At 41.2% G+C, this 72,089-nt stretch overlaps 2 pseudogenes; both read right to left on the reverse strand.

The window, feature by feature from the left end:
- Positions 1 to 19,311: 19,311 nt before the first annotated feature.
- On the reverse strand, positions 19,312 to 25,593 carry LOC138854193 (uncharacterized; annotated as a pseudogene).
- Positions 25,594 to 26,106: 513 nt separating this feature from the next.
- Positions 26,107 to 52,735, reverse strand: LOC138854194 (integumentary mucin C.1-like; annotated as a pseudogene).
- Positions 52,736 to 72,089: the final 19,354 nt, after the last annotated feature.

Consider the following 72,089-nt stretch of genomic DNA (forward strand, 5'->3'; position numbering starts at 1 on the left):
CGTCTGTGAAGGGAATGTGCGAGTGCTAGGTGGGTGTCTCCTGCCACTAATTAGATGAAGTTTTTGTGCAAAGATACAAAATCTAATAGTAGTAGTAGTGTTAGTTGTAAAACTAGTAGTAGTAATAGTAGTAGTAGTAGTAATGGAAGTGGTGTTACGACTTTAATCTTCACCGTAACAATAGGGGCACAAATAACTCCATTTTTTTTTGTTAGTTTTATTTTATTACCAATCATTTAGCTTCATTGGTATTTGGTTAGTGAATTAAAATAACCACAAGCAATTATAAATGAAATACTATACAGCAAGAAACCCAATCTTACATTCAAATTCTCATTAACGGAGTATGATACAATAATTTCAATTAATAATCTACTAATCTCACCATTTAACTCTTTTAGAAAGGTCTAGGGTAACGAAATAGTTATCTTTCATAAGTGACATGAATTACCAGACTTCAGGAAACTAATGGCAAAGGCAAGACAGTAGACTTGGTATAAAGATTTAGTTTAAGCTAGGAGCTTTGGGTTGAAGACCCGTACCGAGTCAGAGCTAGGAGCTGACTCACTCACTCAACTACTCCATAGTATGACTTCAGCTCTGCCAGAAGGCGACGCGTGGCGTCAATTCTAGAACCACCAATTGGTCACTACAGTAGTGGTTATACATTCGTAATACCTAACCTAATAATAATATAATATAATATTATAATTATAATAATCATGGGGAAAGATATAATATAATACAATATAATACAATGAGAGTACTTTTGATGATTCATACTGTACCCGATAATAATATATAGTCGAACCTGCTTTATCTAGCTAGTAATAAAGTGGTTCGCGATATATTATTACAGAACTTATTTTAACCAGGCCTTTTATTTTTGTATATAATGGAGTGAAGTAGGGGCGCGTAACACCTCCCCCCTCGCGACTGACGGTCGCCATTGACTTGTACTCTCTGTGGTGGGTAGCATCTGTCATAGTAGCAGAGGTTGTAACATAGACAGCAGTCCTACATCATCTCCAGCTTTCTCCACAACATAGATGGTCATAAAAGTACCGACTCATAATGTTAAAATAAAGGTATATTAATAAAAATTTCAAGGCCTAGAGAGGGCATCAGCAATGAGATTATGTTTTCCTTTTATATGGGAAATGGTAATAGAGAAGGGTTGAATTCTCAAAGCCCAACGAAGTATTCTGGCGTTCTTCGATTTCATCGAATTTATGAAGGTCAAAGGATTGTGATCGGAGTACACCGATATCTGATGGGTAGAAGATCCTAAATATACATCAAAATTCTCTAGGCATACAACGAGAGCTAAGGCTTCTTTTTCTATAGTTGAATAATTAATTTGGTGTTTCTTTAACTTAGAAGAAAAATAAGGAACAGGTTGTAATAGGTCAGAATTTGGAGCCTTCTGTAACAATGCGGCTCCCAAAGCATACGCACTGGCATCTATTTGTAAGTGGAATGGTTTATTAAAATCAGGACTTAGCAATACTGGGGAAGAGGATAGTAATCTTTTTAAACGATTAAAAGCAATTTCACAGTCCTGGGTCCATGAAAACTTTGTTTTTGGACTAGTTAATTCAGTTAGGGGAAAAGCTACCTGTGCAAAATTCGGACAGAACCGACGGTAGTAACCGGCAACTCATAAAAATCTTGATACGCTTTTCCTATCCTTAGGGGTAGGAAATTCTAAGAGGGCCTTTACTTTGGCGTTCAAAGGAGCGACTTCACCTTGTCCAATCCGAAATCCTAAGTATTTAATTTACGTCTGGCCAAACTTACACTTGGACAAATTCACTGTAAAATTATGTTTACTTAAGGCGTCAAACAAGGCTTTAAGCTGTCTAAGGTGTTGGGACCAACTGTCGCTGTATACGACTAAGTCGTCTAAGTAAGCTTCTACTCCGTCCAATCCGCCCGTAAGTATGTTCATAATACGCTGGAACGTAGAAGCCGCGTTACAGAAGCCGAAGGACATAACGCAATACTTGTATAGGCCACCAGGTATCGTAAAAGCCGATATCTCTTGAGCTCTTGGTGACAGCGGGACTTGGTAATACCCTCTTAACAAGTCCAATTTACTGATATACTTAGCTCTGGAGACCTTGTCTATTAAGTCGTCAATTCTGGGTATTGGAAACCCATTAGGTACTGTTACAGCATTGACTTTTCTAAAATCCGTACACATACGGGAGGTCCCGTCTGGTTTGGGGACTAGAATGCACGGGGATGCCCAAGGACTGTTACTTGGTTTTATCAACCCGTGTGAGAGTAAGAAGTTCACCTCTGCCTCTAGCTCACCTTGTTTTTTGGGACTCACTCTGTAGGGAGATTGCTTGATTGGAGTAGGTTCTCTGAGAGTAACATCGTGCACACCCAACGTACACGGTTTTGGGACGTCGTTGAATAGGTGGAGATTTGCCTTAATCAGGGATTTTATTTCATGTCCTTTGTCCACTTCCAGATTTATCAGTAGAGAATTTAAATTCTTTAAGGCTGTCGAATTGTTCAGAAGAACTGGTATTCCTATCATTTCATCCGAACTTACTGGAACCCGTTCTTGGTTCAGAGGAGTTATAGTAGAAACTGGTGAAACGATTCCTGAATAGGGTTTAAGTTGGTTAACGTGATACGTCCGTTGTGAGTTCCTCTTCTTCGGCGTCCTTACCAAGTAGTTCACGTCACTTAGGCGCTTCACGATTTCTAAAGGACCTTCAAATTTGGGCTGTAGAGCATGTCCCTGATGAAATCGTTGAACCAGAACTTGATCTTTTGGTTCAAATGAACGAAGTTTAGTTCAACGATCGTATTCCTCCTTCATCTTACTCTGTGCTTGTCCTAAGTTTTCGGCGGCCAATTCTCTAGCTAGGCTCAGGCGTTCTTTCATTAAGGTAGGAGAGCTCCTAAAAGTCGGCGTTTCTTCCCCGGTCCAAGCTTCTTTGAGAACCTGTACTGGTCCTCTAATTTGATGCCCATATATTAACTCAAATGGCGAAAACTTCAAGTTGTCTTGTTCGCTTTCTCTCAGGGCAAACAAGAGTAGTGGAATACCTTCATCCCAATCTTTGGAATACTGTAAACAATAGGACCTCATCATAATCTTCAAAGTTTGATGGAACCTTTCCACCACGCCTTGTGATTGGGGTCGATAGGCCGTCGCGTAAACCGTCTTGACCCCTAACTGAGCCAAGGCTTCACGGAAAAATTTTGAAGTAAAATTCGACCCTTGATCCGATTGAACTTCTCTTGGAAATCCAAAGTGAGAGAAGAACTTAATCAGTGCTCTCACTATTAGGCGAGCATTAATCCTCCTGAGAGGAACTGCTTCAGGGTACCTGGTGACGGTGTCCATGATAGTGAACAGGAACTGGTTGCCCTGCCGAGTCTTGGGTAGCGGGCCGATACAGTCGATCACCAGACGAGAAAAGGGTTCGCCTCTTACTTGTATAGGGTTCAACGGCGCAGGTGGTGGATTATGAGCAGGTTTGCCTACTAGTTGACACACGGAACAGCTTCTTACATACCGTTCCACTTCTTCCTTCATTTTTGGCCATGTGAAGTGCTTAGCAATTTTTCTAAAAGTCTTCTTTTGTCCCAGATGTCCGCCTTGAGGACTGTCATGAACAAACTTACATGCTAAATTTCTAAACGGGGTAGGCAAGACCACTAGATGATCACTTTTAAGAGATCCTAGTTTCTTTTTCAGTAAGTCCTTCTCCCAATAGAAAGAGCTGTCGCTTTTAAGGGCTTCTTCTCCCGACACAGCAAGCTTCCTGATGTCACTTAAGGAGAGGTCTATTTAGAGTTCTTCGAGAATAAATCTATTTCGGAAACCACCGACTTAGGAACTGGTATCGGTTCTGGGTGGATTGTTGGCTCGACACTCGAGCTTTCGTTGAATATGTCTCCTACTCCTACGTCGACGTCGTCCATGACTTCCTCCGATACCAACGGAGAACGCGACTGTTTGGTCATCGCCCGGGTTACTACGCTCAGAGGAAAGAGGGTAGGTTCCATTCGTCGGGCTTCGATGACGTAATTTTCCTCGGTTGGATTTTCCATAACTATGGGCTCTTTCTATATTCCTTCTTCCGCTAAGTCGTTCCCAATCAATAGGTCTACGTCTTTTATGGGGAAGTTAGTTGGAGACACTCCGATTGACGTCCAGCCTGTAAAAATAGGAGTTTCAACATATAACTTGTACAGGGGTACTCGCGTAGTGGAGCCACCATAAGCTTCCAACAGAGCGTCGAAACCCGTATATGATCCGGCGGGGAATGATAACAGTCCTTCTCTTAACAATGTTAAGTAGGACCCCGTATCCCTAAAGGAATTTACTTGCAACAACTGGCTATCGGTAATTCCTACTTTGCTTTTGGAAAAGTAAGGACTTATAGCTCTTGACAAGTTTGACGATGATACCCATATTCTGCTTAGTCAACTAGGAGGATCTGTTCCTTTTCCTTGGGACAGAGCGTCTACTCTTGGCTCGGACTTCCTTGGATGAGTCGTAGAGGATATGATTTGTGTGGGCAATCTATGGACTCCTTCCCTGGTCCCTATCACGCTTAAAGCATTGTGATTTGAAATGTCCCAGCTTCGAACAGTACGAACATTTAATTTTTTCCCATGACCTATCTGGTCTATAGGATGGGCTCGATTGAATTTGGTGTTTTACTTCGGGTTTACTTGTTACACGGGAGTGAACGGGTTGGGTAGGTCGCTTACCGAAAGGCTTCGCAGGTTCGGGTCTCGTTGCTGGTTTGATAACCTGGCTGCTTTCAGATTGTACCAACCTCTGGGAAATCTCAAAGTTGTCTGCCAGCGCGGCAGTCTCTAACAACGTCGTTTGCGGATGGCCAACAAGATACTGGCGAACTCCCTCTGGAAAATTTGCATACAAATCTTCTAGTAACATTAATTGTGATAGATCTTTTAAAGTCGTGACCCGAGAAGCTCGACACCAACGTTCAAACGCCACTGCTTTCCCTCGGGCAAAATCTAAATAAGTTTGTCCTGTTTGCCGTTTCATGGAACGAAAAGCTATTTGGTAACTAATAGGGAGCATGTCATATGCTTCTAAAATAGTTCTCTTTACTACGTCGTACTGGACATAAAACTCATATGGTAAGGAGGCGACACAAGACTGCGCCTTTCCATATAGAGACGTGTGCAGCAATGTGGCCCATTTGTCTTTGGGCCAGCCCATTGAACGTGCCTGATTCTCAAAAATTTCAAAGAATTCATCTAAGTCTGTTTCGTTAAACTTAGGTACCATCAGAGCTGCTTTATGCAAGTCAAACCCGGTTACCGTGCTCTTCACGTCTCTTTCTTCCGGAACTCCCTTCTGCTTTGTTTCAAAACGAAACCTTTCACGCCTAAATTCTTCCTCGTTTAAACGTCTTCTAGCTTCGATTTGAGAGTTTTGTAATAGTAATATGCGTTCTATTCTCTTTAGTTGTTCGGACGTGAAATTCCCAAGAGGTAATGACACCGAGGGAAATTCGGGCGTCTTCTCCGGAAGTATTTTGGGACGAGCACCAGTCCTAAAATTATCCCGGTCATTTGACTGAGGGTTCGTTCCAACCACCGATACATACTCCGGGGAAATGAACGGGGGAGAGCTTTGAGACTGGACTGAGTAGTAAGGCCTTGTAAACCCTGGTTCAACTTCATTATTTAAGGCAGTTCCCGTCCGTGGGATTTCTACTTCCTCGAACTGGGAAATAAAACTATCTTCCGAATCTAATTCTGGCATTGCTTGCGATTTCGGAAATAATCTATCCTTAATTAGGGACCTAAGAGTCTCAGCGCTATGGTATCTATTATAAGGTATATCTAACTGTCTAGCTATTTGCCAACACGTCTGTAATTTTAAAGTGTCAAGAGTAGCCTCTGTTAATTCATCTAATAATGACTTAATTTCTAGATCCATTTTCTTAATTCTCGCAAGGGAGCTTAATTTTAATGCAAAACAAATATGTACTTCAGGGTAAGTAGCTCCCGGACAGACAACCCATTTGTTACGACTTAATCTTCACCGTAACAATAGGGGCACAAATAACTCCAATTTTTTTTTTGTTAGTTTTATTTTATTACCAATCATGGTCGTCGTAGTACTACAATAGTGCATCACAGTAAATACGCAGTTTGTACGTTTGATGTGTTGACCTTTATAGGAGAGGAAGAGAACTGGAAACGACACATTCTTCTTCAGCACTCTGGCCAAAGGCGTCTGGTTAAATTTTCTTCGAAAAGAGTGACTGGAGGAAAGAAAGTATCTGGGGAAGGTGTCTGGAGGTGACTGGAGGGAAGAAAGTATCTGAGGAAGGTGTCTGAAGGTGACTGGAGGGAAGAAAGTATCTGGGGAAGGTGTCTGAAGGTGATTGGAGGGAAGAAAGTATCTGGGGAAGGTGTCTGGAGGTGACTGGAGGGAAGAAAGTATCTGGGGAAGGTGTCTGAAGGTGACTGGAGGGAAGAAAGTATCTGAGGAAACTGTCTGGAGGGAGGAAAGTATCTGGGGAAACTGCCTGGAGGGAGGAAAGTATCTGGGGAAGGTGTCTGGAGGTGACTGGAGCCAGGCGTCTGTGAAGGGAATGTGCGAGTGCTAGGTGGGTGTCTCCTGCCACTAATTAGATGAAGTTTTTGTGCAAAGATACAAAATCTAATAGTAGTAGTAGTGTTAGTTGTAAAACTAGTAGTAGTAATAGTAGTAGTAGTAGTAATGGAAGTGGTGTTACGACTTTAATCTTCACCGTAACAATAGGGGCACAAATAACTCCATTTTTTTTGTTAGTTTTATTTTATTACCAATCATTTAGCTTCATTGGTATTTGGTTAGTGAATTAAAATAACCACAAGCAATTATAAATGAAATACTATACAGCAAGAAACCCAATCTTACATTCAAATTCTCATTAACGGAGTATGATACAATAATTTCAATTAATAATCTATAATCTCACCATTTAACTCTTTTAGAAAGGTCTAGGGTAACGAAATAGTTATCTTTCATAAGTGACATGAATTACCAGACTTCAGGAAACTAATGGCAAAGGCAAGACAATAGACTTGGTATAAAGATTTAGTTTAAGCTAGGAGCTTTGGGTTGAAGACCCGTACCGAGTCAGAGCTAGGAGCTGACTCACTCACTCAACTACTCCATAGTATGACTTCAGCTCTGCCAGAAGGCGACGCGTGGCGTCAATTCTAGAACCACCAATTGGTCACTACAGTAGTGGTTATACATTCGTAATACCTAACCTAATAATAATATAATATAATATTATAATTATAATAATCATGGGGAAAGATATAATATAATACAATATAATACAATGAGAGTACTTTTGATGATTCATACTGTACCCGATAATAATATATAGTCGAACCTGCTTTATCTAGCTAGTAATAAAGTGGTTCGCGATATATTATTACAGAACTTATTTTAACCAGGCCTTTTATTTTTGTATATAATGGAGTGAAGTAGGGGCACGTAACAGTGGTAATAATAGTAGTAGTAATAATAGTAACAGTAGTAGCAGCAATAGAGGCAGAGGTAACTCTAGGTACTACTGCTGCTGCTGCTGCTACTACTACTACTACTACTACTACTACTACTACTACTACTACTGTTACTACTACTACTACTGTTACTACTACTACTACTGCTACTAGTGCTACAACTTATACTACTACTTCTACTACTACTATTGCTACTACTACTACCACCATCACAACCACTGCCAAAACATGGACCAGCAGAGTTACTGCTAATGCTCTTTCACATTATTTTTTTACTAATACTTAAATTGTTTACGTAGATTTGATAAAACAATAATATGTCTGGTTAGTTGCACATGCGTCTTTGTACCCAACATAATCTAGGTTTTCTCTCAACATCATTACAGGTCCTCCATTATGCTCTTAGAAATTAAAAAATCCCAACATGGATAAACTAGATTCAGAAATTGTGCCATAAATGGTAGTGAGAAGCTGCTCTCCAAATTATAAATATGCTGTTTACTCTCACTGTGTAAACTTAGGTGCTAAGCTAAATAAATTCAACCAAGCTGACAGCAGAGTCAGCCAGGCTGAATGCAGAATCAGCCAGGCTGACAGTAGAGTCAACCAGACAGATAGCAGTCAACCAGACTGAGAGATGAGTCAGCGAGATTGACAGCAGAGTTAGACAGATTGACAGAAGAGTCAGCTAGGCTGACAACTGGGTAAGCCAGGCTGTCAGTAGAGTCAATCAGGCTGACAGCTCTACCACAGAACTATGCTATTTATTGTGTTTTATTATATAGTCCATATAACTTTTCTTCCACTATTTACTTTTCACTTTCATCTACAAGCACACACACACACACAAACTCACACACACACACACACACACACACACACACACACACACACACACACACACACACACACACACACACACACATACACGCACACACATACACACACATACACACACTTCACACACACACACACACACACACACACACACACACACACACACACACACACACACACACACACACACACACACATACACACACACACACACACACACACACACACACACACACACACTCACACACACACACACATACACACATACACATACACACACACACACATACACACACACACACATACACACACATACACACACACACACACACACACACACACACACACACACACACACACACACACACACACACACACACACACACATGGAAGGACAAGCACATACCCCAGAAACACCTGCAGAAGGACTCCAGCCACGACATCCCCAAGGCAACTGAACAATCCAAACCAACCATCACACACCGATCCCTCTGTTCCCACCCCCCGCACCACAGTTACAGTATTAGAACAGAAGTTGAAGGTTTGGTACACAAATGCAGATGGATTAACGAATAAACCTGAGGAATGGCAAGAAAGAATCAATGAGAAGTCCCCAGACATCATAACAGTTACAGAAACAAAACTCACGGAGACAATAACAGATGCAATCTTCCCACCAGGATACCAGATCATGAGGAAAGATAGAAGGGGCAGAGGGGGAGGTGGGGTTGCTCTCCTCGTAAAAAACAGATGGAAATTCGAGAAAATGGAAGGCATAGATGAGACGGGAGAAAGAGACTACATAGTAGGTACACTTCAGTCTGGGGAACACAAAGTGGTCATTGCAGTGATGTATAATCCACAACAGAACTGCAGGAGGCCAAGAGAGGAATATGAAGAGAGCAACAGAGCAATGGTGGACACACTTGCTGAGGTGGCAAGAAGAGCTCACTCCAGCAGAGCAAAGTTGCTGGTTATGGGAGATTTCAACCACAGGGAGATTGACTGGGAAAACCTGGAGCCACATGGGGGTCCCGAAACATGGAGAGCCAGGATGTTGGACGTGGTGCTGGAACACCTCATGCACCAACATGTTAAGGACACTACCAGAGTGAGAGAGGAGGATGAACCAGCAAGACTGGACCCTTTGCTCACCCTGGGCAGCTCAGACATTCAGGACATCAAGTATGAGAGCCCCCTAGGAGCTAGCGACCACGTGGTTCTGTGCTTTGAATACATAGTAGAGCTGCAAGTGGAGAGAATAACAGGAGTTGAATGGGAAAAGCCTGGCTATAAAAGAGGGGACTACATAGGGTTGAAGAACTTCCTGCGGGAGGTCCAGTGGGACAGAGAACTGGCAGGAAAACCAGTAAATGAAATGATGGAATATGTAACAACAAAATGCAAGGAGGCAGTGGAAAGGTTTATTCCCAAGGGCAACAGTAACAACGGGAAGACCAGAACGAGCCCCTGGTTTACCCGACGGTGTAAGGAGGCAAAAACAAAGTGCATTAGAGAATGGAAAAAGTACAGAAGGCAGAGAACAAACGAAAATAGGGAGATCAGTCGCAGAGCCAGGAATGAGTATGCATAGGTAAGGAGGGAGGCCCAGCGACAGTATGAAAATGACATAGCATCGAGAATAAGATTAACCCGAAACTGTTGTATAGCCACATCAGGAGGAAGACAACAGTCAAAGACCAGGTGATAAGATTAAGGACAGAAGGTGGAGAACTCACAAGAAATGATCAGGAGATATGTGAGGAGCTGAACAGGAGATTTAAGGAAGTTTTTACAGTAGAGACAGGAAGGGCTGTGGGAAGACAGCACAGAAGGGAACATCAAGAGGGAATATGCCAACAAGTGTTGGATGACATACGAACAACCGAGGAGGAGGTGAAGAAGCTCTTATGTGACCTTGACACCTCAAAGGCGATGGGACCGGACAACATCTTCACATGGGTCCTTAAGGGAGCGGTCAGGTGTATCATATCGACGTCTTTATTTTTCAACCGATTACGTTCATTTTTGGTGTACTATTAGAAGCTTATATTAATACGCGAGCCTGATTTTCAAATGCCTCGAAAAACTGCTCAGGTTCATTATCAACAAAACGAGGTACTAGCGGCTGTGCTTTTTGCACATTAAACTTGTCACCAACAATGCTGGAAACGCCTCCTCTCCTCTCTATCAAACCCCTCTTTGGTAAATGAACGTTGCTTTCTGGTTGTTTCAAGATTGAGTTTGGCCAGCTTGAGCGCAAACGAAGCTGACTCTCCCTGTTCACCATCTGCTTCACAAAATTGCTGGTCTGATTGCTCCGGTGTTAGTCCTCCCACATTACGAAGGAATTAAAGAGGAGATCTGCCCCAGTAGCAGCAGACATCTCAGTTTAGTGCACCATACTTGCTTCAACCTTTACTTTGGTATCAATAGCGTCAAGAAGCTGCGCATCAGTAAAGATTCATTGATATTCTATGCCAACGGAACGAGCAATTTACCAGCAGCGCTGTAGAGATAGTTTGGGCAAATTTAGGAGAGGATACTCAGACACCAGTGGCCTCACATGTGTTGGTGACTGTTGCAAACCCTGAATGGTTTGCAATGATTATTATGTATATATATATATATATAATTATTATCTTTTCATATAATTTTATACTGTTTATATTTGCGATAATAACTAAATCGCGAATATATTGCTTTATAATATTATTTGACGTAGTTATGTTGTTAGGTAGGATGTTACATATTATGTGCTCAGTTCAAGTCTTGATTGTCTAACTACTGTAATTATCGCTTGTGGCTCGGTAGACTGCCGGCTTCTTGCTGGACAGCGACCCACGGAGCTATCACGTGATCGAGAGGGGGTGTCCTCACCTCGCCTGAAGTATTCAGTCTGGTCTAGACTCTCTTGGTGGTTGGACAGATTGTCTGTCTCATTATTCTTGTTAGTTCTGTAGAACTCTGTTCACAGAACATTGTATAGACTTAGTGATTTTCGACGTTGTACTGAGGTTGTGTGTCGCATAGACACTCTGAACAACTCAGGTCCTGAGCTGTAGCTTCTGACCTAACTTGTACTGGTATCTGTGTATTATCACAGTCGGGGATTTTCTTATGCTGAACTTAGATTCAGTATTATGGGAGCTTTGTGACTTTTGTGGAGGATCTGCTGATGGTTCCTACTAGCTGTCGTTATATTATCTCCTTGTTCCTGATTGTGTCGCAGTTGCTTGTTATATTGCTATTGGGCTTAGCATTCTTTTTATTGTTCAAGTAGACTGTTCTGACTGCCAGTTGGTCAAGAAGTTAGTTTATTTGAGGACTTTGTCAGTCACTTGTTTAAGTCTAGTCGAGTCGTGAGACATAGCGAACTACTTAGAGCACTTACTCACATACACACTTACTTGTACATATTTGTAATATCTTATTAAATGTTAATGTACCAGACGGTACTTAAGAATTATAAATGTGATATGTGCTTTCAGCACAATAATATTGTACTCGAGAGAAGTGATATTATTTTGATTACTGTGATTAATTTAATTTAATTTGATAATATACCTCTAGACTTAATACATTTATTAAATTTTAATTTCTCTAGTTAGTAGCCTACCAGTTGTAATCCTGAAGCACTATTGAATCATACTGAATTCTAATGGATAATTGGACAAGGATACTGACTACTTGTTATGAAAACCCAGTAACAGGCTAGATGCTAGAAGGGCAGTCCTTTCTAGTATTCACTGGAGATCTTTAAGCTTTTAGAATCGCATTTTTTGTAACAGTGACATAGCCCAGTATAGCAAAATGCTGTGATGCATGCAACACACAGCAATAACACAGAACAACTTGCAGGATACACACAGTACCAAGGCTGACTCGCAATGCGGAAAGCGATAGCAGAGACAATCTGAACGATACTAAAACCAGAGACAGCTCCAGCTGCCAGGTAGGCCCCCATATTACGAACACAGGAATATTATGGCCTGTGAACTTGGTCTTAATGAGATTAAAGTGGAGCAAACAAAACTCAACAATAGTATATGACTTGTATTTTCCTTCACCAGGTATAAAAAGCAAGTATTTACAAGTACGTACACTATGTACAGTGGTGGAATAGTAAGTGTACAACACAGTGACAAAAGATGGCAAAAGCAGAAGCCAGAGAATGCACCATGCTCAACCAGCAGCTCAGGCAAGACTGTCGATTCACTTGGCACAAGTGAACCACGTTGCTTCAGCTATGACGGGCTTGTCTGGAACTGGCCAATGAACCGAGGTACTGATTTAACGGTACCCTATTGATTATTAAATCCTTAGCATCTGGTTTGCTGGTCTGGAGGCAGCCTATATGGGAGTGTGACATTCGCTGAATAAATTGTAACATACTCGTAGCATGCCACAATTCCTCTGTTGTGATGTGTGCTGCCTTGATGTGTTGCAATAAGGTAGCATTTTGTGTTGTAGTGATGTCTGTTGCAGTAAGGTAGTGATTTGTGTTGTAGTGATGTGTGTTGCAATGGTGTGTGCTGTTGTGATGTGTGCAATAGTGAGGTAGTGATATGTGCTCTTATGATGGGTGCTAGAGTGAGGTAGTGATGTGTGCTGTAGTGACATATGTTGCAGTGAGGCAGTGATGTGTACTGTAGTGAAGTGTGTTGCGATATTGTTGTGATATGTGCTGTTGTGAGGTAATCATGTGTGCTGTAGTGATGTGTGTTACAGTGAGGTATTGATGTATGTTACAGTGAGGTAGTGATGTGTTACAGTGAGGTAGCGATGTGTGCTGTAATAATCCCAATATTCTTCAATTGGTGTCATGGAACATTTCCTAACTCAAGCTGTTATGATGTGTGTTGAGGTGATTCGCTAGAGTGTGAGTGTATTTGAAGAGCTGTTTCTTATAATGAGTGCTGTAGTAATGTTTCTTGCTATGGCATATTTGTAGTGATGTATGGTATTACAACCCAGGCACAATAAGGCCTGTTATCCAGGGTGTAAAGGGGAGCAAGGAGCAGAACAAACACAGCTGAATGACTTTGAAATATATTTTCCTTCAACAAGAGCGATAGCAAATATTTACACGTATGTACACTATATACACTTGGAAATGTATGTGTAGAACACGGTTAGTCAAAGGCAAAAACACAGCCTGGAGACAGAATGGACAACCGTACTCAACCAGCTCTAGAATGGAAATGACAAGAGTGGACAGGTGAGTGGTGACCACGACACCTCCACAATTGCCAGACCCACCTTCTCATTGACTGAATCTAGGTACTGATCGAACGATGGGGCCCCATCGTTCGACCCTTAGTACTGGTTCGCTGGTTGGGGAGATAGCCTTTTAATGAGGGTGTATACATGCACCGAATAAAGGTTACATGCTCTTTGCATGCCACATATTTTGTTGTAATGTGTGCTGGAATGTATATTGGGTATATATTCTGCAATATGTATTATATTTTGCGATGTGTGAAGTGTTGTTATTTTCAGCAGTACGTGATGTTATATCTAATGAAGTGAAGTGTGCTATACAAATGTGTTTTACACGTGCATGCTGTAAATATGTGTCCTGTAACAGAGTATGTTCATTAATGATGTGGTCATGAGGTATGCGATGATAGAGGATGTAGTGATGGGTGTAGTCATGATGTGTGCTGTTGAGATGTGCTCTTGTGAAGTATATTGTTGTGATGTGTACTGCTGAGATGTGTTTTGTTGTGATGTGTGTTTAGTATGTGTTTCAGTATGCATTTGCTGTTCTGATGTGAGATGTTGGGATGAGTTGTGATATAGAGATGAGTATTCTTGTGATGTGTGCTACAGTGAGACAGTGATGAGTGCTGCTGTAATGTCTGCTGCAGTGGGGTACCGATGAGTGCTGTTGAGATATGTGCTGCAGTGACGTAGTGATATGTGTTGCAGTGAAGCAGAGATGCGTGTTGCAGTGAGGTGGTGATGTGTGTTGCAGTGAGGTAGTGATGTGTGTTGCAGTGAAGCAGAGATGCGTGTTGCAGTGAGGTGGTGATGTGTGTTGCAGTGAGGTGGTGATGTGTGTTGCAGTGAGGTGGTGATGTGTTGCAGTGAGGTGGTGATGTGTGTTGCAGTGAGGTGGTGATGTGTGTTGCAGTGAGGTGGTGATGTGTGTTGCAGTGAGGTGGTGATGTGTGTTGCAGTGAGGTGGTGATGTGTGTTGCAGTGAGGTGGTGATGTGTGTTGCAGTGAGGTGGTGATGTGTGTTGCAGTGAGGTGGTGATGTGTGTTGCAGTGAGGTGGTGATGTGTGTTGCAGTGAGGTGGTGATGTGTGTTGCAGTGAGGTGGTGATGTGTGTTGCAGTGAGGTGGTGATGTGTGTTGCAGTGAGGTGGTGATGTGTGTTGCAGTGAGGTGGTGATGTGTGTTGCAGTGAGGTGGTGATGTGTGTTGCAGTGAGGTGGTGATGTGTGTTGCAGTGAGGTGGTGATGTGTGTTGCAGTGAGGTGGTGATGTGTGTTGCAGTGAGGTGGTGATGTGTGTTGCAGTGAGGTGGTGATGTGTGTTGCAGTGAGGTGGTGATGTGTGTTGCAGTGAGGTGGTGATGTGTGTTGCAGTGAGGTGGTGATGTGTGTTGCAGTGAGGTGGTGATGTGTGTTGCAGTGAGGTGGTGATGTGTGTTGCAGTGAGGTGGTGATGTGTGTTGCAGTGAGGTGGTGATGTGTGTTGCAGTGAGGTAGTGATGTGTGTTGCAGTGAGGTGGTGATGTGTGTTGCAGTGAGGTAGTGATGTTGACTGTAATGATAATAATGTTCTTCATATGGTACTTGGTGGTGATGGTAATGGTGAAGGAGGTGGGAGTGGTGGTAGCAGTGCCGGTGGTTATGGTGGTAGTGGTGGTGGTGGCGGTAATGCTAGAAATTGCAGTGGATTTGGTTATTGTGGTGATGGTTATAATGGTGGTGGGGGTCGTAGTGGTAGAAGTTATAATACTTACGGTGATGATGGTGATGGGGAAGGTGGTAGTGATGATAATGGTGGTGGTAGTAGCCGATAGCGAAAGAGGTTGTATGGTGGTGGTGGTGGTAGCTGTGGTGGTGGAAGTCGTGGTGGTGGTAGTGGTGGTGATAGTGCAGGAGGTGCTGCTGATGGTGCTAGTTGTACTGCTGGTAGTTGTAGCGTTCGTACTGGTGATGGTGGTGGAGGTAGTAGGGATGGTGGTGGTGGTAGTGGTGATATTGGTGGTAGTAGTGGTGATGGTGGTGGTGGTAGTGGTGATGGTGGTAGTGGTGATGGTGGTAGTGGTGATGGTGGTGGTAGTGGTGATGGTGGTGGTGGTGGTAGTAGTGATGGTGGTAGTGGTGATAGTGGTGGTGGTGGTAGTGGTGATGGTGGTGGTAGTGGTGATGGTGGTAATGGTAGTGGGGATGGTGGTAGTGGTAGTGGTGATGGTGGTGGTGGTAGTGGTGATGGTGGTGGTGGTAGTGGAGTTGGGGGTGGTGGTGGTAGTGGAGTTGGGGGTGGTGGTGGTAGTGGTGATGGTGGAGGTGGTAGTGGAGTTGAGGGTGGTGGTGGTAGTGGAGTTGGGGGTGGTGGTGGTAGTGGTGATGGTGGTGGTGGTAGTGGTGATGGTGGTGGTGGTAGTGGTGATGGTGGTGGTTGTAGTGGTGATGGTGGTGGTGGTAGTGGGGATGGTGGTGGTAGTGTGGATGTTGGTGGTGGTAGTGTGGATGGTGGTAGTGGTGATGGTGGTGGTAGTGTGGATGGTGGTGGTAGTGGTGATGGTGGTGGTGGTAGTGGTGATGGTGGTGGTAGTGGGGATGGTGGTGGTGGTAGTGGTGATGGTGGTGGTGGTGGTAGTGGTGATTTTGGTGGTGGTGGTGGTAGTGGTGATGGTGGTGGTTGTAGTGTTGATGGTGGTGGTGGTAGGGGTGATGGTGGTGGTGGTAGTGGTTATGGTGGTGGTGGTAGTGGGGATGGTGGTGGTGGTGGTACTGATGGTGGTGGTAGTGGTGATGGTGGTGGTGGTGGTAGTGGTGATGGTGGTGGTGGTAGTGATGGTGGTGGTGGTACTGGTGATGGTGGTGGTAATGGTGGTGGTGGTAGTGGTGATGGTGGTGGTGATAGTGGTGATAGTGGTGGTGGTAGTGGTGGTGGTGGTGGTAGTGGTAGTGGTGGTGGTCGTAGTGGTGATGGTGGTGATGATAGTGGGGATGGTGGTGGTGGTAGTGGTGATGGTGGTGGTGGTAGTGGTGATGGTGGTAGTGGTAGTGGTGATGGTGGTGGTGGTAATGGTGATGGTGGTGGTGGTAGGGGTGATGGTGGTGGTGGTAGTGGTGATGGTAGTGGTGGTAGTGGTAATGGTGGTGGTTGTAGTGTTGATGGTGGTGGTGGTAGGGGTGATGGTGGTGGTGGTAGTGGTTATGGTGGTGGTGGTAGGGGTGATGGTGGTGGTGGTAGTGGTTATGGTGGTAGTGTGGAAAGAGAGACTGATGGTGTTAGTGGTGGTTCCGGGCATAGTGGTGGTGGTGGTTCTGGGAGTAGTGGTGGTGATGGCTCTGGGTGTAATGGTGGTGGTTCTGGGAGTAGTGGTGGAGATAGTTCTGGGTGTAGTGGTGGGGGTTCTGGGGGGGGGTAGTGGTGGTGGTTCTGCTTGTAGTGGTGGTGGTGGTTCACGGTGTAACGTGAGTGGTGGTTCTGGGCGTAGTGGTGGTGATGGTTTTGGGTGTAGTGGTGGTGGTTCTGCGTGTAGTGGTGATGGTTCTGAGTGTAGTGTTGGTGGTTCTTGTTGTAGTGGTGGTGGTTCTGTGTGTAGTTGTGGTGTTTCTGCGTGTAGTGTTGGTGGTCCTTGTTGTAGTGGTGGTGGTGGTTCCGGGTATTGTGGTGGTGGGGTAATGCGAGTAGTGGTGGTGGGGTAATGCGAGTAGTGGTGGTGGTGGTTCTATGTGTAGTGGTGGGGGAGGTTCAGGGTGGAGTGATGGTGGTGGTTCTGGGTGTAGTGGTGTTTCTGTGTGTTTTGATGGTGGTGGTTCTGGGCGTAACGGTTTTAGCGATTCTGGGTGTAGTGCTGGTGGTGGTTCTGGGTGTGATGGTTATGGTTCTTGGTGTAGTGACGGTGGTGCTTCTGATTGTAGTAGCGGTGGAGGTTCTGGGTGTAGTGATGATGGTGGTTCTGGGTGTAGTTGTGGTGGTTCTTGGTGTAACGGTGGTGGAGGTTCTGGGTGTAGTGGAGTTTCTGGGTGTAGTGGTGGTGATGGCTCTGGGTGTTGTGGTGGTGATGGCTCTCGATGTAGTGGTGGTGGTTCTGGGTGTAGTGGCGGTGATGGCTCTGGGTGTAGTGGTGGTGATGGCTCTGGGTGTAGTGGTGGTGATGGCTCTCGATGTAGTGACGGTGATGGCTCTGGTTGTAGTGCTGGTGATGGTTCTGGGTGTGGTGGCGGTGATGGCTCTGGGTGTAGTGGTGTTGCAACCCCTGAATGGCTTGCAATGTATATTATGGATATATATTACATGTATATTACATTTTCATATAATTTTATATTGCTTATATTTGCGATAATAGCTAAATCGTGAATATGTTGCTTTATATCATTATTTGACTTAGTTAAATATTGTTAGGTAGGATGTAACATATTATGTGCTCATAGTTCAAGTCTTGATTGTCTAACTACTGTAATTATCGCTTGTGGCTCGTTACTCTGCCGGCTTCTCGTTGTTGCTGGGCAGCAACCGTCCACGGAGCTATCACGTGATCGAGGGGGGGTGTTCTCACCTCGCCTGAAGTATTCAGTCTGGTCTAGACTCTCTTGGTGGTTGGACTTATTCCTGACAAGTGCCTAATTCTCCCCTATAGACCCTTGTTGGAAGATCGTCTCTGTCTCATTATTATTCTTGTTAGTTCTGGAGACTCTGTTCACAGAACATTGTATAGACTTAGTGATTTTCGACGTTGTACTGAGGTTGTGTGTCACATAGACACTCTGAGCAACTCAGGTCCTGAGCTGTAGCTTCTGACCTAATTTGTACTGGTATCTGTGTACTATCACAGTCGGTGATTTTCTTATGCTGAACTTAGATTCAGTATTATGGGAGTTTCGTGACTTTTGTGGAGGATCTGCTGAAGGTCCCTACTAGCTGTCGTTATATTATCTCCTTGTTCCTGATTCTGTGTCGCAGATGCTTGTTATATTGCTATTGGACTTAACATTCTTTTTATTGTTCAAGCAGACTGTTCTGATTGCCATTGGTCAAGAAGTTAGTTTATGAGAGAACTTTGTCAGTCACTTATTTAAGTCTAGTCGAGTCTTGAGACATAGCGAACTACTTAGAGCACTTACACACATACACACCAACTTACTTGTATATATTTGTAATACCTTATTAAATGTTAATGTACCAGACGGTACTTAAGAATTATAAATGTGATATGTGCTTTCAGCACAATGCTACTGTACACGAGAGAAGTGATTAATATTATTTTGATTATTGTGATTAATTTAATTTAATTTGATGTACGCCTAGACAACTTAATTAATAAATTTATTAAATTTTAATTTCTCTAGTTAGTAGCCTACCAGTTGTAATCCTGAAGCACTACTGAATCATACTGAATTCTAATGGATAATTGGACAAGGATACTGACTACTTGTTACGAAAACCCAGTAACAGGCTGGATGCTAGAAGGGCAGTCCTTTCTAGTACTCACTGAAGATCTCTAAGCTTTTAGAATCGCGTTTTTTGTAACAAGTGGTGGTGATGGCTCCCGATGTAGTGGCGGTGATGACTCTGGTTGTAGTGCTGGTGATGGTTCTGGGTGTAGTGATGATGGCGGTTCTATGTGTAGTATTAGTTCTGTGTGTTGTGGTGGTTGTGGTTCTTGGTGTAGTGGTGGTTGTGGTTCTGGGTGTTGTGGTGTTTCTGTGTGTTCTGGTGTCTGCGGTTCTAGATGTACTAACGGTTCTGTGTTTTGATGGTTGTGGGTGAAGCGGTTGTAGTGGTTCTGGGTGTAGTGCTGGTGGTGGTTCTAGGTGTAATGGTTCTGGTTCTGGTTGTAGTGACGATGGTGGTTCTGAGTGTAGTGGTGTTGGAGGTTCTATGTGTACTGGTAGTAGTGATTTTGCGTATAGTGGTTGTGGTTCTGGGTGTAGTAGAGATGGTGGTTCTGTGTGTAGTGGTGGTAGTGAATTTGTGTGCAGTAGTGCTATTGGTTCTGGGAGTAGTGGTGGTGGTTCTTGGTGCAGTGGTGGTTCTGGGAATAGTGGCGCTGATCGCTCTTCGTGTAGTGGAGATGCTTCTGGGTGCAGTGGTGGTGGTGGTTCTGTGTGTAGTAGTGGTGGTGCTTCTGAGTGTAGTAGTGGTGGTTCTGGATGTAATGGTGGTCGTGGTTCTGGGTGTAGTTGTTCTGTGTGTTGTGGTGGTAGTGGTTCTGGGTGTAGTGGTAGTTCTGTGTGTTTTGGTGGTGGTGGTTCTGGGTGTAGTGATTGTGGAGGTTCTGGGTGTAGTGCTGGTGGTGGTTCTGGGTGAGGTGCTGGTGGTGGTTCTGGGTATAGTGGTTAAGGTTTTGTGGTGGTTCTGTGTGTTCTCGTTGCGGTGTAGCGATTGTGGTGGTTCTGGGTGTAGAGGTGGTGGTGGTTCTGGTTGTGGTTATAGTTCTGGGTGTAGCGATTGCAGTGGTTCTGGGTGTAGTGGTTGTGATAGTTCTGAGTGTAGTCGTGGTGGTAGTTCTAGGTGTACTGGTGGTGGTTCTGGGTGTAGTGGTGGTGGTTCTGGGTTTAGTGGTGGTGGTGATTCTGGGTGCAGTGATGGTAGTTCTGGGTGTAGTGTTGGTGGTTCTGGGTGTAGTGGTACTAGTTCTGGGTATTTTGGCGGTAATTCTGGGTGTAGTGGTTGTGGTGGATCTCAGTGTAGTTTAGGTGGTGGTTCTGGGTGTAGTGGGGGGTGGTTGTGGGAGAAGTGGTGGTGGTGCCTTAGGGTGTAGTGGTGGTTCTGTGTGTTGTGGTTGTGGTGGTTCTAGGTATTACAATCCAGGAGTCCAAATGGCCTGTTATCCTGGGTGTAAAGGGAGCAAAATAAACACAGCAGAAAAGTTTTGACTTATATTATCCTTCACCAATTTAGAACAGCAATATGTACACTATATACACTATGTACAGTGATAGGTATTAGTGCACTCCACGATAAGCAAGGCAGAACAGAAGCCACAAGAGAGCAGACCGTGCTTCAACCAGCTCTAGAATGGGAATGACAAGGGCAGACAGGAGAGAGGTACAAACATAACCTCTGCGATTGCCAAAACCGTCTTCTTATTGGCTGGAACCTGGTTACTAGTTGAACGACGGGGCCCCATCGTCAACTCTCAGTCACCTGGTTCGCTGATTGGGGGAGATAGCCTGTAAATGAGGGTGTGTACATGCGCCGAATAAAGGTTACGTACTCTTTGCATGCCACACCCCCACCCCGAGAAGGCTCAGGATTAGGCTGTCACCTCCCAGCGGTAACCGTGCCGCCATGGCACAAAATAATGGGACCGCCTTTCCTTTCAACCATCCAACTCTTAGATAGAGCTCAGCTTTTCTCGTGGCAAAAAGCCAAACCCTAAACTTAAAGCGAGACAGCAAACAGTCGCGCTAGCTTAGGTCCAAGATACAGGCGGACGGTAGCCCGTATCCCCTCACTAAAAAAAAAACCCCACACCAGGGGATAAAAAAAAAGAGCATGAAAGGGGTTACCACAAATAACCTAACATCCTAACCTAATATACATAATTACATAATATAGTTAGACTCTAGATAAAGAGTCTGCCAACATATTTTCTTTGCCGGCAATATATTTAATTCTGAGAGAGTAAGATTGCAGCCTTAAAGCCCAACGCATGAGCGTTGTCTCGATGACTCACGAAATCGTAATGACACGGGTTCAATCCCGGCCGGGGTATGGTTTGGTTGGTTTCATGAGCGGTGTGTTGTGGTTCTTCATGGCTTGGAGATATACTAGAGGATTGTGATCACTGTAGACGGTGACCACCCGCGATGTCTGGCCCACATAAACATCGAAATGCTCCAAAGCCAGTACCAGCGCGAGGGCTTCTTTTTCAATGGTAGAGTAAGCCCTCTGATGCGGCTGGAATTTGGCAGAGAAGTAGGCTACAGGCTGCAACTCCTCGTTCTCGTTTTGCAATAGAGCTGCCCCAACCCCAGACTCACAAGCATCAACCTGTAATGAAAAAAGGTTTGGAGAAGTCTGGAGACAAAAGAATGGGTGCAATACGCAATAATCTTTTTGCTTTATCAAAAGCATTTTGACATTCTGGGGTCCAATTAAAGGGAACTTTATGACTGGTAAGAGAGGTAAGAGGGGCTACAATATCTGAGAAATTCTTACAGAATCTTCTTTAAAATCCTATCATGCCTAGGAAACGTTGAAGAGATTTCCTATCATGAGGAACTGGATAATCTTTAATAGCAAGAACTATAGCAAGTTAAGGAGCAACTTTACCACTACCTACTTCATGGCCTAGAAAAGTGACAGCGGCCTGGCCAAAGGAAGATTTAGATAAATTAACAGTTAAATGGGAACTCTGAAAGGTCTCAAAAAAATACTTAAGTCTAAGTAGGTGTTGATCCCAAGTATCAGACACCACAACAATATCATCCAGGTACGCTGCCGTGCCTTCAAGTCCTTTAATAGCCTGATGGATAAGTTTCTGGAATGAAGAGGGGGAGTTTTTCATTCCGAAAGGGGTAACTGTGTATTGATAATGACCTCCTGGAATTACGAAGGCAGAGATTTCCTTCGCCTTGTCCGTCAAAGGTACCTGATAGTAACCTTTAAGGAGATCTAACTTGGACACAAAAGTAGCCTTACCCACAAAGTCAATTACGTCATCCAGACGAGGAAGAGGGTAAGCATCTGTGATTGTGACCTCATTCACCTTACGGTAGTCTGTACACATACGAAACCCTCCATCATCTTTTTAACAAGGATGCACGGTGAAGCCCATGTACTAGATGACTCCTCCACTAACCCATGCTCTAACAGAAATTCTACTTCCTGCTGAAGTAGCCTCTGCTTTTCAGGATTAGCTCTGTAGGGGGAGAGTTTAATAGGTTTAGAGTTTCCCACATCTACATCATGATAACCTAACGTACATTTTTTCGGCACATCCGAAAAAATATTAGGGTATGACTGTAGAAGCTCAGTTAAACTTGTTGCTTGCGTTTCAGATAGTCTCTCCATTAAAGGGCTAGAGTCCTTGAGGAGGACAGAATTTGAAAGTTTAACATTAATTTCAGAAACAGAGTGCAAAGAATCAGAGTCGTCCTCAGAGGAAGAGGACAGAGGAAGAGGGCATTACTGGGACTTTATCTGGTGTATGAAAAGATTTTAATTGATTAATGTGGTAAGTTTTAGTTTTTGAGGTCTTATCAATGGGAGCTACCACATAATTTACATCAGATAATTTACTTACAATTTGCATAGGTCCCGTAAATCTAGCTTTCAAGGTGTGGCCAGGTATAGGTTCCTGCACCAACACCTTGTCTCCTGGATGGAAGGAGCGGAATTGTGCACTTCTGTCATACCTCTGTTTCATCTTATTTTGAGCTGTCTTTAGGTTAGCCTTGGCTAACTGACGTGCCACCTGCAACCTTGAAGACGGGTTGTAGAGTGTTGAGCTAACGTCTTCTCCCATCCATCCTTCTTTGAGCACCCGAAGAGGACCTCGTACATTGTGCCCAAAGATCAGCTCAAACGGACTATACCCGATAGACTCTTGCACCGTTTCTCGCACTGAGAACAGCAACAAAGATAGTGATTCATCCCAGTCTGTAGGAAAATGCATGCAAAAAGTTCTCATCATGGTTTTTAACGTCTGATGGAATTTTTCCAAGGCGGCTTGGGACTGAAGATGATAGGCAGTGGATAAGTTGTGGATTATCCTTAACCTAGTTAATGCTTCCCTAAATGCTTTGGCAGTGAAGTTAGTACCTTGATCACTTTGAATAGTTTTAGGAATGCCAAAACAAGAAATAAATTAAAGCTTTGAGAATAGCTTCAGTATTAATACTGCGCATGTGAATTGCTTCAGGATATCTACTCTATCCATAATGGTAAATAAATACTGATTTCCCGACTTTGACCTAGGTAGTGGACCTACACAATCTATAATTAAATCTGCAAAAGGTTCTCCATCAGCAGGTATAGGTTGGAGAGGTGCAGGTTTAATGGAATGTCCAGGTTTCCCTACTTGCTGACATTCTCGGCAACACCGGATATGATTCTTCACATCCTGCTTTAATTTTGGCCAATAAAATTCTTTTGTGATTCTATACAAGGTTTTTGTAATTCCTAAGTGACCTCCTAATGAAGTATTATGAGCTATATTCAATATTTGAGGTCTAAACTTTGTTGGAACCACTAACCTGTCAGACAATTGCCGGCCCTCTATCTCCTTACCAGTCTCAGTGCAGATCAAATAATCGTTTTTAAGTTCATACTTGACCGGATGATCCAAAGAGGATTTACCCATGGCTGCCTGAAAAGCGAAATTTAAAGAAGGGTCCTTTCGTTGTTCCTCCCGGAAGGACAGTCCCTCGGGCATGGAAACAGAGATATGTGGCAATCCTGCAATCTGGGAATAGGAAGGCTTAATCGGGGTCTGTTCACTTTATCTACGAGGCTCTGGCCAGTTTTCCTCGTAAAACAAAGTGGCTATTCCGAGATCGGAGTCGTCCAAGGATAGGTCAACATTCTCGCCAGACAACCCTCGGGAGGTTGCCCGAGTTATGGCCAACACCGGAGAAGAATTAATCATTATAGGTTCAGGACACACACTAGCAGTAGTAATGTTATTACCCAGTAATAACATGGCATCTTTCATGGGGAATCCTTCGGATACACCTACAGTCAAGTACCCAGTGTAATATTTGCACTGTACATAAATTTTATGCAAAGGGACAGAATATATAGCTCCTCCAAATGCTTCCAATAAAACAGAGGAAGTCAAAGAAGTGTTCTTTGAAAGGGGTAATATTCCCTCTCTTATAAGTGAGCAATATGCTCCAGTATCTCTAAAGGTTTTGACTTCAGTTGTTTCTGAGTTTTCCTGAAGGGAAATAAGACTCTTACAATAATAAGGGGCAATCCCTTTTTCTACTTCTCTCGGGGACATGTTACTAGGGATATTAAAGATTTTCCCAATGGGTTGGGGTTTGTGGGGGCAGTTGGGACGGATGTGACCTACTTTGTTACAGAGGAAGCAGACGACAGGCTTGCCCTTTACTCTCTGCTGACGTTGCAACTGGTGTCGTTCTGGCTGGTGTCTCTCTGAATACTATTGTCGAGATGCACTATGTTGAGTAGTTTGTCTCTCAGCAGGTGGATCATAAATTGAGAAGCGTGGCTCACCAGGTGACTTAGTTGGCTGACGTAGACGTTCTCCCTCGGGCTGGCACTTCATTCTCCAAGGTTGACGATCTCTGCTCATGCCAGGCTGTTGAAAAGAGAGACGGGACCGCTCGGACAAGGAGCGGTTAGTTTCGAAGGTATCAGCCAACCTGCCTGCCTCCAATGAAGTGGTTAAGCCACGATCCTGCAGAAAGACTCGAACCTCTGGTCCCACAGACTCCAGCAGGTTGTCAATCAGAATAAGCTGCACCAGATCCTCAAAAGTGGCGACACCACTTGCTTTATACCAGCTGGTAAAAACTTTGGTCTGCTGTCGCACAAAATCAACCAGGGATTGACCAAGCTGTCGCTTGCCTAATTTAAATAATTTCTTGTACTTAGCTGGGGTACATGTATATGCTCCCAAAACTGTGGTTTTCACTACTTGATAATCAGAAAATTTAGCGTCATTTAACACTGACGTAAATTCCTGTGCCTTACCAAACAATGCTGTGTGAACCAACGATGCCCAATGCTGTTCCGGCCACCTGAAGGCTCGAGCCTGATTTTCGAAGCTTTCGAAAAATTGTTCTGGTTCGGCCTCATTGAAGCGGGGAACAACCTTACTGCTTTCTGTAAACTAAAATCATTTACAGAATGCGAAAACTGCCTACTTTCTCTTTCCCTATCAAATTCTTCTTTTGCAAATGCTCTCTGTTCCCTAGTCTGCTCAAGATTGATTTTTGCAAGCTCAAGTGCCAACGCCGCTGATTCACCTTGAGACAACCCTGCTGCACTAGACTGACTATTTTGCTCAGTTGATATATCATCTTCCTCCTGCGAGAACATAGTAGTTTTTGCCCTAGCTCCCGTAAAGGGAGGAGTCTGATGTGCCATCTCTTCTTCTCGAAGTTTGTCAGTAATCAATGAACGCAGTTGCGCAGCTGTGAGAGTGCGTTCGTAATTAATGCCAATGGAAAGAGCAATTTGCCAACAACGTTGTAGGGACAATTTAGGTAGGTTATACAAGTATATGCCGACACCAGACGTCTGACTCGTCTAGGTGGCATACCACAATGTACAAGTTATTCACTATGCACAGTACGATTGCAGAATACCCCACCGTAACACGTTAATTTGCAGAACACGCTTAGCTATGCACAGTACGATTGCAGAATACGCATACAAGGTGGATACGCAATAGCAAAGCTGACTGCAAAATTCTTCACACCGAACAGGCTAGTAGCAACTGACACGCAAAATTTGTAAAGCAATGCCAGACAGCCAGCTACACACTGTTCTACAAGATTGACCGTAGCGAAGCGAGCACACCGAACAAGCTAGTAGCGAGCTGTTGAACGATCACACAATAGCAAGGCTGACCAAAGCAAAGTAACTGACATGCAAAATTTGTAAAGCGTTGGCAAAGCTTCTTATTGGCTGGAACCTGGTTACTAGTTGAACGACGGGGCCCCATCGTCAACTCTCAGTCACCTGGTTCGCTGGTTGGGGGAGATAGCCTGTAAATGAGGGTGTGTACATGCGCCGAATAAAGGTTACGTACTCTTTGCATGCCACACTAGGTGTAGCGAGTGTGGTGGTGGTCGTTCTGGGTGCAGTGGTTATGGTTCTTGGTGTAGTGGTTGCAGTGGTTCTGGGTGTAGTGGTTGTGGTGGTTCTGAGTGAAGTGGTGGTGGTGGTAGTTCTGGGTCTAGTGGTGGTGGTTCTGGGTGTTGTGGTGGTGGTGGTTCTGGGTGTAGTGGTGGTGGCTCTGGGTGTAGTGGTGGTGGTTCTGGGTGAAGTGGTAGTTCTGGGTGTAATGGTGGTAATTCTGGGTCTAGTGGTGGTGGTGGTTCTGGGTGTAGCGGTTGTTCTGTGTGTTGTGGTTGTGGTGTTTCTAGGTGTAGCGATTGTGGTGGTTCTGGGAGTAGTGGTGGTGGTGGTTCTGGGTGTAGTGGTGGTATTTCTGGGTTTAGTGGTGGTGGTGGTTCTGGGTGTAATGGTGGTAGTTCTGGGTGTAGTTTTAGTTGTGATTCTCAGTGTAGTTTTGGTGGTGGTTCTGGGTGTAGTGGTGGTGATTGTGGGTGTAGTGGTGGTGATGGTTCTGGGTGTAGTGGTGGTGGTGGTTGTGAGTGTAGTGGTGGTAGATCAGGATGTAATGTTGGTGGTGGTTCTGGGTGTAGTGGTGGTTCTGGGTGTAGTGGTGGTGGTTCTGAGTGAAATGGTGGTGGTGCTTCTGAGTATAGTAGTGGTGAGGGTACTGGGTGTGGTGGTGGTGGTGGTTGTATGTGTAGTGGTGGTGGTGGTTCAGGGTGTAGTGGTGGTGGTTGTTCTGAGTGTAGTGGTGGTAGAGTTTCTGGGTGTAGTGGTGATGGTGGATCTGGGTGTAGTGGTGGTCGTGGTTCTGAGTGTAGTGGTAGTGGTTTTTCTGGGTGGAGTGGAGGAGGTGGCTCTGTATGTAGTGGTGGTAGTGAATTTATGTGTAATGGTGCTGTTGGTTCTGGGAGTAGTGGTGGTGGTTCTGGTTGTAGTGGTGGTGGTGGTTTTGAGTGTAGTGGTGGTGTTGGCAGTTGGTGTAGTGGTGGTGCTTCTGGGTATAGTGGTGATGGTGGTTCTAGGTGTAGTAGTGGTGGTGCTGCTGGGTGCAGTGGTAGTGGTGGTTCTGGGTATAATGGTATTCGTGGTTCTGGGTGTAGTGGTGGTTCTGTGTGTTGTGGTAGTTGTGGTTCTGGGTGTAGTGGTGGTTCTGTGTGTTGTGGTGATGTTGGTTCTGGGTGTAGCGGTTGTGGTGGTTCTGTGTGTAGTGGTGGTGGTGGTTCTGGGTGTAGTGGAGGTGGTGGTTCTATGCATAGTGGTGGTAGTGAATTTGTGTGTAGTGGTGCTGTTGGTTCTGGGAGTAGTGATCGTGGTTCTGGGTGTAGTGGTTGTGAATCTGGGTGTAGTGACAGTGGTGGTTTTGAGTGTAGTGGTGGTGGTTCTGGGTGCTGTGGTTCTGGGTGCAGTGGTGCTGGTAGTGGTTCTGGGAGTAGTGGTGGTAGAGGTTCTGGGTGTAGTGATGATGGTGGTTCTGGGTGTAGTGGTGGTCGTGGTTCTGTGTGCAGCGGTAATGGTGGTTCTAGGTGTAGTGGTGGTGGGTCTGGGTGTAGTGGAGGAGGTGGTTCTGTGTGTAGTGGTGGTAGTGAATTTGTGTGTAATGGTGCTGTTTGTTCTGGGAGTAGTGGTGGTGGTTCTGGGTATAGTGGTGGTGGTTCTGGTTGTAGTGGTGGTGGTGGTTTTGAGTGTAGTGGTAGTGGTGGTTCTGGTTGCAGTGGTGCTGGTGGTGGTTCTGGGTGTACTGGTGCTGGTGGTGGTTCTGGGCATAGTGGTGGTGACGGCTTTTGGTGTAGTGGTGGTGATTCTGGGTGTAGTGTTGGTGGTGACTCTGGGTTTAGCGGCGGTGATGGCTCTGGGTGTAGTGGTTGTGGTGGTTCTGGGTGTACTGGTGCTGGTGGTGGTTCTGGGTGTACTGGTGCTGGTGGTGGTTCTGGGTGTACTGGTGCTGGTGGTGGTTCTGGGTGTAGCAGTGTTCGTCTGTTAATTTGTGAGCCACTGATCTATCCCCTCATCCATTATTCTGTTTAGTCATTGACAGTTGTTCATTACAACTTTATTTGTATTCATGGACTATATAGTATTGTGACAGGTTAAATTAGATCTGCCGCTAAAGCTCCTGGGCCATGAAGAATTAGCCCATATTGTTTTGGAAAATTGCATTTACTTGGATGTAATTCATTATGTACATAACAGTAAATGATAACAAAGATAATTATTGTTTATCAAAGTTACATAGACAAATAGGAATTTGGGACACCTAGGTCGCAAAAATGTCCCCCTTCGATACCTACCACTGTCATATCCACAAGTTGCTCTGGACCTATTAATTACAAATGAAATAAGTATCACCAGGAATTCTGGTAAATATATAAATTTGTGGACTGTATATTAAAATTAATAAACGATTATATATATACAATTTACATAACAGAAAGAGAATATCTTAATATCACTCACCAATTTGGCTGGAGATTAAGGTGTATCATACTCAGAAAACCTCACTGTCTATTCATGAAAATTACACTGGCCAGAGTTACAAACATAAACAAACTTATCTGAGGCTCCTGGAGCTGTCTTGTCCAGTCGCCTGATATCTCAAGTTATGCAGGAATACACATCCAATAATTTCGGCTCCTATTTGAGAGGTGTCAACCCCATTTTAACGTCTAGAGCACGAAAAATGCTTCCCATTATTCACTAACGTCTGTTGCTCAATTCAAACAACAATGGCGAGACTCTTCTCTGCAAGCGCAGAATTTTTCCCATTTTTTATAACAAATTTTTATTAAATACAGTATGGCCATCTATTTACATATAACTACTGTATTTCTGGAAAATATATACAGTATTTTCCACAGTTGTTGAGAAATGGTTTACCAGCTAAGGTTAAAGATTAAATAGGTAATGGCAAGGTAGGCAAACTTGGTAATGGGACACTTGTTGTGGCAATTGTTGTGCCAGGTGTTTGACCACTAGTTACAGTAGGTCTCTGTGACAGAGTTTTGTGGCAGACAGCCTGTACTCCTGTCCACCTTAATTGTTGATTACTAAATGTATCCAAAACATTTTCAATTTCATCATCAGATGGATCTGATTCAAGAAAGTCATTTTCATATTTTGTATAATCTGAATTAGTTATTTTCAGACATTGATTAAGTAATTCAAATTTTACCTCAAGATCATCAAAATCTGTTTGTATCTTGAGTTAATCCTATACAGACTGAAATTAGATTTTGTAATTGTGTAATCTTAGTCTGTAAAGACTGAAACAGAGTTTTCAAACAAGCCATTTTAATGGTATACTGGAAATTCTAGCACCAGAACTGGTGAGTTGAGAAATGGTTTACCAGCTAAGGTTAAAGATTAAATATAGGGGGAACTTAGCTTGATAGACAGCTTTAGCCTACACAGCCGTCCCTGTAGGTGAGGTCTTGAAAAGCTGTCGTAGCCACTTCCCAATGGGCTGAAAAAAATATATATTGAAAATAAATTACCCCTAGGGGTATTATGTCAGTATTTCCAAAACTGATTGCTGACTGGAAAACTTACTTTTGTAGGCTCGATGGCCTGTAATTTGCCGAGTATTGGTAGTTTAATTAGCATAACATGATATCCGCTGTGCAGCTGACCTGTCAATGTTACGATGATTAAAATTACCTGGGTATTTGTAGCTGACCCATACTTGCACCTGGATATCCATAGACTTGATTGAAGAATAGTGGTCCTTGAAGAATGTCTCACTACACTCTGTTGGGTCGAAACACTCGTTGTTAAACTGTTCATCAAGATTTGTTCATTTATTCACAGTCTGTTTACTAAAGAAGCTGATCACACTTCTCTGTAAGTGTTTATTGTGTTTTGTGAGACACTTTGTTCCCACTAACGCACAGATCAATGTTCTTTGTTGGTTATTCCGGCGTCAGTGTGAATCCCAGTAGGATCAAAAATAATCTGACCTCACAGCATCTCCCCGCCCTCACTTGTCCCCAGCATAAAGGAAAAGCTGACCTAGTATTTTTCCCCTCTTTGCCAAACTTCCACTAGGAAGCTGAGCAGAATGCTTGATTCTTGCTGTCTTAAGCATAGACAACAATGTACACTATCTTTACCATGGTAATAAAGTTGGAGCAGGATTTCCTTAATTGTCCTGCTAAAGTAAGAGATGGACTGTCTCTTCTTAAACTAAACTATTTGCAACATCAGACTCTTGTAAGGAGCAGCGGCCGTGTGACCACGTCACATACTCGTACTGCATCTGGGATCAATTGCTGTAGCAGTAAACAAGATGCCCCTTCTGAGAAGGCTGGGCCCCTCAAGACTGAAAGGGCCTGAAGGGGGCTGATACCCCCCTCCTGGAGAAAATTTCTCCACACGTATGGTTACAGATGGTTACTCTGAGGGGAAAGTATGTATAGTTTGTCCCTAAAAAAAGCCTTCGTCGGTGAGGTTTTAGTGCGCTAGCCTGTCAACTTGTGAAGGTCGCAGATCCATGCCCTCGTCCAAGCGTTTCCTGGTAAAGGAAATCACTAAAGCACATATAAATTCGCAATTTTATATAGCGATTATTTTTGAAGATTTTGGTATCACCTTTTTACTGTGATCTTACTGATTCCTTCTCCTACTGATTCCTACTCTCTCCATGTCATTCTACTTTGTTCCATTCTCTCTAAATAATCAAACCACCTCAACAACCCCTCTTCAGTCTTCTAATACTTTTATTAACTCCACACCTCCTCCTAATTTCCACACTACGAATTTTCTGTAAAATATTTACACCAGACATTGCCCTTTGACATAACATCTCCACTGTTTCCAGTCTCCTCCTCGCTGCAGCATTTGCAACCCATGCTTCACACCCATATAAGAGTGTTTGTACCACTACTCTCGTACATTCTTTTCTTTGTCAACTTCCATTTTGTATTTGAATCCCCATAATTTAATCCCACCCTTCTCCCCAACACCCTAGCATTTACTTTTTTTACAACCCCATCTACGAAAATGTTAGACAACCATGATGACATTACACATCCCTATCTAAGACCTACTTTTACTGGGAAGTAATCTCCCTCTCTTCTACACCTGTGCCTCACTATCCACATAAAAACTCTTTACAGCATTTAGTAACTTACTACCTACTCCATACACTTGCAACATCTGCCACATTGTTCCCCTATCCCCTCTATCATATGATTTTTCTAAATCCATAAATGCAAGCTTCCCTACCTTTATCTAAATACTGTTCACATATATGCTTCAATGTAATCACTTGAGCTACACATCCCCTGCTCATTCTAAAGCCTCGTTGCTCATTTGCAGTCCTGCTCTCTGTCTTACCTTTAATTCTTTCAATAATAACCCTACCATTCACTTTACCTGGTATACTCAGTAAAACTATTTCCCTATAATTTTTATGATCCCTTTTGTCCCCCTTCCCTTTATATAAAGGAATTATAGACGCTCTCTGCCAATCCCTAGGTACCTTCTCGTCATTCATTCATTTATTAAACAAAAATATCAACCACTCCAACACTACACATTCCTTGCTTTTAATATTTCTGTCATGATACCGTCAGTTCCAGCTGCTTTACCCCCTTTCATACTAAGTAATGCCTCACGCATCTCCCCCACACTCACATCCTGCTCTTGTTCACTCCTAAAAAATATTATACCACCCTGACCAGTACATGAAATTACTGCCTCCCTTACTTCATCAACATTTAAAAGTCCCTGAAAATATTCTCGCCATCTACCCAATACCTCCAGCTCTCCATCTACTAACTGCCCTACTTTGTTTTTACCTGACAAATCCATTCCTTCCCTAGGCTTTCTTAACCTGTTTATCTCACTCCAAACTTTTACCTTATTCTCAGAAAAATTTGTTGACAGTGCCTCTCCCACTCATTTTATCTCCTTTTGCACCCTTTCACAATTCTCTTCTCCTTTATTTTACTCTCCATATACTCCACTCTTCTTATATCACTTCTGGTTTGTAAAAACCTCTCATTAGCTACCCTTTTCTCTTTTATCACACACTCCATCATTCCACCAATCGCTCCTCTTTCCTCCTGCACCCACCCTCCTAAAGCCACAAACTTCTGCCCAACATTCTAACACTGCATTTTTAACACTATCCCATCTCTCTTCAACTCCCCCACTACTCATAATTGCACTAGTCCATCTTTCTGCCTATAGTTGCCTATATTTCACCTTAAATAACCCCCCTCCCTTAGTTTATAAACTTTCACCTTTCTCTTACTTGCTTTTGCCATTTCCCCTTTGTCCCATCTAACAGTAGCTACAATTAAATAATGGTGTTGCCCCTCTATGAACATGTACATCCTGGAGCCTACCCATCAACCTTTTATCCACAAATACATAATCTAACAAACTACTTTCATTACGTGCTATATTATATCTTGTATACTTATTTATTCTCTTTTTCAAAAAAAAAATATGTGTTACTTATTACCAAACCTCATTCTACACATAGGGCAATTAAAGGCTCCCCATTTTCATTTACCCCTGGCACCCCAAATTTACTTACTACTCCACAATATTATTACCCAGTTTAGTACTAAAATCCCCAACCACAAGTACTCTCTCACTTGGTTCAAAACTCCCCATGCACTCACTCAACATTTCTCAAAATCTCTCTGTCTCTCCTCTACACTTCTCTCTTCTCCAGGTGCATAAACACTTACTATAACCCACTTTTCACATCCAGCCCTTATTTTACTCCACATAATCCTTGAATTTATACATTTTTATTCACTCTTTTCCTGCCATAACTTATCCTTCAATATCATTGCATTCTTTTTACTTAGCTCTAACTCTGTTAGAAACCCCTTACCTAATCCCATTTATTTCTTCCCACAGAAACTCTCCTACATCCTTCAGCTTTGTTTTCTTTTCGTTCATAACATCCACAATCATCTCTTTCTCATCATTCGCACTTTATCCTCGCACATTCAAAAATCCCACTTTGACAGTTTTCTTCTTATTTTTAGTAGGCTATATGGGCAAAGGGGTTACAAGGCTATTGCTCCTGGCATTTCAGTTGACTTTTACAACATGCATGACTTACGGAGGAAAGATTCTTATTCCACTTCCCCATGGACATGAAAGGAAAAGTAATAAGAACAAGAACTATTAAGATTAAATCAAAGAAAACTTAGATGAGTGTGTGTACACAAACGTGTATATGCATGTGTAGTGTGACCTAAGTGTATGTAGAAGTAGCAAGACGTACCTGAAATCTTGCATCATGTAAAACAATTACAAGCTTCTGTTTTACACTCACCTGACAGGACGGTAGTACCTCCCTGGGCAGTTGCTGTCCACCAACCTACCAACCAAATATATATATATATATATATATATATATATATATATATATATATATATATATATATATAAATATATATATTATGACAGGCGTATGACAGGGTGGGTAGGGGGGCAATGTGGCAGATGTTGCAAGTGTATGGTGTAGGAGGTAGGTTACTGAAAGCAGTGAAGAGTTTTTACGAGGATAGTGAGGCTCAAGTTAGAGTATGTAGGAAAGAGGGAAATTTTTTCCCAGTAAAAGTAGGCCTTAGACAAGGATGTGTGATGTCACCGTAGTTGTTTAATATATTTATAGATGGGGTTGTAAGAGAAGTAAATGCGAGGATCTTGGCAAGAGGCGTAGAGTTAAAAGATAAAGAATCACACACAAAGTGGGAGTTGTCACAGCTGCTCTTTGCTGATGACACTGTGCTCTTGGGAGATTCTGAAGAGAAGTTGCAGAGATTGGTGGATGAATTTGGTAGGGTGTGCAAAAGAAGAAAATTAAAGGTGAATACAGGAAAGAGTAAGGTTATGAGGATAAAAAGATTAGGTGATGAAAGATTGGATATCAGATTGGAGGGCGAGAGTATGGAGGAGGTGAACGTATTCAGATATTTGGGAGTAGACGTGTCAGCGGATGGGTCTATGAAAGATGAGCTGAATCATAGAATTGATGAGGGAAAAAGAGTGAGTGGTGCACTTAGGAGTCTGTGGAGACAAAGAACTTTGTCCTTGGAGGCAAAGAGGGGAATGTATGAGAGTATAGTTTTACCAACACTCTTATATGGGTGTGGAGCATGGGTGATGAATGTTGCAGCGAGGAGAAGGCTGGAGGCAGTGGAGATGTCATGTCTGAGGGCAATGTGTGGTGTGAATATAATGCAGAGAATTCGTAGTTTGGAAGTTAGGAGGAGGTGCGGGATTACCAAAACTGTTGTCCAGAGGGCTGAGGAAGGGTTGTTGAGGTGGTTCGGACATGTAGAGAGAATGGAGCGAAACAGAATGACTTCAAGAGTGTATCAGTCTGTAGTGGAAGGAAGGCGGGGTAGGGGTCGGCCTAGGAAAGGTTGGAGGGAGGGGGTAAAGGAGGTTTTGTGTGCGAGGGGCTTGGACTTCCAGCAGGCATGCGTGAGCGTGTTTGATAGGAGTGAATGGAGACAAATGGTTTTTAATACTTGACGTGCTGTTGGAGTGTGAGCAAAGTAACATTTATGAAGGGGTTCAGGGAAACCGGCAGGCCGGACTTGAGTCCTGGAGATGGGAAGTACAGTGCCTGCACTCTGAAGGAGGGGTGTTAATGTTGCAGTTTAAAAACTGTAGTGTAAAGCACCCTTCTGGCAAGACAGTGATGGAGTGAATGATGGTGAAAGTTTTTCTTTTTCGGGCCACCCTGCCTTGGTGGGAATCAGCCAGTGTGATAATAAAAAAAAATAATGTATGTGTAGACAGCAACCGCCGTCCTGCCAGGTGACTGCAAAACAGAAACCACTGTAATTGTTTTGCATGATTGTAGGACTGCTGGTGTCTTTTTTCTGTCTCATAAACACGCTGGATGACAGGTATTTCTTGCTACTTCTACTTACACTTAGGTCACACTACACAGGCAAGTACATGCATATATATATATATATATATATATATATCTATATATATATATATATATATATATAGATATATATATATATATATATAGACACACATACACACATCTAGGGTTTTTCTTCTTTTTCTTAATAGCTCTTGTTCTTGCTTTTTTCTCTTTCTATTGTCCATGGGGAAGTGGAAAAGAATATTTCCTCCATAAGCCATGCGTGTCGTATGAGGCGACTAAAATACCGTGAGAAAAGGGCTAATAGCCCCTTCTGAACATATTTAATAAAAATGAGAAGAAAAACTTTATAAAACTGGAATGCTTGAAAGTGCGTGGATGTAGTGCAGATGACAAGAAAGAGATGATGTTATGAATGAAAAGAAGTTGGATGTCCTGGTCCTAAGCGAAACAAAGCAGAAGGGTGGTAGACGGGTTTCAGTTTGGAGAAATAAATGGGATTAAGTCAGGAGTGAAAGAGAAGAGGGAATATAAATGTGTAAATTCAGGGAATATGTGGATTAAAATAGTGGTCGGATGTGAAAAGTGGGTCATAATAAGCGTGTATGCACCTGTAGAGGAGAGGAGTTTAGAGGACAGAGAGAGAAATTTTGGGTGATGTTAAGCGAATGTATAGGAACCTTTGAACCAAGTGAGAGAGTAATTGTGGTAGGGGACCTAAATGCTAAAGTAGGAGAAACATTTAGAGAGGGTATGGTAGGTAAGTTTGGGGTACCAGGTGTAAACGATAATGGGAGCCCTGTGATTGAACTTTGTATAGAAAGGGGTTTAGTTACAGGCAATACGTATTTTAAGAAAAAGAGGATAAATAAGTATACAAGATATGATGAAGGGCGTAATGACAGTAGTTTGTTGGACTATGTATTGGTAGATAAAAGACTGTTGAGTAGGCGTCAGGATATACATGTTTATAGAGAGGCCACAGACATATCAGATCAGAGTAAAAGGTAGATGGGATACAAGAAAAAATAGAAGCAGCAATTAAGAGAGATGTGAAGGTGTATAAATTAAAAGAGGAGGAAGTTAAGGTAAGATATAAACAACTATTGGAGGAAAAATGGCTAGTGAGAGTATAGGCAATGGGGTCGAAGACGTATGGGGTAGATTTAAGAATGCAGTGTTAGAGTGTTCAGCAGAAGTTTGCAGTTAGAGGAAAGTGGGAGTGGGAGGGAAGAAGAGCGATCGGTGGAATTATGACGTAAAGAGAGTAGTAAGGGAGAAACAGTTAGCACATGAGAGGTTTTTACAAAGTAAAAGTGATGCAAGGAGGGAAGAGCATATGGAGAGAAAAAGAGAGGTTAGAGAGTCGCGAAGCAATCTAAAAAGAGAGGAAATGAGAGAGTGGGTGAGATGTTATCAACAAAATTTGTTGAAAATAAGAAAAAGTTTTGGAGTGAGATTAATAAGCTGAGGAATCCTAGGGAACAAATGGATCTGACACTTAAAAATAGGAGAAGAGAGTTATTAAATGGAGAGTTAGAGGTATTGGGAGATAGAGGAAATATTTTGAGGAATTGTTAAATGTTGATGAAGATAGATAAGCAGTGATTTCGTGTATAGGGCAAGGAGGAATAACATCTGGTAGGAGTGAGGAAGAGCCAGATGTGAGTGTGGGGTGTGTTCGTGAGGCAGTGGGTAGAACGAAAGAGGGTAAAGCAGCTGGTATTGATGGGATAAAGGTAGAAATGTTAAAAGCAGTTGGGGATATAGTTTAGGAGTGGTTGGTGCTATTATTTAATAAATGTATGGAAGAGGGTAAGGTATCTAAGAATTGGCAGAGAGCGTGCATAGTTCCTTAGAATAAAGGCAAAGGGGACCAAAGAGACTGCAAAAATTATAGAGGAATAAGACTGTTGAGTATACCTGGTAAAGTGTATGGTAGAGGTATTATTGAAAGAATTAAGAGTAAGACAGAGAGTAGGATAGCAGATGAACAAGGAGGCTTTAGCAAAGGTAGGGGGTGTGTAGACCAAGTGTTTACAGTGAAACGTATAGGTGAACAGTATTTAGATAAGGGTAAAAAGTTTCTGTGGCATTCATGGATTTGGGTAGTTAGGGGGGCTAAGTGGCAGATGCTTCAGGTGTATGGTATAGGAGGTAGGTAACTGAAAGCAGTGAAGAGTTTTTAAGAGGATAGTGAGGCTCAGGTCAGAGTAAGTTGGAGAGAGGGAGATTATTTTCAAGTAAAAGAAGGCATTAGACAAGGATGTGTGATGTCACCATGGTTCAATATATTTATAGGTGAGGTTGTAAGAGAAGTGAATGAAAGGGTTTTGGCAAGAGGTGAGGAGTTAAAAGATAAAGAATCAAAAACAAAGTGGGAGTTGTCACAGGTGCTCTTTGCTGATGACACTGTGCGTTTGGGAGATTCTGAAAAGAAGTTGCAGAGGTTGGTGGATGAATTTGGTAGGGTATGTAAAAGAAGTATATTAAAAGTGAATATAGGAAAGAGTAAGATGATGATAACAAAATATTTGGTGACGTAAGATTGGATATCATACTGGAGGGAGAGAGTATGGAGGAGGTGAATGTATTCAGATATTTAGGAGTGGACGTGTCAGCTGATGGGTCTATGATGGATGAGGTGAATAATAGAATTGATGAGGGGAAAAGGGTGAGAGGTGCACTTAGGAGTCTGTGGAGACAAAGAACTTTGTCCATGAAAGCAAAGAGGGAAATGTATGAGAGAATAGCTGTACCAACACACCTGAATGGGTGTGAAGCATGGGTGATGAATGTTACAACAAGTAGGAGGCTGGAGGGAGTTGAGGTGTAATGTCTGAGGGCAATGTGTGGTGTGAATATAATGCAGAGAATTCGTTGTTTGGAAATTAGGAGAAGGTGTGGGATTACCTAAACTATTATGCAAAGGGCAGAGGAGGGGTTGTTGAGGTGGTTTGGATATGTAGAGAGAATGGAACAAAAGAGAACGACTTCGGGAGCGAATAAATCTGTAGTAGAGGGAAGGCGGGGTAAGGGTCGGCATAGGAATGGTTGGAGTTAGGGGGTAAAGGAGGTTTTGTGTGTGAGTGGCATAGACATCCAGCAAGCATGCATGAGCGCATTTGATAGGAGTGAATGGAGACAAATAGCTTTTAATACTTGACGTGCTGTTGGAGTGTGAGTAAAGTAACATTTATGAAGGGATTCTCAGGGAAACCGGCAGGCCGGACTTGAGTCCTGGAGATGGGAAGTACAGTGCCTGCACTCTGAAGGAGGGGTGTTAATGTTGCAGTTTAAAAACTGTAGTGTAAAGCACCCTTCTGGCAAGACAGTGATGGAGTGAATGATGGTGAAAGGTTTCCTTTGTCGGGCCACCGTGCCTTGGTGGGAATTGTATGCCATATATATATATATATATATATATATATATATATATATATATATATATATATATATATATATATATATATATATATATATATATATATGTATATATATATATATATATATAAATATATATAATATATATAAATATATATATATATATATATATATATATATATATATATATATATATATATATATATATATATATATATATATATATATGTCGTGCCGAATATGTAAAACTGGTCAAGTAGCAAGAACTCATATAAAATTAAGTCCTTTCTGAAATTTTCTCTTATACGTTTAAAGATATATTTTTTTCATTAATGTTGATGTAAAAATTTATAATTTTGCACCAAAATAATCTTAGAAAGCTTACCTAACCTTATTATAACAAGAACAATTTATTTTAGCCTAACCCAACTAAATATATTTTAAATTTGTTTACAGTAATTTAATACTAAACAAACACAATGAAATATATTTTTTTCGTTAGGTTCAGAATGATTTTGGCGAAATTATTGCATACACAAATTTTCACTTGCCCTATATGACAAGTTGAGCGTTGCTATTTAAGCCAAGATTGCAAGTTCTGCCTATTCGGCACGACATATATATATATATATATATATATATATATATATATATATATATATATATATAGTGCCGAATATGTAAAACTGGTCAATTATCAAGAACTCATTTAAAATTATGTCCTTTCTAAAATTTTCTCTTATACGTTTAAAGGTATATTTTTTTTCATTAATGTTAATGTAAAAAATTTTAATTTTGTTCCAAAAGAATCTTAGAAAACTTACCTAACCTTGCTATAACAAGAATAATTTATTTTAGCCTAACCCAACTAAATATATTTTAGATTTGTTTACAATAATTTAATACTAAACAAAGACAGTGAAATATATTTTTTTCGTTAGGTTCAGAATGATTTTGGCGAAATTATTGCATACACAAATTTTCGCTTGTCCTATATGGCAAGATGACCGTTGGTATTTAAGCCAAGATCGCAAGTTCTGCCTATTCGGCACGACACATATATATTTTCATATATATATTACATATATTTATATTATATATATATATATATATATATATATTATATATTTATAATATATATATATATATATATTATATATATATATATATATATATATATATATATATATATATATATATATATATATATTTATATATATATATATATATATATATATATATATATATATATATATATATATATATATATATATATATATATATATATATATATATGTCGTGCCGAATACTCAGAACTTGCGATCTTGGCTTAAATAGCAACGTTCATCTTGCCATATAGGACAAGCGAAAATTTGTGTATGCAATAATTTCGCCAAAATTATTCTGAACCTAACGAAAAAAATATATTTCACTGTGTTTTTTTATTATTAAATTATTGTAAACAAATCTAAAATATATTTAGTTGGGTTAGGCTAAAATAAATTGTTCTTGTTATAGTAAAGTTAGGTAAGTTTTCTAAGATTCTTTTGGAGCAAAATTCAAAATTTTTACACTAACATTAATGAAAAAAAATATATCTTTAAACGTATAAGAGAAAATTTTAGAAAAGACTTAATTTTAAATGAGTTCTTGCTAACTGACCAGTTTTACATATTCGGCACGACATATATATATATATATATATATATATATATATATATATATATATATATATATATATAAGAACATAAGAACATAAGAACGAAGGAACACTGCAGAAGGCCCACTGGCCCATGCGAGGCAGGTCCAAGTCCCTACCGGCTTAAGCCAATGCACCCAACCTAGTCAGGTCAGGTCACATTGACTTAAGGGAGGAACACGGCAACCGACCTGTTAGCACAAGCTATCAGGTCCAACTCACACCCACCCACATCTACTCATGTATTTATCCAACCTATTTTTAAAGCTACACAACGTTCTGGCCTCTATAACTGTACTTGGGAGTTTGTTCCACTCATCCACAACTCTATTACCAAACCAGTACTTTCCTATATCCCTCCTGAATCTGAATTTTTCCAACTTAAAACCATTGCTGCGAGTCCTGTCTAGGCTAGATATTTTCAGCACACTATTTACATCCCCTTTATTTATTCCTGTCTTCCACTTATAAACCTCAATCATATCCCCCCTAATTCTACGTCTTTCTAGAGAGTGCAGTTTCAGGGCCCTTAGTCTATCCTCATAGGGAAGGTTTCTGATACATGGGATCATCTTTGTCATCCTCCTTTGTACATTTTCCAGAGAATTTATATCCATTCTGTAATACGGTGACCAAAACTGTGCAGCATAATCTAAATGAGGCCTAACCAAGGATGTATAGAGTTGAAGAACAACCTGAGGACTCCTATTATTTATGCTTCTTGATATGAAGCCAAGGATTCTATTAGCTTTATTGCGAACACTTATGCACTGTTGTCTTGGTTTCAGATTACTGCTAACCAGAACTCCTAAATCTTTTTCGCAATCCGTAATATTAAGATCTACATTATTTAGTTTATATGTGGCATGGTTATTGTCCTGTCCAACATTTAGAACTTTGCATTTGTCTATATTAAACTGCATCTGCCACTTCTCCGACCATTGCATCAGTCTATTCAAATCTTCCTGGAGTGCTCGAATGTCCTCGTCAGAATGAATTCGACGGCCTATTTTGGTGTCATCGGCAAACTTGCCGATGTCGCTCTTTATGCCCTCATCTATGTCGTTTATGTAGATTGTGAACAGCAGGGGGCCCAACACTGACCCCTGTGGAACACCGCTCGTGACGCTTCCCCACTCTGATTTCTCCCCATTTATGCAAACTCTCTGCTGCCTATTTGTCAACCATGCCTCTATCCAGGAAAAAATTTCTCCTCCTATTCCATGTGCTTTAATTTTCCTCAATAGTCTCTGATGTGGGACCCTGTCAAAAGCCTTACTGAAGTCCATATACACAATATCATATTCATTACCATGATCTACCTCCTCAAATACCTTAGTGAAAAAAGTTAATAAATTCGTAAGGCAGGAACGCCCCTTTGTAAAACCATGCTGAGATTCGTTGATTAATTTATGCTTTTCAAGGTGGCTACGAACTGCCTCGGCAATTATTGATTCCATAAATTTTCCCACTATGGAGGTTAGGCTTATTGGTCTATAGTTCGAAGCTAAGGACCTGTCACCTGTTTTGAAAATAGGTATCACATTTGCCATTTTCCACTTATCTGGCACCATGCCAGTTTGTAGTGATATGTTGAAAAGATTAGCCAAAGGTGTGCTAAGCTCCTCTTTACATTCCTTTAGAACCCTTGCATACAGTTCATCAGGGCCTGGGGATTTGTTAGGTTTTAATTTATCTATTTGCCTAAGGACCATGTCACTTGTGACCCTAATAGTGCACAGTTTATTATCGTCCTGTTCTACATAATTTATCATTACTGGAATATCGCTGGTATCCTCCTGTGTAAAAACTGAGAGGAAGTATGTGTTAAAAATTCTACACATTTCCTTATCACTGTCAGTGAGCTGACCCGAGGAACTTTTGAGTGGGCCTATCTTGTCCCTGATCTTACTTCTGTATACCTGAAAGAATCCTTTTGGGTTAGTCTTCGATTCTCTTGCAACTTTAACCTCATAATCTCTATTTGCTTTTCTAATTCCCTTTTTTATTTCTCTCTTTAACTGAATATATCGATTTCTTAATTGCCCCTCTCCTCTTTTGATTTGCCTATATATGCCTCTCTTTTGACCAATCAGATATTTTAATCTATTGTTCATCCATTTAGGATCATTTTTGTTTGATCTGATTTCCCTATTTGGAACATAATTTGACTGAGCAGCTAGAACTATGCCCTGGAAAGCATCATATCGGCAACCATCACCACCTACCTGACCCCTAGTCAGGTCATTCCAGTTCAGCCCACCTAAGTAATTTTTCAGTCCTATGAAATCAGCCAAGCGAAAGTCAGGGACGGAGACTTGATTGCCATTATTAGGGGAATTCCATGATATGTTAAAACTGAGTGATTTGTGATCACTCTCCCCAAGCTCATCATTAACCTCAAGATTATTAATTAGTGTTTCCCTACTGGCAAGAACCAAGTCAAGGAGGTTATTTCCCCTAGTTGGCTCTGTCACAAACTGTTTTAAAAAACAATCCTGGATCGTATCAAGAAAGTCACCCGACTCTAAATTTCCTGTCAAATTGCTCCAGTCAATCTGTCTATAGTTGAAATCTCCCATTAGCACAACATTTTCGTATGTAGATGCCTTACGAATTTCGTCCCATAGAAGTTTACTGCACTCCCTATCAAGATTTGGGGCCCTGTAAATCACACCCAAAATTAGTTTTTCTCGGCCCTCGAGAAGCTGTAACCAAACAGATTCAGTGGCTGACGCTTCTAATTTAATATCTTGTCTAACACAACAATTTAAATTGTCTCTGACATACATCGCTACTCCACCACCTTTCCTGTTGACCCTGTCAGTGTGGAATAATTTATAGCCTTGTATGTGACATTCAGAGGGCATCTCTCTATCTTTCAGATTGAGCCAGGTCTCTGTTATAGCAATAATATCTATGTTTCCTGCACTTGCAATTAATCTTAGCTCATCTATCTTATTTCTAACACTCCTGCTATTAGTATAGTAAACCTTAAGGGAGCTAGTCCCTTGCTGCCCTCTGCTGTCCCCCTTAGTTTGCTGACCTGTTCTATTGTCTTTATTTATAACTTCATGCTGAATGCCTTTTATACATTTACTGTTTCCAACCCTAGTGTTGCAACCTGCTTGTTTCCCACACACACCCATACCTCTATCTTCCATCAGTTTAAAATCATAGGCATTTCACCAATGGCCTTCTCAATCGAGTCTGCAAGTGCTACCACCCCTGCCCCAGAGAGATGAACCCCATCCCTTGCATACATATCATGTTTGCCATAAAAGTTGTTCCAGTTGTCAATGAATGGGATTGCAAGTTCCTTGCAGTATCTGTCTAGCCAGCAATTTACACCAATTGCCCTAGACAACCATTCATTTCCTACTCCCCTTCTAGGCAAGATGCTACATATGATTGGGATCCCTCCCTTAGACTTAATGAAATCTATAGCTGACCTGTACTTATCTAGCAGCTCTTCTCTCCTACCCTTCCCAATATCATTTCCACCAGCACTGAGACAGATAATGGGCTTGTTCCCATTACCTGACATGATATTATCCAGTCTGTTGACAATGTCCCCAACACCAGCTCCAGGGAAGCACACTCTATCTCTCATCTTCTTATTCCTATTACAAAAAGCACGATCAACATATCTTACCTGAGAGTCACCAACCACAAGAATGCGCTTACCTTCATTAGCAGGGGCAGTAGTACCCTTACCTTCACTGGCCACTGAAGTACATTCATCCTGGAGAACAGAGAAGCGATTTCCTACCTTCAGATCTGCACTCTTAACTTTCCTTACTCTGATGCGCCTCCCATTACTGTGAACAACTCGCCACTTGTAGCAGGTGCTGGGCTGCACCTCACTGCTGGTAGCCGTTGCTACCACCCCACCAACAGCCTCCTCACAGTGAGAGACAGACTGCACCTCACTGCTAGAAGCCTCATTCCCCACATCTCCAACCACCTCACACTCTCTCCCAGGCCCATTGAGGTGGACCTTCAGCCTCCTAATCTCCTCCTGGAGAAGCAAGACCTCCTCCTTCAACTCTCCAACCTCAGCTTTTAAAACACTGTAGAAGCAAGCCATGCTTTGTAACCGTCCACGCTAATCCCCAAGCAGCTCAGGGTCTGTGACCTCACGTGACGACTGACCACTGAACATATATATATATATATATATATTATATATATACATATATATATATTATATATATTATATATATATAATATATATATATATATATTATATATATATATATATATATATATATATATATAATTTTTTTTTCAACAAGTCGGTCGTCTCCCGACCCAAAAAGAAAGAAAATCCCCAAAAAGAAAATACTTTCATCATCATTCAACACTTTCACCACACTCACACATAATCACTGTTTTTGCAAAGGTGCCCAGAATACAACAGTTTAGAAGTATATACGTATAAAAATACACAACATATCCCTCCAAAGTGCCAATATTCCTAACCCCTCCTTTAGAGTGCAGGCATTGTACTTCCCATTTCCAGGACTCAAGTCCGGTTATATAAAATAGCCGGTTTCCCTGAATCCCTTCACTAAATACTATAATGATCCACAGCTGCGCAATCTAACACATGCAGCTAGGAGGATTGGTAAAGCATACCGTGAATGTAGAACCCCAGACCTGCTCAGAACGTTCCAAGCTGCACTAACAAATGCAAGGAATAGAAAGGAAGAACTTAGGCAACAGGAATGGGAACAGTTTGTTAGTGGATTAAATAGGTCCACCCCTTTGAGTTTGGCTTAGAAAGGTATAAATAAAATAACCAGGAAAAAGACTGGCAATGTTGCTCATCCCTTTCCTCTTGAAAAAGCAAATGACCTCATAAATGACTGGTCCAAAATATCCAGGCATGAAAGCCTTCCATCTCATATTAGAAAAAATTTAGAGAGTACTTCTGAAGAAATGTTGAAACTGATTAATTTTATGAGCCAAAATATTGATGAGAGTGATTGCCTCTTTACCGAGTATGAATTAGATAATGCATTAACCAAAGGTCGATCAACTGCTCCTGGAGAGGATGGTATAACCTATGATATTCTCAGAACTCTAAGGCACGTGCCTGATAACCCTTTGTTGGCACTGTATAATCTCAGTTACATTGAGGGCGTTTTTCCTACTTCCTGGACCAATAGTCTCATTGTGCCTATCCCTAAGCCCAAACAGCCTGATACATTTAGGCCGATCTCCTTAACTAGTTGTCTTTGCAAAACTTTTGAATAAATGATGCTTAACAGATTGTACTACAGAATCAGACATCAACTTTCCCCCTATCTCTATGGGTTCATGAAAGGTAAAAGTGTGCAGAACTGTATTTCCACCTTTCTCACTGCACACACCTCTACTAGTTTTACCACTTTTCTTGATCTAAAATCTGCGTTTGATATTGCAAACAAAACCGTTATACTACATGAACTAGCCAAAATGAATATTGAAGATTGAGACACTTATGCAGCATATGGGAATCTTTATTCAGGAAACGTTTCGCCACACAGTGGCTTCATCAGTCCAATACAAAGAGGAAGGCGTAAGGAGAGGAGGAGAATGAGGTAATCAGCCCCTCAACCTGGAGTCGATGTGTTCAATCCTCTTTGTATTGGACTGATGAAGCCACTGTGTGGCGAAACGTTTCCTGAATAAAGATTCCCATATGCTGCATAAGTGTCTCAATCTTCAACTTGTCGGTTTTTCAAACCATTCGTCACAAAATGAATATTGGTGGTAGCTTACTCTGCTGGATAATAGGATACCTGTCAAATAGAGTATCCTCTGTCCTTTACCAAGGCTTCAGAAGTGATTCTAAAGAAATGTCTTTAGGTACACCGCAGGGAGGAGTTCTTAGTCCCATGCTATTTAATATTCTGATTAATGCTCTCCTAAATGCTCTACCTGCCTCACCTAAACATATAGCTATAAGCTATGCTGATGATATCATGATCCATACAACAGGGCATAAGAAGATGAATACCATTCTTAATGAAGTTCAAGCAATTTGTAATCGACTAGGCCTCATAATATCTTCCTCTAAAACAAAGATATTAACAAGCAAACGACATCCCCCACCCATCTATTTGCAGGGTGAAATCATTAGCTACGTTAAAACTTACAGATATCTTGGTGTAGATGTACCCTTTAACAAATCCACTATACCACAACTAAACAAGAAATGTAAAGCTAGGCTAAATGCTCTCAAAGCTGTTGTTGGCTACAATCCCAACTATGGTGCTAATGTGAGAATCGTGAGAATGATGTACATAGCCTATGTTAGGTCCTTAATTGATTATGCTGCTCCCATGTTGATATTAGCTAGAGAAAGTTCCCTCCGACCCTTGGAGTTAATGCAAAATGAAGCTCTCAGGACTATTCTTGGCTGTCCCAGATCTACAAAAGTTCTTAACATGAGGAAGGAGCTTGGTATTTCTAGTATCAGTGATAGGATTGTTGAAATTAACACTGTGCTCGGTATTAGAATGTTGAGAAACGAACCAGACACTGTCACAGTGAATCTTACCAAGTGTCTAGAGGTAAATACACACAGATCTAAATGGATTGTGAAAACGTGCAATTGCATTAAGTTTTATAACCTGCATGAACTGTATCACTGTAGGCAACAAGAGCATTTCACCCCTCCATGGAAGATGTGTTCATTTAATATCACATACCTACAAGTCCCTCCCAAGAAGCTCATTGCTAGTAATCCCTTCCTTAAATCTCTTGTTAGAGCAACTGCTCAAGAAGAAATTTTTCGCCTAGCTGGTAGTAATAAGTTATCACAAGTTATATGCACTGATGGATCTAAACAGGAGTCTTCTGGCAGGGCTGCATCTGCTCTTGTTGCCACCTCCCTAGTTAAGAACGATAATAAATTTGTTGAGTTAGGCATAAGAATTAACAACTGGGCGTCTACACTGCAAACTGAATTGTTTGCAATCCTAATGGCGCTAAAGCTAACCTATGACACTGAGCTTGACTCAATCATCATTACTGATTCTATGTCATCATTGAAGGCTCTTGGCTCATATAATGACTCCAACAACATGCTCATTGGGGAAGCCAGGTATAGATACTCAAAAATTAGGGACAAAGGAATTAATGTACAATTGCTATGGATCCCATCACACATTGGATTACTCCTTCATGATAAAGTTGATAAGTTAGCCAAGAAGAGTATCCAGAAGGAGAACGTAGAATATAACTTTGGTATAACTGTGTCTAGCATTAGGAATAATATTAGGAGAGAAGTAAATAATGAAGATGATTGTTATAGGAATGCAGTTAGAAGCCTGAGTAGATCTATAACCCACTATGATAACAAGAACGTAGATAAGTATGTTTATGGAGCAACTTGCAATGTGAACAGACTGACTGATGTTGTAGTGGCCAGGCTTAGGCTTGGTTACAAGTACTTCTGGCAGTTTGGGAGACACACAGATGATGATCAAACTAAATGTAAATTATGTGATCAGGCATATGGTCACTCTCTTGAACACTATGTGCTTAATTGTCCACTTATTGAGGAATACAGAGACAGACAGTATAATAACCTATGTGACATGTCAAGATATCTTATTAATGAAAATAAGATACCAGATATACTAAGCAAATTTCCTAAATTTGCTTGTAACAGATAAGTGAACTATAGATATGTAGATATAAATCCATATGTATTCCTGTTAACCCTTTGGGGCCTAGTTCCTAGGCCTTTTGTGTATCCACATGCTCTCGCGCTACAGTCCACAGGATGGATATGGGGTGCACAATAAACTAGCCACTTCGGTGGCAAAATCTAAAATCTAATCTTCACTAAATATTACCCTGCTCACACTCCAACAACTCGTCAGGTCCCAAATACCATTTGTCTCCATTCACTCCTATCTAACACGCTCAGGCACGCTTGCTGGAAGTCCAAGCCCCTCGCCCACAACACCTCCTTTACCTCCTCCCTCCAACCTTTCCGAGGACGACCCCTACCCCGCCTTCCTTCCCCTACAGATCTATACGCTCTCCATGTCATTCTACTTTGATCCATTCTCTCTAAATAACCAAACCACCTCAAAAACCCCTCTTCAGCCCTTTGACTAATACTTTTATTAACTCCACATCTCCTAATTTCCACACTCCGAATTTTCTGCATAATATTTACACCACACAATATATATATATATATATATATATATATATATATATATATATATATATATATATATATATATATATATATATATATATATATATATATATATATATATATATATATATATATATATATGTCGTGCCGAATATGTAAAACTGGCCAATTAGTAAGAACTCATTTAAAATTAAGTCCTTTCTAAAATTTTCTCTTATATGTTTAAAGATATATTTTAATTTTACTTCAGTAGAATCTTACAAAACTTACCTAACCTTGTTATTTTAGCCTAACCCAACTAAATATATTTTAGATTTATTTACAATAATTTAAAACTAAACAAACACAGTGAAATATATTTTTTTCTTTAGGTTAAGAATGATTTTGGCGAAATTATTGCATACATAAATTTTCACTTGTCCTCTATGGCAAGATGAGCGTTGCTATTTAAGCCAAGATCGCAAGTTCTGCCTATTCGGCACGACAATATATATATATATATATATATATATATATATATATATATATATATATATATATATATATATATATATATATATATATATATATATATATATATATATATATATATATGTACATATATATATATATATATATATATATATATATATATATATATATATATATATATATATATATATATATATATATATATATATATATATATATATATATATATATGCATGTGCGTGCCTGTGTAGTGTGACCTAAGTGTAAGTAGAAGTAGCAAGATATTTCTGTTATCCAGGGTGTTTATGAGACAGAAAAGAGACACCAGCAATCCTACCATCATGTAAAACAGTTACAGGTTTCTGTTTCACAGTCACCTGGCAGGACCGTAGTACCTCGCTGGGTGGTTGCTGTCTACGAACATGCATGAACAGCTTCATGCGTGAAAATTCTGCTTAAGAACTCTTGGAGATCACTCCGAGATCACCGTCCTCAAGGCGTATAAGTTTGCAAAGAACACGAACAAGCAGCAGTCCCTGAAATTAATTCCTTAGAATCCAGAAGCCAAACTTATCTGTGACAACGCTTTGAGACGCTATGGTACGAAATGCACACCTAACCAAGTATCTATGGAAAGGTTTGCGAACATCACCCAGTGCTTCAAGTGCTATGGTTTCGGCCATAATATAAACAAATGCACCAGTGGAAAAAAAGTCTGCAGTATCTGCTCAGGAGAACATGTTAACAGGGAATGCCCCGGCAGGAGCAAACCCAAGTGTCCCCTTTGTGGTGGGAGACATCATGCTGTCTCCTCTAGCTGCCCCGTTAGGAAATCCACAGTCCAGAAAATTCTGGAAAACAAAAAATTGGCGAATGCCAAGAAAACTGCTCCACAGGTACTACCCATGCAGTCCCAAGAAACCTTCCTCAATCTACCGAGCTCTGGCAGGGCACCTACTGCCACTTCTACCAACCACAATGTTTGGACCCCCTCCCCTTCCCAACCCCCCCAACCTAACCCTGGCATGTACCAAGCCCAAGGTCCACTCTCCTACCCTATCTCCTCAGGGCCCATCAAAGGAGTAATGAAGGGGACTCTGATGTACATGATGGCCCATGACATATCACGGGGCGATGACCAGCTCTGCTCTACCATCATCATCGAGCTGTTATTAGCAAATGGAGCCTCAGCTGTAATTGTCCCAGATAAAGTGCGCTCATTAATGAGTCCCTCCCATCAACCCAAGGTAAATATACCCTCAACACCCACACCTAAACCCCCTCCCCCCAGGAGAGAAGGAACGAATTTTGTTATAGTTTCTCGACGAAGGTTCATTTGTTCAAACTACACATCGCCTGAATTATTGGACCATTATGACTCACACTTCGATTAAGCTGAACCTGTAAGTCTGGCTGGCTGGCACGCATTCATTGGCAAGTCTCCACCAGGTGAGGACGTATAACGTTGCTAACTTAGTTGTTGAAGCATAATAATATTCCAGTAGTTGATTAATATTAACATTGTTTTAGTAGCGATATCGAATGTATTAATAATATCATTAGTTAACCTGTTGCGTTGAAAGCGTTGTGATTATGTTAGGATCATTAAGGTTGCAGTCCATTTAGACACTATAATAAATACAGTGTAATAAATGCCTAAGATGCACTTTCACCCAGAATATATATGTGCAGAGAGTTTGTTGTAGCCCTTAATTTATGGATTAAAATATTCATAACGTTAGTTTGGACGTGAGCAGCAGCCTTAGTAACATACAGTCAAAATGCTGTAAATCAGATATTCTAACTTTCTCACATGGTGAGACTGGTATGGACAATCAGAGTATTCTCGAATAGTTTCCGTGATTGTCATTATTCTTGTGCTGAGGTCTGGTGCATACTGTCAGAGCTGCATGAAGACGATAACACCAGCTGCAGGGATATTATATCTTCTCACAGAGTGAAATTGAATTTAATTAAATTTACAGAATTTTATGAAGAATTTAAAGGCATTTATGTTTATTACAGACAGAATTTAAGTCATGTCGAATAAGCCGAATTAGTCAAATCGGCGATCTAACGTGAAAGTAAATCTTAAATCCAAGCAAAATAATATTGGATACCTAAAAAAATAGTGATACGGAGTATATGTGTGTGTCTGTTTACATATATTTATTTAATGTAGTGCTGAATAGGTAAAACTTGAGATTTGGGCTTAAAAACAACGCTCGTTTTGCAGAATAAGGCAAGCCAAAATTTGAGTAGTGTGAGCAAGGTACCATTTCTGAAGGGATTCAGGGAAATCGACAGGCCGGACTTTGAGTCCTGGAGATGGGAAGTACAGTGTCTACACTCTGAAAGAGGGGTGTTAATGTTGCAGTTGTATAACTGTAGTATAAGCATGCCTCTGACAAGACAGTGATGGAGTGAATGATAATGAAAGTTATTCTTTTTCGGACCACCCTGTCTTGATGGGAAACAGCCGATGTGTTAATAAATTATATAATGTATATATTCAAGTGAAAATTTGTGTATGCAATAATTTCCCCAAAATCATTCTGAACCTAACGAAAAAAGAATATTTCACTGTGTTTGTTTAGTATTAAATTATTGTAAACAAATCTAAAATATATTTAGTTGGGTTAGGCTAAAATATATTGCGGTTGTTATAATAAGGTTAGGTAAGTTTTCTAAGTTCATTTTGGTGCAAAATTATAAATTTTACATCAACGTTAATGAAAAATATATATCTAAAAACGTATAAGAGAAAATTTTAGAATGGACTTAATTTTAAATGAGTTCTTGCTACTTGACCAGTTTTACATATTCGGCATGACATATATATATATATATATATATATATATATATATATATATATATATATATATATATATATATATATATATATATATATATATATATATATATATATATATATATATATATGTCATGCCGAATATGTAAGCAAAAACTCATTTAAAATTAAGTCCTTTATGAAATTTTCTCTTATACGTTTAAAGATATATTTTTTTCATTATTGTTAATGTAGAAATTTCTAATTTTGCACCAAAAGAATCTTAGAAAACTTACCTAACCTTATTATAGCAAGAGCAATTTATTTTAACCTAACTCACTTAAATATATTTTAAATACGTTTACAATAATTTAGTACTAAACAAACACGATCAAATATATTTTTTTCGTTAGGTTCGGAATAATTTTGGTGAAATTTCTGCATACACAAATTTTCACTTGCCCTATATGGCAAGATGAGCGTTGCTACTTAAGCCAAGATCGCAAGTTCTTCCTATTCGGCACGACATATATATATGTATATATATATATATATATATATAAGTAGTGAAGTTTTCTACAGAGCGGTCTCTTCTATAGAGCGGTCTCTTCTACAGAGCGGTCTCTTCTACAGAGCGGTCTCTTCTACAGAGCGGTCTCCCACGGTACGGTCTCCTCTGAGCAGGCTCCTTTTCACACCTTTATGCTAATGACCTTGACCTCACCCTCGACCACCTCACCCTCGACCACCTCACCCTCGACCACCTCACCCTCGACCACCTCACCCTCGACCACCTCACCCTCGACCACCTCACCCTCGACCACCTCACCCTCGACCACCTCGCCCTCAACCCCCCCACCCACGACCCCCACCCGCACCCACGCGCCCGCCCGCCTGTGCGCCTGCCCGACCGGCGGCCGCCCCATGCCCCGCCCCACGCCCGCCCTCGCGCCCCCCCCCTGCGCCTTCTGCAGCGCCTTCTGCAGCGTCGTCCGGATCGCCCCCATCCCCCGAATTTTTTTCCGATTTTTTTTCGATTTTTTTTTTGAATTTCATTTTCTTTTGCTCTCCATCTCCTCGAACCAAATTTTTTGGGTTTCCCCCTATGGGTACCCCTCCCACCACCCACTTCCATCCCAAAATTCCTGCTCCATCTCCTTGGATCAAGTTTTTCTCAATATCAATAATACAAAGACTCAATTTCCTCGTATCAAGTTTTTGAGGTTCTCCTTCCCACTTTCACCCCCATCCCAAAATTCCTGCTCCAATTCCTCGGATCAACACCCTCCCCCACACCTCCCACCACCCACTTCCACCCCAAATATTCCTGCTCCATCTCCTCGGATCAACTCCCTCTAAACCATATATTTCTCCTCCACTTCCTTGGATCAAGCTTTTTTTTGGATTCCTCCCTATGGGGTTTCGAATTTCTTATAATCTCTTTGGATCAAGTTTTTCTCGATATCAACTTTTTTGAGGGTCTCCTTCCCACTTTCACCCCCATCCCAAATTTTTTTTTGAATTTCATTTTCTTATGATCTCCTCCTTGGATCAATGTTTTAGGGTTCCCCCTCTGGGGGTAAGCATTCAAAATGGACTCCCACTGGATTCCCCCCTCTGGGGGTAAGCATTCAAATGAACTCCCCCTATGGGGCATGGTACTTTCTCTTACTATAGGTCTAAACAAGTGTGACGTCACCCCACCCATCTTTACTCGGCGGCGGTCAGTGACGTCACGCGATGACCTCACACACACAGGCTGAATCTTGTCGACTTCCCCCTATGTCAGTGACGTCACGTGATGACCACACACACACAGGCTGAATCTTGTCGAGCAGACATTAAAATGCAGGATAACACAATTTATTATACAACCAATGCATTTCATATACATCCAACAAAAAAATTCATTGAAAAAAAGGTACAATTCATTGACTAAAATCAACATATTTTTATCTTGAAGAAATTCTGTGCATTTTGTTCTGGATCTTCTTCGTCGTCACCATCTCAGTATTACACATTTCATATACAACATAGGGAAAACATTACACATTTTCGCTCTTAACCCAGGATAACCCAAATAATTCCACATTTTTTTCGTTAATACCCACAACAATCCACAATTTCTTTACAAAAGATTCACTCTCCTCAAGTCTAGACATTTTTCTCGTTTTAACTATTTCATCAGAAAAAGTCACCAGAACACAGTTTTATGTTTTGACGATTATAACATAAATTTGGTGGATAAATTGTGTTAATATTTTTAGTTGATGAATAGTTAACATGAACTTAGTAAAGTGATTGTGTATTAGTTGGAGGTGTGTGACTTAGTTCTGGTAATGTCTCATGACATGGTAAATTTTTTTGTGCTTATGTCTTATAATTATTGTCAATATGTCAAGTATAGGTTTTGGTGTATGTCTTAGTTATGATGTGTATGTCTTAGTTGGAGGTGAATGTCTTAGATTTATTGTGTCTCATGTCTTAAATTTGTGATTGAAATGTATAAGTTGTGGGTGTCTGTGTATTATTATTTTTTTTTTTTGGTGATGGTGATATGTTATAGTGCTCATGTTATGTTATAGATTTTGGTGGAAGTGTCGTGGTGTTTTTGTGTATGTCTTATTTTTGTGCGAATGTTTAAAAAAATAAGTGTTTTCAGTGATCATAGTAGATTTGAGATGCATGATCTTAGATTTTTGGTGATCTTGGTGATGAGTGTTGATAGATGATGGTAAGCATGATATGGAATTGGTGATCGTGATTTTTGTGTGAATGTTTATAAAAATGAGTGTTTTCTGTGATCTTAGTGGTGGGGTCATAAAATCTGGTAATCGTCTTGGTTATAGTGTTCTTAGATATTGTGGGTACAACAGGTTGAAACAAGGTGGGTTGGGTGTGATGTTACCGACCGCCAAGTAAACACAGATGGGAGTGTGACGTCACTGGAGGTGACCTCGCCGGTCCTGTGAGGTGTGACATCGTGTGTTGGTGGTAGTGAGGTGAGGGTGCTTAGGTATAGTCAAATATGATTTTTTGTGTGAATGTGTATAAAAAAATGAGTGTTTTCTGTGATATTAGCGGTTCTTGAGGTAAGTGAATATGGGTGTTTGTTGTTGATGGTTGTCTTAGATTTATGTGTGTACAAGATATGTTTTCACTTGATGGTGATCATGTACTAAGTGTCTGTGTATTAGGTATGTGTTCATGTTTTTTTGCGCCCATGGGGAGGGAGTTCTTGGATATAGTGATTTGAGGGGATTTCTATAAAATGGGTGTTAGTTGGTGATGCTAAACTTAGTTTCTGGTGATTTTGACGGTGTTTTGGTAGTATTCAGTGGTGATTTGGTAGTAATCAGTAGTGTTTTGGGAGTATTCGGAGGTGTTTGATGTTGTTTTTGAAGGTGTTCAAATGATGTGCAGAATATTTTTTTGAAGATGTTCAGCGGTGTTTTGGTGTTGTTCAGAGTTGGTTCAAAGTTAGTCAGTGTTAGTAATGGTAATGTCTCATGTCATAAGTGTATGAGTTAGTTTTTTTTTTTTTTTGTGCTAGTGATGTAAAGTCTGGAGAATGAGGGAGGAGTTTGGTGGATGAGATGTAATTTCGGTTAATGAAATGTGTGAATGAGAATGTAAATTGGTGGGTGAGTTAGAGAAGACAAAATGTTATGTGATCTTAGTAAAAGTATAGATAGTTTTAGTGATCTTCGTTGTGATGATGTTTTAAGAGAATGTGTACAAAAATGTGTGATCTTAGTGTTGGGGTTATAGAATTTGGTAAACGTCTTGATTGTGGTGATCTTAGATATTGGAGATATAACAGGTTGAAACAAGTAACTTCCTCTCGTTAAGTTAAATGAAGTAAAAGTGGGGTGTGACGTCGCTGATCGCCAAGTAAACACAGGATGGAGTGTGATGTCATGGGAGGTATCCCTATCTGTGCTGGTATGTGTTGGTGGTAGTGAGGGGAGTGTATTAGATATTGTATGGAGTTGGTGATTGTGATTTTTTTGTGTGAATGTTTATAAAAATGAGTGGTCATTGATGATAGTTGATGGATGACTTAGTTTTTTTTTTTTGTGTGTGTGTGTGTGTGCATGTTATGTTTTCAGTTGGTGGTGATCCTGTTGTAAGTGTTTCGGTGATGTTTGGAAATGTCCAAAGGTGTTTTTTGCGAGTGTTTTCTGCGATCTTAGTGGTTTTGAGGTGAGTGGTCATTGATGATAGTTGATGGATGTCTTAGTTTTTTTTTCTTGTGAGTGTGTGTGTGTACATGTTATGTTTTCAGTTGGTGGTGATCCTGTTGTAAGTGTTTCTGTGATGTTTTGAAATGTTCAAAGGTGTTTTTTGTGAGTATTCAAAATGATTTATGAGTATTTTTTTTTTTTTTTTTTGCGCTGAGGTGAGTGGGATCGTCTTGGTTACAGTGATTTGAGGGGATTTCTATAAAATGGGAGTTAGTTGGTGGTGTTGATCTTAGTTTCTGGTGATTTTTAGTGTTATTTGGGCAGTATTCGGTGCTGTTTTGGTAGTATTCACTGGTGTTTTGGGAGTATTCAAAGGAGTTTGTTGATGTTTTTGAATGTGTTCAAATGATGTTTTTGAGTAATCAAAGGAGTTTGTTGATGTTTTTGAATGTGTTCAAATGATGTTTTTGGAGTAATCAAAGGTAATTGATGTTGTTTTTTGGTGTTGTACAAAGTAAAGTGGGGTGTGTGTGTGGGTGTGTTTGTGTTAGTTTTGGTAAAATGTCTCATGTCATAAGTGTATGTGTTAGTTTTTGTGATAATGATGTAAAGTCTGGAGACTGAGGGAGTAGTGTGGTGGATGAGTTGTAATTTAATGAAATATGTAAGTGTAGATGAATTAGAGATGACAAATCTTATTTGGGAGTATTCAAAATGATATTTTGGAAGTGCTTCAGTGTTGTTTGGAAATGTTCAAAGGTGTTTATGTGAGTATTCAAATGATTTATGAGAGTGTTCGAAGTAATCTTGGGGTTGTTCAGTAGTGAGATGATAAAGGTTGTCGATGAGAGAATATTTCTTAAGAGATATTGAGAAAAGGTGGTCTCAAATGATGATGTATGAGAGTGTTTTGAAGGTGTTCAAAGTAAAGTGAGTTGTCTGTGTGAGTTAGGTGGTCATAGAATTTTGTGAATATCTTGGATACAGTGATTTTAGTGGATTTGAGATGGGTGATGAGATGCATTTGTGGATGTGAAATGTGATTTTTGTGTGTGTTCTGAAGAGGTGTGTTGGGAGATGGTTGAGTGGATGTGAAGAAATGTGGGTGAGATGGAGAGGGGTATGGGGAGGGTTGTATTAGAAATTTAATGAAATATGGGGGGATTTTACTGAAAATAAAGGTAATGTGTGAATATTTTAAAAGAAATTATAGAAGTGAAAAGTTATGATGCATTGGAAAAGATTGGAGTGTGTAGAAACATGCCGCAGTAGTTGGGTAGTGAGATGATTAGTTGTTGTGAGTATAATATCAATTTATGTGGATACAAGGAGATGGGTATGGAGAGGATTTTATTAGAATTTTAGTAATGTAGGGAGGAATGTGCAACATTTAAGATTCAGTAAAAAGAAGGGGAAAAATTGGTAAGTGATGAGGGTTGTGGGTATTGTTGTCGAACTAGAGATACCAAAAAAAGATGTTATAAGTGGGTTGTTGTTGTGGGTGTTGTGGGTGTTGTGGGTTGTGGGTTGTGGGTTGTGGGTGATGTTGTCGAACTAGAGATGCTGAAAAGTGGTTATAAGTTGTGGGTTGTTGTTGTGGGTGTTGTGGGATGTGGGTGATGTGGGTTGTGGGTATTGTGGGATGTGGGTGATGTGGGTTGTGGGCATTGTTGTCGAACTAGAGATCCCGAAAAATAGGTGATTCTGTTGTAAGTGTTCGTGTGTGTTTGGATTGTGTTCATGTTTTTTTTTTTTTGCATTCATGTTATATCTTAGTTGGAGGTGAGTGCACTCATAGAAATTGGTACTCGTCTTGGTTATAATGATTTGAGTGGATTTGTGTGAAATTGAGTGTTAGTCTGTGATGTTGATCATAGTTTATGGTGATTTTGGTGGTGTTTTGACTGTATTCAGTGGTGTTTTAGTAGTATTCAGTGGTGTATTTGGGAGTACTCAAATGGTGTTTGAGACTATTCAAAGGTGTTTTGAAGGTGTTCAAATGATGTGCAAGAGTATTTATGAAGGTGTTCTGGGAGTATTCAGTGGTGATTTGGTGGTGTTTTGGCCGTATTCAGTGGTGTTTTAGTAGTATTCAGTGGTGTATTTGGGAGTACTCAAGCGGTGTTTGAGACTATTCAAAGGTGTTTTTAAAAGTGTTCAAAAGATGTGCAAGAGTATTTATGAAGGAGTTCTGGGAGTATTCAGTGGTGATTTGGGGGTGTTCGAATGATGTTTTTGGAGTATTCAAAGGTAATTGATGGTGTTTCTGGCGTTGTTCAAAGTAAAGTGTCTGAGTTAGTTTTTGTCATACTGTTGTAAAAATCTGGAGAATGAGGGAGGAGTTTGGGGGATGAGTTGTAATTTAATGAAATATGAAAGTGTAGATAAATTAGAGATGTCAAATCTTATTTGGGAGTATTCAAAATGTTGTCTTGGAAATGTTTTAGTGTTGTTTGGAAATGTTCAAAGGTGCTTTTGTGAGTATTCAAATGATTTATGAGAGTGTTTTGAAGGTGTTAAAAGTAAAGTGAGGTGGGTACTCACCTAATTGTACTCACCTAATTGTGGTTGCAGGGGTCGAGACTCAGCTCCTGGCCCCGCCTCTTCACTGATCGCTACTGGGTCCTCTCGCTCTCTGCTTCCTGAGCTTTGTCATACCTCTTCTTAAAACTATGTATGGTTCCTGCCTCCACTACTTCACTTGCTAGGCTATTCCACTTGCTGACAACTCTATGACTGAATAAATACTTCCTAACGTCCCTGTGACTCGTCTGAGTCTTCAGCTTCCAGTTGTGACCCCTTGTCCCTGTGTCCCCTCTCTGGAACATCCTATCTCTGTCCACCTTGTCTATTCCCCCACAGTATCTTGTATGTCGTTATCATGTCTCCCCTGACCCTTCTGTCCTCCAGTGTCGTCAGTCCGATTGCCCTTAACCTTTCCTCGTACGACATTCCCTTGAGCTCTGGGACTAGCCTTGTTGCAAACCTTTGTACTTTCTCTAACTTCTTGACGTGCTTGACCAGGTGTGGGTTCCAGACTGGTGCTGCATACTCCAGTATGGGACTAACATACACAGTGTACAGTGTCTTGAACGATTCCTTATTAAGGTATCGGAACGCTATTCTCAGGTTTGCCAGGCGCCCGTATGCTGCAGCAGTTATTTGGTTGATGTGTGCCTCCGGTGATGTGCTCGGTGTTATGGTCACCCCAAGGTCTTTCTCCCTGAGTGAGGTCTGTAGTCTTTGTCCACCTAGCCTATACTCTGTCTGCGGTCTTCTTTGCCCCTCCCCAATCTTCATGACTTTGCATTTGGCTGGATTGAATTCGAGAAGCCAGTTACTGGACCACATGTCCAGCCTGTCCAGGTCTCTTTGCAGTCCTGCCTCATCCTCGTCTGATTTAATTCTTCTCATCAACTTCACATCATCTGCGAACAGGGACACTTCAGAGTCTATTCCTTCCATCATGTCGTTCACATATATCAAAAATAGCACTGGTCCTAGAACTGACCCCTGTGGGACCCCGCTCGTAACAGGCGCCCACTGTGATACCTCTTCACGTACCATGACTCGTTGCTGCCTCCCTGTCAGGTATTCCCTCATCCATTGCAGTGCCCTCCCTTTTACATGCGCCTGATCCTCCAGCTTCTGCACTAATCTCTTGTGGGGAACTGTGTCAAAGGCCTTCCTGCAGTCTAGGAAAATGCAATCTACCCACCCCTCTCTCTCGTGTCTTACTTCTGTTACCTTGTCATAAAACTCCAGGAGGTTTGTGATACAGGATTTGCCTTCCATGAACCCATACTGGTTTTCATTTATAATCTTGTTCCTTTCCAGGTGTTCGACCACTCTCCTGATAATCTTCTCCATGACTTTGCACACAATACATGTCAGAGACACAGGTCTGTAGTTTAGTGCCTCGTTTCTGTTTCCTTTCTTAAATATGGGGACTACATTAGCTGTCTTCCATTTCTCAGGTAGTTGCTCAGTTTCAAGGGATGTGTTGAAGATTGCGGTTAGATGCACGCACAGCATCTCTGCTCCTTCTCTAAGGACCTATGAGGAGATGTTGTCCGGTCCCATCGCCTTTGAGGTGTCAAGGTCACTTAAGAGCTTCTTCACCTCCTCCTCAGTTGTTCGTATGTCATCCAACACTTGTTGGTATATTCCCTCTTGATGTTCCCTTCTGTGCTGTCTTCCCACAGCCCTTCCTGTCTCTACTGTAAAAACTTACTTAAATCTCCTGTTCAGCTCCTCACATACCTCCTGATCATTTCTTGTGAGTTCTCCACCTTCTGTCCTTAATCTGATCACCTGGTCTTTGACTGTTGTCTTCCTCCTGATGTGGCTATACAACAGTTTCGGGTCAGTCTTGATTCTCGATGCTATGTCATTTTCATACTGTCGCTGGGCCTCCCTCCTTACCTGTGCATACTCATTCCTGGCTCTGCGACTGATCTCCCTATTTTCGTGTGTTCTCTGCCTTCTGTACTTTTTCCATTCTCTATTGCACTTTGTTTTTGCCTCTTTACACCGTCGGGTAAACCAGGGGCTCGTTCTGGTCTTCCCGTTGTTACTGTTGCCCTTGGGAATAAACTTTTCCACTGCCTCCTTGCATTTTGTTGTTACATATTCCATCATTTCATTTACTGGCTTTCCTGCCAGTTCTCTGTCCCACTGGACCTCCCGCAGGAAGTTCTTCAACCCTATGTAGTCCCCTCTTTTATAGTCAGGCTTTTCCCATTCAACTCCTGTTATTCTCTCCACTTGCAGCTCTACTATGTATTCAAAGCACAGAACCAAGTGGTCGCTATCTCCTAGGGGACTCTCATACTTGATGTCCTCAATGTCTGAGCTGCCCAGGGTGAACACAAGGTCCAATCTTGCTGGTTCATCCTCCCCTCTCACTCTAGTAGTGTCCTTAACATGTTGGTGCATGAGGTTTTCCAGCACCACGTCCAACATCCTGGCTCTCCACGTTTCGGGACCCCCATGTGGCTCCAGGTTTTCCCAGTCGATCTCCCTGTGGTTGAAATCCCCTATAACCAGCAACTTTGCTCTGCTGGAATGAGCTCTTCTTGTCACCTCAGCAAGTGTGTCCACCATTGCTCTGTTGCTCTCTTCATATTCCTCTCTTGGCCTCCTGCAGTTCTGTGGTGGATTATACATCACTGCAATGACCACTTTGTGTTCCCCAGACTGAACTGTACCTGCTATGTAGTCTCTTTCTCCCGTCTCATCTATACCTTCCATGTTCTCGAATTTCCATCTGTTTTTTACGAGCAGAGCAACCCCACCTCCCCCCCTGCTCCTTCCATCTTTCCTCATGATCTGGTATCCTGGTGGGAAGATTGCATCTGTTATTGTCTCTGTGAGTTTTGTTTCTGTAACTGCTATGATGTCTGGGGACTTCTCATTGATTCTTTCTTGCCATTCCTCATGTTTATTCGTTAATCCATCTGCATTTGTGTACCAAACCTTCAACTTCTGTTCTAATACTGTAACTGTGGTGCGGGGGGTGGAAACAGAGGGATCGGTGTGTGATGGTTGGTTTGGATTGTTCAGTTGCCTTGGGGGTGTCGTGGCTGGAGTCCTTCTGCAGGTGTTTCTGGGGGGTGTGCTTGTCCTTCCATTTGTGTGTGTGTGTGTGTGTGTGTGTGTGTGTGTGTGTGTGTGTGTGTGTGTGTGTGTGTGTGTGTGTGTGTGTGTGTGTGTGTGTGTGTGTGTGTGTGTGTTTGTGTGTGTGTGTGTGCGTATTAACTTCGTAATATGTAAAATTTTGACTAGTGAATTTATCGAAAAGTGGTTATAAGTTGTAAGTGTTGTGGTGACTTTTTCTGATGAAATAGTTAAAACGAGAAAAATGTCTAGACTTGAGGAGAGTGAATCTTTTGTAAAGAAATTGTGGATTGTTGTGGGTATTAACGAAAAAAATGTTGAATTATTTGGGTTATCCTGGGTTAAGAGCGAAAATGTGTATTGTTTTCCCTATGTTGTATATGAAATGTGTAATACTGAGATGGTGACGACGAAGAAGATCCAGAACAAAATGCACAGAATTTCTTCAAGATAAAAATATGTTGATTTTAGTCAATGAATTGTACCTTTTTTTCAATTAATTTTTTTGTTGGATGTATATGAAATGCATTGGTTGTAAAATAAATTGTGTTATCCTGCATTTTAATGTCCGCTCGACAAGATTCAGCCTGTGTGTGTGTGGTCATCACGTGACGTCACTGACATAGGGGGAAGTCGACAAGATTCAGCCTGTGTGTGTGAGGTCATCGCGTGACGTCACTGACCGCCGCCGAGTAAACACAGGTGGGGTGACGTCACACTTGTTTAGACCTGTAGTAAGAGAAAGTACCATGCCCCATAGGGGGAGTTCATTTGAATGCTTACCCCTAGAGGGGAAATCCAAAAAAACTTGATCTCAGGAGATGGAGGAGAAATACTTGATCCAAGGAGATGGAGACCACAACAAAATGAAATTCAAAAAAAATTCGAAAAAAAAAAAATTAGGGTAGAAGTGGGTGGTGGGAGGGGTACCCATAGGGGGGAATCCAAAAAACTTGATCCAAGGAGATGGAGTCTTTGTATTATTGTTATTGAGAAAAACTTGATCCGAGGAATTGGAGCAGGGAATTTGGGATGCAAGTGGGAGTCCATTTTGAATGCTTACCCCCAGAGGGGGAACCCAAAAACTTGATCCAAGGAAGTGGAGGAGAAATTTTGGGATGGGGGTGGTGTAAGGGAAGGTGTTGATCCGAGGAGTTGGTGTCTTGGTATTATAGATATCGAGAAAAACTTGATCCAAGGAGATGGAGGAGAAATACTTGATCCAAGGAGATGGAGACCACAAGAAAATGAAATTCAAAAAAATTCGAAAAAAACATTTGGGGTAGAAGTGGGTGGTGGGAGGGGTACCCATAGGGGAGAATACAAAAAACTTGATCCAAGGAGATGGAGTCTTTGTATTACTGTTATTGAGAAAAACTTGATCCGAGGAATTGGAGCAGGGAATTTGGGATGCAAGTGGGAGTTCATTTTGAAATGCTTACCCCCAGAGGGGGGGAATCAAAAATAAACTTGATCCAAGGAAGTGGAGTCTTTGTATTATTGATATCGAGAAAAACTTGATCCAAGGAAGTGGAGATCATAAGAAAATTCGAAAAAATTTGGGATAGAAGTGGGTGGTGGGAGGGGTACCCACAGGGGGAAACCCAAAAACTTGATCCAAGGAAGTGGAGGAGAAATACTTGGACATAGAGTGTAGAAGTGAATGGTGGGAGGTGTGGGAGGGAAAATCTTTGTATTATTGATATTGAGAAAAACTTGATTCGAGATCATAAGAAATTCGAAAACCCCATAGGGGGGAATCCCCCCAAAAAAAAAAACTCGATCCAAGGAAGTGGAGGAGAAATATATGTTTTAGAGGGTGTTGATCCGAGGAGATGGAGCAGGAATTTTGGGATGGAAGTGGGTGGTGGGAAGGGTACCCATAGGGTGAAACCTCAAAAAATTTGATCCGAGAAGATGGAGAGCACAAGAAATTCAAAAAAAATCGGAAAAAAATTCGGGGGGTGGGGGCGATCCGGACGACGCTGCAGAAGGCGCGGGGCGGGCGCGAGGGCGGGCGTGGGGCGGGGCGCTAGGCGGCCGCCGGGCAAGCGGGCGCGCGGGCGGGCGGGTGCGCGGGCGCAGGCGGGCACGCGGGCGCAGTTGGGGGGAGCGGGTGGGGGCGTGGGTGGGGGGGTCGAGGGTGAGGTTGTCGAGGGTGAGGTGGTCGAGGGTGAGGTGGTCGAGGGTGAGGTCAAGGTCATTAGCATAAATTTGTGAAAAGGAGTCAGCTCAGAGGAGACCGTACCGTGGAGACCGCTGAGAGGTAGGAGCCACTCTGTAGAAATCAGTACTACTTATATATATATATATATATATATATATATATATATATATATATATATATATATATATATATACATATATATATATATATATATATATATATATATATATATATATATATATATATATATATATATATATATATATTAATAAACAAAATACATTTACAGAAAAAAACATAAACATGAATACAATGGCACAATGTATCAAAGATCATGAATTTCCTCCAGCTCCTCCGAGGCTGGACGTGAGCCAAGCATTTCCCCTCTGGATGGCGACGCTGAGGCGCTGGAACATGAAAGTGGCTAAATATATATATATTTTATTTTTTTTTTTTTTTTTTATTATCACACCGGCCGATTCCCACCAAGGCAGGGTGGCCCGAAAAAGAAAAACTTTCACCATCATTCACTCCATCACTGTCTTGCCAGAAGGGTGCTTTACACTACAGTTTTTAAACTGCAACATTAACACCCCTCCTTCAGAGTGCAGGCACTGTACTTCCCATCTCCAGGACTCAAGTCCGGCCTGCCGGTTTCCCTGAATCCCTTCATAAATGTTACTTTGCTCACACTCCAACAGCACGTCAAGTATTAAAAACCATTTGTCTCCATTCACTCCTATCAAACACGCTCACGCATGCCTGCTGGAAGTCCAAGCCCCTCGCACACAAAACCTCCTTTACCCCCTCCCTCCAACCCTTCCTAGGCCGACCCCTACCCCGCCTTCCTTCCACTACAGACTGATACACTCTTGAAGTCATTCTGTTTCGCTCCATTCTCTCTACATGTCCGAACCACCTCAACAACCCTTCCTCAGCCCTCTGGACAACAGTTTTGGTAATCCCGCACCTCCTCCTAACTTCCAAACTACGAATTCTCTGCATTATATTCACACCACACATTGCCCTCAGACATGACATCTCCACTGCCTCCAGCCTTCTCCTCGCTGCAACATTCATCACCCACGCTTCACACCCATATAAGAGCGTTGGTAAAACTATACTCTCATACATTCCCCTCTTTGCCTCCAAGGACAAAGTTCTTTGTCTCCACAGACTCCTAAGTGCACCACTCACTCTTTTTCCCTCATCAATTCTATGATTCACCTCATCTTTCATAGACCCATCCGCTGACACGTCCACTCCCAAATATCTGAATACATTCACCTCCTCCATACTCTCTCCCTCCAATCTGATATTCAATCTTTCATCACCTAATCTTTTTGTTATCCTCATAACCTTACTCTTTCCTGTATTCACCTTTAATTTTCTTCTTTTGCACACCCTACCAAATTCATCCACCAATCTCTGCAACTTCTCTTCAGAATCTCCCAAGAGCACAGTGTCATCAGCAAAGAGCAGCTGTGACAACTCCCACTTTGTGTGTGATTCTTTGTCTTTTAACTCCACGCCTCTTGCCAAGACCCTCGCATTTACTTCTCTTACAACCCCATCTATAAATATATTAAACAACCACGGTGACATCACACATCCTTGTCTAAGGCCTACCTTTACTGGGAAAAAATTTCCTTCTTTCCTACATACTCTAACTTGAGCCTCACTATCCTCGTAAAAACTCTTCACTGCTTTCAGTAACCTACCTCCTACACCATACACTTGCAACATCTGCCACATTGCCCCCCTATCCACCCTGTCATATGCCTTTTCCAAATCCATAAATGCCACAAAGACCTCTTTAGCCTTATCTAAATACTGTTCACTTATATGTTTCACTGTAAACACCTGGTCCACACACCCCCTACCTTTCCTAAAGCCTCCTTGTTCATCTGCTATCCTATTCTCCGTCTTACTCTTAATTCTTTCAATTATAACTCTACCATACACTTTACCAGGTACACTCAACAGACTTATCCCCCTATAATTTTTGCACTCTCTTTTATCCCCTTTGCCTTTATACAAAGGAACTATGCATGCTCTCTGCCAATCCCTAGGTACCTTACCCTCTTCCATACATTTATTAAATAATTGCACCAACCACTCCAAAACTATATCCCCACCTGCTTTTAACATTTCTATCTTTATCCCATCAATCCCGGCTGCCTTACCCCCTTTCATTCTGCCCACTGCCTCACGAACTTCCCCCACACTCACAACTGGCTCTTCCTCACTCCTACAAGATGTTATTCCTCCTTGCCCTATACACGAAATCACAGCTTCCCTATCTTCATCAACATTTAACAATTCCTCAAAATATTCCTTCCATCTTCCCAATACCTCTAACTCTCCATTTAATAACTCTCCTCTCCTATTTTTAACTGACAAATCCATTTGTTCTCTAGGCTTTCTCAACTTGTTAATCTCACTCCAAAACTTTTTCTTATTTTCAACAAAATTTGTTGATAACATCTCACCCACTCTCTCATTTGCTCTCTTTTTACATTGCTTCACCACTCTCTTAACTTCTCTCTTTTTCTCCATATACTCTTCCCTCCTTGCATCACTTCTACTTTGTAAAAACTTCTCATATGCTAACTTTTTCTCCCTTACTACTCTCTTTACATCATCATTCCACCAATCGCTCCTCTTCCCTCCTGCACCCACTTTCCTGTAACCACAAACTTCTGCTGAACACTCTAACACTACATTTTTAAACCTACCCCATACCTCTTCGACCCCATTGCCTATGCTCTCATTAGCCCATCTATCCTCCAATAGCTGTTTATATCTTACCCTAACTGCCTCCTCTTTTAGTTTATAAACCTTCACCTCTCTCTTCCCTGATGCTTCTATTCTCCTTGTATCCCATCTACCTTTTACTCTCAGTGTAGCTACAACTAGAAAGTGATCTGATATATCTGTGGCCCCTCTATAAACATGTACATCCTGAAGTCTACTCAACAGTCTTTTATCTACCAATACATAATCCAACAAACTACTGTCATTTCGCCCTACATCATATCGTGTATACTTATTTATCCTCTTTTTCTTAAAATATGTATTACCTATAACTAAACCCCTTTCTATACAAAGTTCAATCAAAGGGCTCCCATTATCATTTACACCTGGCACCCCAAACTTACCTACCACACCCTCTCTAAAAGTTTCTCCTACTTTAGCATTCAAGTCCCCTACCACAATTACTCTCTCACTTGGTTCAAAGGCTCCTATACATTCACTTAACATCTCCCAAAATCTCTCTCTCTCCTCTGCATTCCTCTCTTCTCCAGGTGCATACACGCTTATTATGACCCACTTCTCGCATCCAACCTTGACTTTAATCCACATAATTCTTGAATTTACACATTCATATTCTCTTTTCTCCTTCCATAACTGATCATTTAACATTACTGCTACCCCTTCCTTTGCTCTAACTCTCTCAGATACTCCAGATTTAATCCCATTTATTTCCCCCCACTGAAACTCTCCTACCCCCTTCAGCTTTGTTTCGCTTAGGGCCAGGACATCCAACTTCTTTTCATTCATAACATCAGCAATCATCTGTTTCTTGTCATCCGCACTACATCCACGCACATTTAAGCAACCCAGTTTTATAAAGTTTTTCTTCTTCTCTTTTTTAGTAATTGTATACAGGAGAAGGGGTTACTAGCCCATTGCTCCCGGCATTTTAGTCGCCTCATACGACACGCATGGCTTACGGAGGAAAGATTCTTTTCCACTTCCCCATGGACAATAGAAGAAATAAAAAAGAACAAGAGCTATTTAGAAAAAGGAGAAAAACCTAGATGTATGTATATATATATATGCATGTGCGTGTCTGTGAAGTGTGACCAAAGTGTAAGTAGGAGTAGCAAGATATCCCTGTTATCTTAGCGTGTTTATGAGACAGAAAAAGAAACCAGCAATCCTACCATCATGCAAAACAGTTACAGGTTTTTGTTTCACAGTCATCTGGCAGGACGGTAGTACTTCCCTGGGTGGTTGCTGTCTACCAACCTACTACCTATATATATATATATATATAGAAAGATCGCAGTTAGCAGGATTCGAAACTACTACTGAGAATGGTCAAGATTCTCAGGCAGCGCTCTAGTCCACTCGGCCACACAAATGCCACATAGACTGGGCAGCCTGGTTCACATGCTTGAGGCTCACTGACGTGCCCGGGCTGGGAAAGAAACATGGCTTGTGAACCAGGGTGCCCAGTTTATGTGGCATTTGTGTGGTAGAGTGGACTAGAACGCTGCCTGAGAATCTTGACCATTCTCAGTAGTAGTTTCGAATCCTGCTGATTGCGATCTTCTTTGTATATACCCACTTCTTTCTGCGTGGTGCATAGATGTATATATATATATATATATATATATATATATATATATATATATATATATATATATATATATATATATATATATATATATATATATATATATATTTGAGGTTCTTAGAGCTCTTCATATTCTGCAGAAAACGTATAACGCAGCAGGCATTTCAAATTTTAGATTTTTTCTTCTCTATTATTATGAGTTATGTAGAATACTAAAACTAACATATAATACAATTATAATATCTCATGTAGGGATAGCAAATGCTAAAAACACAATTTAGTATCCCTTTCCTGATAGTTCCTTCCTACACTGTGAAGGTTAACAGAATTCTTTCAATCGCAATTTAAATTTAACTTTTCAGATCCAGAATGTTTATGGAGCGTGGAAGAAGTGTAGTGTTGTTATGGATGTTATGGTGTGGCATGACATGGTGCGGGAACCCCAGCATCTACTTCATCAATTCCTCCTTTGGGAATTTTTTTATGGCTGTTAACAAGACATTCCTCCCAGCCAACTCTTTCCTTATTTTCCCCAACAGCAACGCATGTAAGTGGTCAGTTATAGTGTATATCATAAAGCGCTATATCAGTGAGGATCATTCAGCACTACAAGTAGTGGAAACTCAGTCATCTGCTATTAGTGATTTAATGTCTAATAAAAAAGCTTGAAGAGGAAGTGGGAAGGTGAGTGGTTACTTACAATCTATTTTCGTTTTACTGAACACCCACGGAAATGTATAGTTAATAAATAGTGAAGCTCACAAAAACCAGAACGCATTGAATCCGAAAATTCGTTTGGGTGTGAAACGTGTTCATTAAGGTTTGTTAACTCTCTCCTATGGAAAGGAATACATTTAATTTTGTTGGCAGATGACAACATACTGATGGGAAGGATACAAAATACTAAGTGTTCATTTCTAACAAGTGAACAGTTATGAAAATGGAAGCTAAGGAGAACTGATCACAAAAAAGTTCGTTACAGTTAGTAAACAAAATCAATATTCCAACAGTGAAAATAAGTGGATAGAGGCATCATACCCAACCTGTCTCCGAAGACAATCTTAAACTCAATAACACTTGCAAAACACACAGGTCTGAGACCTGAAGAATGGATTATTTGGGATTTTGAGAAGAGAGTAAAGAATCTGAATGGTATCTAATCGTTCAAGATAATCAAGAACAGCGAAAAGACAGAAATAGATAAATTTATATAATATGAACCAGAATGAGAGGGTTCAAACCCCACCCGTCGTATGGTTTGTTTATGAGAGGACATAGATGGACATATTTATAATTTAGCATTTATAGACGGAATGTTAAGAGACAGGTTATAGTAACTGAAGTTCAACTCCACAAATATTGCTAGATAAGATACAAGGACAGAGAGATGTGTATAGGAAAGTCCATTTACCTCAGCTAGCTCTGTTCATCTGAGAATTAATAAGTGTCTGAATGTTAAATTAATATTTTTTTGCATCCACATTTTGGATATCAAACGCTACTAATATCATCTCACTCCTCAGGAAGTACCAACAGTACAAAGATAAGCACAAAAAAGCTAAGAAGTTTAATATTTGTTATTAGAATATGCTGAGGAGCCTATATACTATATAATTTTTCACAATGTGCCAAGATGTCTCTATGGCTAAATAGTATGAACGAGAGAGTGACATAATAGGGACTTGATTTAAATTGCACAAATGAAAAATATATACAACCATGTCACAGAAATGCTGGTTGCAATATCTTTCTCCTAGAATTCTTGTGGGTGAATGATCACAGCGGTGGGTCTGCTACGCGCTTCAACCTGTTTCCAGTTATATATTCTTTCAAATTTTCACTGAGAGAGGTTCTTTAAGGTTTATTTTGAGGTAAAGACTATATGGTTTAGTTTTTGAGGGGTATAAGAAAAGATGTGACCTGGGAATTGTAGGAGTGTGAAACGAGACAAAAGCACCACACGTGGTGACACTACCTGGACCTGGAGTCGACCTGGAGAGCATTCCGGGGATCAACGCCCCCGTGGCCCGGTCTACGACCAGGCCTCCCGGTGGATCAGGACCTGATCAACCAGGCTGTTACTGCTGGCCGAACGCAGTCCAACGTACGAGCTAGAGCCCGGCTGATCCTGCATTGACTTTAGGTATCTGTCCAGCTCCCTCTTGAAGGCAACCAGAAATCTATTGGTGATGCCCTTTATGGCTGGTGGGAGGCTGTTAAACAGTTTTGGGCCCTGGACACTTATTGTGTTTTCTCTTAGTGTACCAGTGGCGCCCTTACTTTACACTGGGGCTATGTTGCATCGCCTGCCAAGTCTTTTTCTTTAGTAGGGAGTGATTTCTGTGAGAAGATTAAGGACCAGTCACTCCAGGATCTTCCAGGTGTAGATTATGATATATTTCTGTCGCCTGCGCTCCAGTGAGTACGAGTCCAGTTCTTCCAGGCGTTCCCAGTAGTTAAGGTGTTTGATGGAACTTATACGTGCAGTAAAGGTCCTCCGTACATTCTCTAGATCTGCAATTTCACCTGCCTTGAATGGGGATGTTAATGTACAGCAATATTCCAGCCTAGAGAGAACAAGTGATTTAAAAATGCTCATCATTGGCTTAGCATCTCTTGTCTTGAATGTTCTCATTATCCATCCTATCAGTTTCCTCACAGATGTGATAGCGGCATTGTTGTGGTCCTTGATGGTGAGATCTTCGGACATTACCACACCCAGGTCCTTCACATTACTTTTTCGCTCCATTGTGTGATTAGAGTTTGTAGTATACTCAGTCCTGCCTATTATTTCCTCCAGTTTTCCATAACGGAGTAGTTGGAATTTGTCTTTATTGTATATCGTATTGTTCTCTGTTGCCCATTGGAAAACTTGGTTTATACATCCTCGGAGATTTGCGTGTCCTCAATGGATGACACTCTCATGCAGATCCTAGTATCGTCTGCAAAGGATGATACAGTGCTATGGTTTATATCTCTGCGTCTGATATGAGAATGAGGAACGGGATAGGGGCGAGTACTGTGCCTTGTGGAATAGAGTTCCGATTTAACTCTTTTTTACCACTATTCTTTCTGTTCGACTGGTTAGAAAGTTGAAGATCCATCTGCCCACTTTGCCAGTTATCCCTCTAGCACGCATTTTGTGTGTTATTACACCATGATGGCACTTGTCAAAAGCTTTTGCAAAATCTGTGTGTACTTCATCTGCATTTTGTTTGTTTTCCAGTGCATCCAAGACCATATAATAGTGGTTCAGTAGTTACGAGAGGCAGGAGCAGTCTGCTCTGAACCCACGTTTCTCTGGATTGTGCAATTTTATGGAGTCCTGCTTCTTAGAACTCTTTCAAAGATTTTTATGATGTGGGACGTTATAGTTATTGATCTATAGTTCTTAGCTACTGCTATGCTGCCACATTTATGGAGTGGGGCTATACCCGTTGTTTTTAGTGACTGTGGAATCTCACCTGTGTGTATGTTCCTTCTCCATAGCATACTTAGGGCCCAAGAGAGGGGGTTTGTCTTGTGATAATATAAAGGAGAGGAGAACTCTGAAAAGAATTTTATTTAGAGGACAAAAGAAGAGCACTTGAAATTTTGAAATTGAAGTCAAATGTAGCATAAATGAGTTGCGACTGATAAGACAAGAGCGGCTACCCCTCCTGGCTTAGTGGGAATAGGTCGGAGAATAACAAATGCGAATAGGTAATACCATTGTGGATGAATGTGGACAGGTGTTACCAAACGCTTAGCGGGAGTGAAATTATCAAAGTCTCCTGGGAAATATGGGTTAAGTAACGTTAGAAGAGTTGGTAATATAAATATTACTAAAAATACTACGTTAACTTTGCAAAATAGGGATACAATTATTTTTTTCGGTTGAAGAATAAAATCCTAATCGGTTGCTTGCGCCAGATTGATGAATAAATAGAACGTGGACGAGAGAGGCAAAAGCTATTAAGAATAACAGAAATAAATTAAATGAAAAAATCGTATTAAGGTCGCATAGTCAACTGTGACCCTTC

Source organism: Cherax quadricarinatus, chromosome 52 (genome assembly GCF_038502225.1).
Source record: "Cherax quadricarinatus isolate ZL_2023a chromosome 52, ASM3850222v1, whole genome shotgun sequence".
NCBI classification, from domain to species: domain Eukaryota; kingdom Metazoa; phylum Arthropoda; class Malacostraca; order Decapoda; family Parastacidae; genus Cherax; species Cherax quadricarinatus.